General features: G+C 37.4%; 1 protein-coding gene across 1 annotated transcript; it reads right to left on the bottom strand.

Annotated features, from left to right (window-relative positions):
* Window positions 1-53879: 53879 nt before the first annotated feature.
* LOC149831276 (protein kinase PINOID-like) lies at window positions 53880-57923 on the bottom strand. Its single transcript, XM_090012022.1, has 2 exons — window positions 57103-57923; window positions 53880-54825 (listed from the first exon to the last, which is right to left on the bottom strand). The coding sequence occupies exons 1-2, from the start codon at window positions 57678-57680 to the stop codon at window positions 54042-54044; spliced, it is 1362 nt and encodes a 453-aa protein (XP_089868148.1). The 5' UTR covers window positions 57681-57923; the 3' UTR covers window positions 53880-54041.
* Window positions 57924-72089: the final 14166 nt, after the last annotated feature.

The raw sequence follows: 72089 nt of genomic DNA, 5'->3' as shown, positions 1-72089 counted from the left end.
ATAAACTCGTTGCAGAACTAGACATTGTATCCTTCACTCTTTCACCCTTGTGTGGCTAAATACACCACCAAGTAAACATCTCCAAAAAAATTTATTTAGGGGTAAGTTTATCATTTTACACCACCATTGAGTAGACGACCTATTTTTCATCAAAGTACTTGTTGGAGACAAGTGAACCTGCTTAGTTCGCTAATTAAAACTAGAGTGTGTTGAAACCCACATAAAATATACAATTCAGAGTGTCAAGCATTATAATTGATTGAACATCGTATCTTGTCACCCACACATTGACATTCTATCATGTAGAAGATGGCATTCAGAATGCCATGTTGTTATCATATAAGGGTAGGTTCATCTTTTTATCCTGCTTCCATGTAGCTCTCATATTTTTCAAATCACATTGGGTTTACCCTTACTAGTGGTCATCACAATAGTACTTGTTGCTGAACATCATACCCTTACTAGTGGGTTTACCCTTATCTAGTCTCTTATCGCATGGTTTCTTTTCATACTAGCTATGATCAAAGTTGCAGATGTAGACGAAACACAGGTCAGTTCGCTCACCAAATTTGAAATTTGCACGAAACCAACATGTGTTTTATTGAGAGAGTTTCAAGGATCAAAAGTATTGTTGCATATCGTATCTTGTCAATCATAATTTCACATTTTATCTTGTTGTAGATGGCATAATGAATCCTTGCTATTGTTTTGTTACGTACGGGTAAGTTTGTTTTTTTACCCCACAATTGTATAAATCACCTATTTCTTTCATTTTTGTCGATCAATTTCTAACAAAAAACTTGAACAACGTACTTGTTGCAAAACAATACATCATATGCTTTACACTTTCACAGTTGTGTTTGAATACGACACCATGTAAACATCAACAAAAATTTCTATTTTAGGCGTAATTTTGTCATTTTACCCCAGCATTGAGTAGTCATGCAATTTCTCATTATACTACTTGTTGGAGACAAGTGACCCATTTAGTTCGCTAATTAAAACTTGACTATGTAGAAGCCAACATAAATTAAGCAGTAAAGAGAGTCAAGCATTACATTAATCACTCAACATCGTATCTTAAAACTCATGCTTTCATATTCTATCTACTGGAAGATGGCATTAAAAATGCATTGTTATCATATAGGGGTAGGGTTATCTTCTTACCACGCTTCTAGTAGTAGACATCCCAATAGTAATTGTTGAACACCGTACTATTTCGATCATATTTTAAAACTTCTTAAACATGGCACCATGTACAGATCGACATTGTTTGCTATTCAAGACGCAATTTTGTCTTTTAGCACCTTTGTTGTGTAGTAGTTCTACTTATCTTTCTTTGCATGGTTTCTTTTAATACTAGATATGATGAAACAGGTGTTGGATACTAGATACACAGTCCAGTTCGCTCACCAAAATAGAAGTTTCAGAAAACCCACGTGTTGTATTGAGAGAGTTATAAGGATCATAAATATCATTGGACATCGTATCTTGTCAGTCATAATTTCATATTTTATCTTGTTGCAGGTTGCGCAATAGATGCCTTGTTATTGTCTGGTGATGTAGGGGTAAGTATGTCTTTTTACCAAAAAATTGTACAGCCCTCATACTTCTCTCATTTCTTTCGATCAATGTCTAATAACAGCCTAGACAAACATACTTGTGGCAGAACAACAGATCGTATCTTTTACACTTTCACGGTTGAGGTTGAATACACCACCATTTTAACGACACTAAATTTTTCTATATTAGGGGTAATTTTGTTGTTTTACCATAACAATGAGCAATCGTGCTAATTTTCATGATACTACTTGTTGGATACAAGTGACCCCAATTAAAACTAGAGTATGATGAAACCCACATCAATTATACACTTAAGAGTCTCAAGCATTACAACTGATTAGACATCGTACCTTGTCACTCACACTTTCATATTCCATCTTCGAGAAGATGACATTAGAAATGCATTGTTATCATATTGGGGTACCTTTGTCTTTTTACCACGCTTCTCTGTCGCTCTCCCATTTCTCCGATTATGGTGGGTTAACCTCTAGAAGAAGGCATCTCGATAGTACTTGTTGTTGAACATCGTACTATGTCGTTCTGACTATCGCAATTCTCAAACATCACACCATGTACATATCAATATTATTTCGTATTTAATGGGTAGTTTTATCTTTTTACCCCTTTACGGTGTAGTAGTCTAATTTAACTCCTGCATGTTTTATTTTCATAATAGCGAACATCAATGCAGTTGTTGTAGATGAAACACCCAGTTCAGTTCGCTCACCAAAATAAAAGCATGCACAAAGCCCACGTGTGTTTTGTTGAGAGAGTTTCAGGGATCCCAAGTAATTGCACATCACATGTTGTCCCTCACAATGTCAGATTTTATCTCGTTGTAGATGGCATAACAAATGCCATCTTTTTGTGTAGTCACGTAGGGGTATGTTTGTCTTTTTAAGCCACAATTTTATAATGCACCTATTTCTCTCATTTCTTTCGTTCAATCTCTAACAACATACTTCACCAACGTAGCTGTTGCAGAACAACACATCATATCATTCACTCTTTCACCTTTGTTGTGGTTAAATACACCACAAAGTAATTATCTCCAAAAAAATTTATTTAGGGGTACGTTTATCATTTTACCCCACCACTGAGTACACGACCTATTTTTCATGAAAGTACTTGTTGGAGAAAAGTGAACCCATTTATTTCGCAAATTAAAACAACATGGTTTCTAATCATACTAGCTATTATCAAAGCAATTCTTATAGACGAAACACCGAGCTCAATCCGCTCACCAAAATTAAACTATGAATAAAACCCACATATGTTGGATTGAGAGAGTTTCAGGGATCATAAGTAATTGCACATTGTATCTTGTCACTCATAATGCCACATTTTAGATTGTTGTAGATGGCACAATAAATGCCTTATTATTGTGTTGTCACGTAAGAGTAAGTTTGACGATTTACGCCACAATAGTATAGCGCTCCTATTTTTCTCATTTCCTTCTATCAATCTCTAATAACAGAATTCCCAAACAAACTCGTTGCAGAACTGGACATTGTATCCTTCACTCTTTCACCCTTGTTGTGGTTAAATACACCACCAAGTAAACATCTCCAAAAAAATTCATTTTGGGGTAGGTTTATCATTTTACACCACCATTGAGTAGACGACCTATTTTTCATCAAAGTACTTGTTGGAGACAAGTGAACCTGTTTAGTTCGCTAATTAAAACTAGAGTGTGTTGAAACCCACATAAAATATACAATTCAGAGTGTCAAGCATTATAACTGATTGAACATCGTATCTTGTCACCCACACGTTGACATTCTATCTTGTAGAAGATGGCATTAAGAATGCCATGTTGTTATCATATAAGGGTAGGTTCATCTTTTTATCCCGCTTCCATGTAGCTCTCATATTTTTCAAATCACATTGGGTTTACCCTTACTAGTGGTCATCACAATAGTACTTGTTGCTGAACATCATGCCCTTACTAGGGGGTTTACCCTTATCTAGTCTCTTTTCGCATGGTTTCTTTTCATACTAGCTATGATCAAAGTTGCAGATGTAGACGAAACACAGGTCAGTTCGCTCACCAAATTTGAAATTTGCACGAAACCAACATGTGTTTTATTGAGACAGTTTCAAGGATCAAAAGTATCGTTGCATATCGTATCTTGTCAATCATAATTTCACATTTTATCTTGTTGTAGATGACATAATGAATCCTTGCTATTGTTTTGTTACGTAGGGCTAAGTTTGTTTTTTTACCCCACAATTGTATAAATCACCTATTTCTTTCATTTTTGTCGATCAATCTCTAACAAAAAACGTGACCAACGTACTTGTTGCAAAACAATACATCATATGCTTTACACTTTAAAAGTTGAGGTTGAATACGACACCATGTAAACATCAACAAAATTTTCTATTTTAGGCGTAATTTTGTCATTTTACCCCAGCATTGAGTAGTCATGCAATCTCTCATTATACTACTTGTTGGAGACAAGTGACCCACTTAGTTCGCTAATTAAAATTTAACTATGTTGAAGCAAACATAAATTATGCAGTTAAGAGTGTCAAGCATTACATTAATCACTGAACATCGTATCTTAAAACCCATACTTTCATATTCTATCTAATGGAAGATGGCATTAAAAATGCATTGTTGTCATAAAGGGGTAGGGTTAACTTCTTACCACGCTTCTAGTAGTAGACATCCCAATAGTAATTGTTGAACATCGTACTATTTCGATTATATTTTAAAACTTCTTAAACATGGAACAACGTACCGATCGACATTGTTTGCTATTCAAGACGCAGTTTTGTCCTTTTAACACCTTTGTTGTGTAGTAGTTCAACTTATCTTTTTTTGCATGGTTTCTTTTAATACTAGATATGATGAAAGCAGGTGTTGGATACTAGATACCCAGCCCAGTTCGCTCACCAAAATTGAAGTGTCAGAAAACCCACGTGTTGTATTGAGAGAGTTATAAGGATCATAAATATAATTGCACATCGTATCTTGTCAGTCATAATTTCATATTTTATCTTGTTGCAGGTGGCGCAATAGATGCCTTGTTATTGTCTGGTGATGTACGGGTAAGTATGTCTTTTTACCAAAAAATTGTACAGCCCTCATACTTCTCTCATTTCTTTCGATCAATGTCTAATAACAGCCTAGACAAACATACTTGTGGCAGAACAACAGATCGTATCTTTTACACTTTCACAGTTGAGGTTGAATACACCACCATTTAAACGACACAAATTTTTTCTATATTAGGGGTAATTTTGTTGTTTTACCCTAACAATGAGCAATCGTGCAAATTTTCATGATACTACTTGTTGGAGACAAGTGACCCCAATTAAAACTAGAGTATGATGAAACCCACATCAATTATACACTTAAGAGTCTCAAGCATTACAACTGATTGAACATCGTACCTTGTCACTCACACTTTCATATTCCATCTTCGGGAAGATGACACTAGAAATGCATTGTTATCATATTGGGGTACCTTTGTCTTTTTACCTCGCTTCTCTCTAGCTCTCCCATTTTTCCGATTATGGTGGGTTAACCTCTAGAAGTAGGCATCTCGATAGTACTTGTTGTTGAACATCGTACTATGTCGTTCTGACTTTCGCAATTCTCAAACATCACACCAAGTACATATCAACATTATTTCCTATTTAATGGGTAGTTTTGTCTTTTTACCCCCTTACGGTGTAGTAGTCTAATTTAACTCTTGCATGTTTTCTTTTCATAATAGCGAACATCAATGCAGTTGTTGTAGATGAAACACCCAGTTCAGTTTGCTCACCAAAATTAAAGTATGCACAAAATCCACGTGTGTTTTGTTGAGAGAGTTTCAGGGATCCCAAGTAATTGCTCATCACATGTTGTCCCTCACAATGTCAGATTTTATCTCGTTGTAGATGGCATAACAAATGCCATCTTTTTGTGTAGTCATGTAGGGGTATGTTTGTCTTTTTAAGCCACAATTTTATAGTTCTCCTATTTCTCTCATTTCTTTCGATCAATCTCTAACAACATACTTCACCAACATAGCTGTTGCAGAACAACACATCACATCATTCACTATTTCACCTTTGTTGCGGTTAAATACACCACAAAGTAATGATCTCCAAAAAAAATTATTTAGGGGTACGTTTATCATTTTACCCCACCACTGAGTAGACGACCTATTTTTCATCAAATTATTTGTTGGAGACAAGTGAACCCGTTTATTTCGCAAATTAAAACAACATGGTTTCTTATCATACTAGCTATTATCAATGCAATTCTTATGGACGAAACACCGAGCTCAATCCGCCCACCAAAATTAAACTATGAACAAAACCCACATATGTTGGATTGAGAGAGTTTCAGGGATCATAAGTAATTGCACATTGTATCTTGTCACTCATAATGCCACATTTTAGATTGTTGTAGATGGCACAATAAATGCCTTATGATTGTCTTGTCACGTAAGAGTAAGTTTGACGATTTAAGCCACAATAGTATAGCGCTCCTATTTTTCTCATTTCCTTCTATCAATCTCTAATAACAGACTTCCCAAACAAACTCGTAGCAGAACTAGACATTGTATCCTTCACTCTTTCACCCTTGTTGTGGTTAAGTACACCACCAAGTAAACATCTCCAAAAAAATTTATTTAGGGGTAGGTTTATGATTTTACACCACCATTGAGTAGACGACCTATTTCTCATCAAAGTACTTGTTGGAGACAAGTGAACCTGTTTAGTTCCCTAATTAAAACTAGAGTGTGTTGAAACCCACATAAAATATTCAATTCAGAGTGTCAAGCATTATAACTGATTGAACATCGTATCTTGTCACCCACACGTTGACATTCTATCTTGTAGAAGATGGCATTAAGAATGCCATGTTGTTATCATATAAGGGTAGGTTCATCTTTTTATCCCGCTTCCATGTAGCTCTCATATTTTTCAAATCACATTGGGTTTACCCTTATTAGTGGTCATCACAATAGTACTTGTTGCTGAACATCGTACCCTTACTAGTGGGTTTACCCTTATCTAGTCTCTTTTCCCATGGTTTCTTTTCATACTAGCTATGATCAAAGTTGCAGATGTAGACGAAACACAGGTCAGTTCGCTCACCAAATTTGAAATTTCCACGAAACCAACATGTGTTTTATTGAGAGAGTTTCAAGGATCAAAAGTATCGTTGCATATCGTATCTTGTCAATCAAAATTTCACATTTTATCTTGTTGTAGATGACATAATGAATCCTTGCTATTGTTTTGTTACGTAGGGCTAAGTTTGTTTTTTTACCCCACAATTGTATAAATCACCTATTTCTTTCATTTTTGTCGATCAATCTCTAACAAAAAACTTCACCAACGTACTTGTTGCAAAACAATACATGATATGCTTTACACTTTCACAGTTGTGTTTGAATACGACACCATGTAAACATCAACAAAAATTTCTATTTTAGGCGTAATTTTGTCATTTTACCCCAGCAGTGAGTAGTCATGCAATTTCTCATTATACTAGTGGTTGGAGACAAGTGACCCATTTAGTTCGCTAATTAAAACTTGACTATGTAGAAGCCAACATAAATTATGCAGTTAAGAGTGTCAAGCATTACATTAATCACTGAGCATCGTATCTTAAAACTCATACTTTCATATTCTATCTACTGGAAGATGGCATTAAAATTGCATTGTTATCATATAGGGGTAGGGTTATCTTATTACCGCGCTTCTAGTAGTAGACATCCCAATAGTAATTGTTGAACACCGTACTATTTCGATCATATTTTAAAACTTCTTAAGCATGGAACGACGTACCGATCGACATTGTATGCTATTCAAGACACAGTTTTGTCCTTTAAACACCTTTGTTGTGTAGTAGTTCAACTTATCTTTTTTTGCATGGTTTCTTTTAATACTAGATATGATGGAAGCAGGTGTTGGATACTAGATACCCAGTTCAGTTCGCTCACCAAAATTGAAGTTTCAGAAAACCCACGTGTTGTATTGAGAGAGTTATAAGGATCATAAATATAATTGCACATCGTATCTTGTCAGTCATAATTTCATATTTTATCTTGTTGCAGGTGGCGCAATAGATGCCTTGTTATTGTCTGGTGACGTATGGGTAAGTATGTCTTTTTACCAAAAAATTGTACAGTGCTTATACTTCTCTCATTTCTTTCGATCAATGTCTAATAACAGCCTAGACAAACATACTTGTGGCAGAACAACAGATCGTATCTTTTACACTTTCACGGTTGAGGTTGAATACACCACCATTTAAACGACACTAAATTTTTCTATATTAGGGGTAATTTTGTTGTTTTACCCTAACAATGAGCAATCGTGCTAATTTTCATGATACTACTTGTTGGAGACAAGTGACCCCAATTAAAACTAGAGTATGATGAAACCCACATGAATTATACACTTAAGAGTCTCAAGCATTACAACTGATTGGACATCGTACCTTGTCACTCACACTTTCACATTCCATCTTCGGGAAGATGACATTAGAAATACATTGTTATCATATTGGGGTACCTTTGTCTTTTTACCACGCTTCTCTCTAGCTCTCCCATTTCTCCGATTATGGTGGGTTAACCTCTAGAAGTAGGCATCTCGATAGTACTTGTTGCTGAACATCGTACTATGTCGTTCTGACTTTCGCAATTCTCAAACATCACACCAAGTACATATCAACATTATTTCCTATTTAATGGGTAGTTTTATCTTTTTACCCCCTTACGGTGTAGTAGTCTAATTTAACTCTTGCATGTTTTCTTTTCATAATAGCGAACATCAATGCAGTTGTTGTAGATGAAACACTCAGTTCAGTTTGCTCACCAAAATTAAAGTATGCACAAAATCCACGTGTGTTTTGTTGAGAGAGTTTCAGGGATCCCAAGTAATTGCACATCACATGTTGTCCCTCACAATGTCAGATTTTATCTCGTTGTAGATGGCATAACAAATGCCATCTTTTTGTGTAGTCATGTAGGGGTATGTTTGTCTTTTTAAGCCACAATTTTATAGTTCTCCTATTTCTCTCATTTCTTTCGATCAATCTCTAACAACACACTTCACCAACATAGCTGTTGCAGAACAACACATCATATCATTCACCCTTTAACCTTTGTTGTGGATAAATACAGCACAAAGTAAACATCTCCAAAAAAATTTATTTAGGGGTACGTTTATCATTTTACCCCATCACTGAGTAGACGACCTATTTTTCATCAAAGTATTTGTTGGAGACAAGTGAACCCGTTTAGTTCGCAAATTAAAACAACATGGTTTCTTATCATATTAGCTATTATCAAAGCAAGTGTTATAGACGAAACACCGAGTTCAATTCCTTCACCAAAATTAAACTATGAACAAAACCCACATCTGTTGGATTGAGAGAGTTTCAGGGTTCATAAGTAATTGCACATCGTACCTTGTAACTCATAATGTCACATTTAAGATTGTTGTAGATGGTATAATAAATGCCTTATTATTGGCTTATCACGTAAGAGTAAGTTTGTCGATTTACGCCACAATTGTATAGCGCCACAAACAAACTCTTTGCAGAACTACACATTGTATCCTTCACTCGTTCACCCTTGTTGTGGTTAAATACACCACCAAGTAAACATCTCCAAAAAAATTTATTTAGCGGTAGCTTTATCATTCTACCCCACCATTGAGTAGACGACCGATTTTTTATCAAAGTACTTGTTGGAGACAAGTGAACCAGTTTAGTTCGCTAATTAAAACTAGAGTGTGTTGAAACCCACATAAATCATACAATTCAGAGTGTCAAGCAATATAACTGATTGAGCACCGTATCTTGTCACCCACACGTTGACATTCTATCTTGTAGAAGATGGCATTAAGAATACCCCGGTGTTATAATATAAGGGTAGGTTTGTCTTTTTATCCTGCTTCCATGTAGCTCTCATATTTTTCAAATCACCTTGGGTTTACCCTTATTAGTGGGCATCACAATAGTACTTGTTGCCGAACATCGCACAGTTATTAGTGGGTTTACCCTTATCTAGTCTCTTTTCGCATGGTTTTTTGTCATACTAGCTATGATCAAAGTTGGAGATGTAGACGAAACACACAGGTCAGTTAGCCCACCAAATTTGAAATTTGCATGAAACCCACACGTGTTTTACTAAGAGACTCTCAAGGATCATAAGTATCGTTGCATATCGTATATTGTCAATCATAATTTCACAATTTATCTTGTTGTAGATGGCATAATGAATCCTTGCCATTGTTTTATTACGTAGAGGTAAGTTTGTTTTTTTACCCCACAATTGTATCGCTCACCTATTTCTTTTATTTCTTTTGATCAATCTCTAACAAAAAACTAGACCAATGTACTTGTTGCAAAACAATACATCATATGCTTTACCCTTTCACAGTTGTGGTTGAATACGACACCATGTAAACATCACCAAAATTTTCTATTTTAGGCATAATTTTGTCATTTTACCCCAGCATTGAGTAGTCATGCAATCTCTCATTATACTACTTGTTGGAGACAAGTGACCCACTTAGTTCGCTAATTAAAATTTAACTATGTTGAAGCAAACATAAATTATGCAGTTAAGAGTGTCAAGCATTACATTAATCACTGAACATCGTATCTTAAAACCCATACTTTCATATTCTATCTAATGGAAGATGGCATTAAAAATGCATTGTTGTCATAAAGGGGTAGGGTTAACTTCTTACCACGCTTCTAGTAGTAGAAATCCCAATAGTAATTGTTGAACACCGTACTATTTCGATCATATTTTAAAACTTCTTAAACATGGCACCATGTACAGATCAACATTGTTTGCTATTCAAGACGCAGTTTTGAATTTTAGCACCTTTGTTGTGTAGTAGTTCTACTTATCTTTTTTTGCATGGTTTCTTTTAATACTAGATATGATGAAAGCAGGTGTTGGATACTAGATACCCAGTCCAGTTCGCTCACCAAAATCGAAGTTTCAGGAAACCCATGTGCTGTATTGAGAGAGTTATAAGGATCATAAATATAATTGCACATCGTATCTTGTCAATCATAATTTCACATTTTATCTTGTGGCACGTGCCGCAAGAGATGCCTTGTTAATGTCTTGTGACGTAGGGGTAAGTATGTCTTTTTAGGCAAAAATTGTATAGCCCTCATACTTCTCTCATTTCTTTCGATCAATGTCTAATAACAGCCTAGACAAACGTACTTGTGGCAGAACAACAGATCGTATCTTTTACACTTTAACAGTTGAGGTTGAATATACCACCATTTAAACGACACTAAATTTCTCTATATTAGGGGTAATTTTGTTGTTTTACCGTAGCAATGAGCAGTCGTGCTAATTTTCATGATACTACTTGTTGGAGACAAGTGACCCCAATTAAAACTAGAGTATGATGAAACCCACATCAATTATACACTTAAGAGTCTCAAGCATTACAACTGATTGGACATCGTACCTTGTCACTCACACTTTCATATTCCATCATCGGGAAGATGACATCAGAAATGCATTGTTATCATATTGGGGTACGTTTGTCTTTTTAGCTCGCTTCTCTGTAGCTCTCCTATTTCTCCGAGTACGGTGGGTTAACCTCCAGAAGAAGGCATCTCGATAGTACTTGTTGCTGAACATCGTACTATGTCGTTCTGACTTTCGCAATTCTCAAACATCACACCAAGTACAAATCAACATTATTTCCTATTTAAGTTGTAGTTTTATCTTTTTACCCCTTTACGGTGTAGTAGTCTAATTTAACTCTTCTTGCATGTTTTCTTTTCATAATAGCGAACATCAATGCAGTTGTTGTAGATGAAACACCCAGTCCAGTCGCTCACCAAAATTAAAGTATGCACAAAATCCACGTGTGTTTTGTTGAGAGAGTTTCAGGGATCCGAAGTAATTGCACATCACATCTTGTCACTCACAATGTCAGATTTTATCTCGTTGTAGATGGCATAACAAATAACTTATTTTTAAGCCACAATTTTATAATGCACCTATTTCTCTCGTTTCTTTCGTTTAATCTCTAACAACATACTTCACCAACGTAGCTGTTGCAGAACAACACATCATATCATTCACTCTTTCACCTTTGTTGTGGTTAAATACACCACAGTAATCATCTCTAAAAAAAATATTTAGGGGAACGTTTATCATTTTACCCCACCACTGAGTAGACGACCTATTTTTCATCCAAGTACTTGTTGGAGACAAGTGAACCCATTTATTTCGCAAATTAAAACAACATGGTTTCTTATCATACTAGCTATTATCAAAGCAATTCTTACAGACGAAACATCGAGCTCAATCCGCTCACCAAACTTAAACTATGAACAAAACCCACATATGTTGGATTGAGAGAGTTTCAGGGATCATAAGTAATTGCACATTGTATCTTGTCACTCATAATGCCACATTTTAGATTGTTGTAGATGGCACAATAAATGCCTTATGATTGTCTTGTCACGTAAGAGTAAGTTTGATGATTTAAGCCAAAATAGTATAGCGCTCCTATTTTTCTCATTTCCTTCTATCAATCTCTAATAACAGACTTCCCAAACAAACTCGTTGCAGAACTAGACATTGTATCCTTCACTCTTTCACCCTTGTTGTGGTTAAGTACACCACCAAGTAAACATCTCCAAAAAAATTTATTTAGGGGTAGGTTTATCATTTTACACCACCATTGAGTAGACGACCTATTTTTCATCAAAGTACTTGTTGGAGACAAGTGAACCTGTTTAGTTCGCTAATTAAAACTAGAGTGTGTTGAAACCCACATAAAATATACAATTCAGAGTGTCAAGCATTATAACTGATTGAACATCGTATCTTGTCACCCACACGTTGACATTCTATCTTTTAGAAGATGGCATTAAGAATGCCCTGTTGTTATCATATAAGGGTAGGTTCATCTTTTTATCCCGCTTCCATGTGGCTCTCATATTTTTCAAATCACATTGGGTTTACCCTTATTAGTGGTCATCACAATAGTACTTGTTGCTGAACATCGTACCCATACTAGTGGGTTTACCCTTATCTAGTCTCTTTTCCCATGGTTTCTTTTCATACTAGCTATGATCAAAGTTGCAGATGTAGATGAAAACAGGTCAGTTCGCTCACCAAATTTGAAATTTCCACGAAACCAACATGTGTTTTATTGAGAGAGTTTCAAGGATCAAAAGTATCGTTGCATATCGTATCTTGTCAATCAAAATTTCACATTTTATCTTGTTGTAGATGACATAATGAATCCTTGCTATTGTTTTGTTACGTAGGGCTAAGTTTTTTTTTTTACCCCACAATTGTATAAATCACCTATTTCTTTCATTTTTGTCGATCAATCTCTAACAAAAAACTTGACCAACGTACTTGTTGCAAAACAATACATCATATGCTTTACACTTTCACAGTTGTGTTTGAATACGACACCATGTAAACATCAACAAAATTTTCTATTTTAGGCGTAATTTTGTCATTTTACCCCGGCAGTGAGTAGTCATGCAATTTCTCATTATACTAGTTGTTGGAGACAAGTGACCCATTTAGTTCGCTAATTAAAACTTGACTATGTAGAAGCCAACATAAATTATGCAGTTAAGAGTGTCAAGCATTACATTAATCACTGAACATCGTATCTTAAAACTCATACATTCATATTCTATCTACTGGAAGATGGCAATAAAATTGCATTGTTATCATATAGGAGTAGGGTTATCTTCTTACCGCGCTTCTAGTAGTAGACATCCCAATAGTAATTGTTGAACACCGTACTATTTCGATCATATTTCAAAACTTTTGAAACATGGCACGACGTACAGATCGACATTGTTTGCTATTCAAGACGCAGTTTATTCCTTTTAACACCTTTGTTGTATAGTAGTTCAACTTATCTTTTTTTGCATGGTTTCTTTTAATACTAGATATGATGAAAGCAGGTGTTGGATACTAGATACCCAGCCCAGTTCGCTCACCAAAATTGAAGTGTCAGAAAACCCACGTGTTGTATTGAGAGAGTTATAAGGATCATAAATATATTTGCACATCGTATCTTGTCAGTCATAATTTCATATTTTATCTTGTTACAGGTGGCGCAATAGATGCCTTGTTATTGTCTGGTGATGTAGGGGTAAGTATGTCTTTTTACCAAAAAATTGTACAGCCCTCATACTTCTCTCATTTCTTTCGATCAATGTCTAATAACAGGCTAGACAAACATACTTGTGGCAGAACAACAGATCGTATCTTTTAAACTTTCACAGTTGAGGTTGAATACACCACCATTTAAACGACACAAAATTTTTCAATATTAGGGGTAATTTTGTTGTTTTACCCTAACAATGAGCAATCGTGCTAATTTTCATGATACTACTTGTTGGAGACAAGTGACCCCAATTAAAACTAGAGTATGATGAAACCCACATCAATTATACACTTAAGAGTCTCAAGCATTACAACTGATTGAACATCGTACCTTGTCACTCACACTTTCATATTCCATCTTCGGGAAGATGACATTAGAAATGCATTGTTATCATATTGGGGTACCTTTGTCTTTTTACCTCGCTTCTCTCTAGCTCTCCCATTTCTCCGATTATGGTGGGTTAACCTCTAGAAGTAGGCATCTCGATAGTACTTGTTGCTGAACATCGTACTATGTCGTTCTGACTTTCGCAATTCTCAAACATCACACCAAGTACATATCAACATTATTTCCTATTTAATGGGTAGTTTTATCTTTTTACCCCCTTACGGTGTAGTAGTATAATTTAACTCTTGCATGTTTTCTTTTCATAATAGCGAACATCAATGCAGTTGTTGTAGATGAAACACCCAGTTTAGTTTGCTCACCAAAATTAAAGTATGCACAAAATCCACGTGTGTTTTGTTGAGAGAGTTTCATGGATCCCAAGTAATTGCACATCACATGTTGTCCCTCACAATGTCAGATTTTATCTCGTTGTAGATGGCATAACAAATGCCATCTTTTTGTGTAGTCACGTAGGGGTATGTTTGTCTTTTTAAGCCACAATTTTATAGTTCTCCTATTTCTCTCATTTCTTTCGATCAATCTCTAACAACATACTTCACCAACGTAGCTGTTGCAGAACAACACATCATTCACTCTTTCACCTTTGTTGCGGTTAAATACACCACAAAGTAATGATCTCCAAAAAAATTTATTTAGGGGTACGTTTATCATTTTACCCCACCACTGAGTAGACGACCTATTTTTCATCAAATTATTTGTTGGAGACAAGTGAACCCGTTTAGTTCGCTAATTAAAACTAGAGTGTGTTGAAACCCACATAAAATATACAATTCAGAATGTCAAGCATTATAACTGATTGAACATTGTATCTTGTCACCCACACGTTGACATTCCATCTTGTAGAAGATGGCATTAAGAATGCCCTGCTGTTATCATATAAGGGTAGGTTCGTCTTTTTATCCCGCTTCCATGTAGCTCATATATTTTCAAATCACGTTGGGTTTACCCTTATTAGTGGTCATCACAATAGTATTTGTTGTTGAACATGGTACCCTTACTAGTGGGTTTACGCTTATCTAGTCTCTTTTCGCATGGTTTCTTTTCATACTAGCTATGATCAAAGTTGCAGATGTAGACGAAACACAGGTCAGTTCACTCACCAAATTTGAAATTTGCACGAAACCAACATGTGTTTTATTGAGACAGTTTCAAGGATCAAAAGTATCGTTGCATATCGTATCTTGTCAATCATAATTTCACATTTTATCTTGTTGTAGATGGCATAATGAATCCTTGCTATTGTTTTGTTACGTACGGGTAAGTTTGTTTTTTTACCCCACAATTGTATAAATCACCTATTTCTTTCATTTTTGTCGATCAATTTCTAACAAAAAACTTGACCAGCGTACTTGTTGCAAAACAATACATCATATGCTTTACACTTTCACAGTTGTGTTTGAATACGACACCATGTAAACATCAACAAAATTTTCTATTTTAGGCGTAATTTTGTCATTTTACCCCAGCATTGAGTAGTCATGCAATTTCTCATTATACTACTTGTTGGAGACAAGTGACCCATTTAGTTCGCTAATTAAAACTTGACTATGTAGAAGCCAACATAAATTACGCAGTTAAGAGTATCAAGCATTTCATTAATCACTGAACATCGTATCTTAAAACTCATACTTTCATATTCTATCTACTGGAAGATGGCATTAAAATTATATTGTTATCATATAGGGGTAGGGTTATCTTCTTACCGCGCTTCTAGTAGTAGACATCCCAATAGTAATTGTTGAACACCGTACTATTTCGATCATATTTCAAAACGTTTGAAACATGGCACGACGTACAGATCGACATTGTTTGCTATTCAAGACGCAGTTTATTCCTTTTAACACCTTTGTTGTATAGTAGTTCAACTTATCTTTTTTTGCATGGTTTCTTTTAATACTTGATATGATGGAAGCAGGTGTTGGATACTAGATACCCAGTCCAATTCGCTCACCAAAATTGAAGTTTCAGAAAACCCACGTGTTGTATTGAGAGGGTTATAAGGATCATAAATATAATTGCACATCGTATCTTGTCAGTTATAATTTCATATTTTATCTTGTTGCAGATGGCGCAATAGATGCCTTGTTATTGTCTGGTGACGTAGGGGTAAGTATGTCTTTTAACCAAAAAGTTGTACAACCCTCATACTTCTCTCATTTCTTTCGATTAATGTCTAATAACAGCCTAGACAAACATACTTGTGGCAGAACAATAGATCGTATCTTTTACACTTTCACGGTTGAGGTTGAATACACCACCATTTAAACGACACTAAATTTTTCTATATTAGGGGTAATTTTGTTGTTTTACCCTAACAATGAGCAATCGTACTAATTTTCATGATACTACTTGTTGGAGACAAGTGACCCCAATTAAAACTAGAGTATGATGAAACCCACATCAATTATACACTTAAGAGTCTCAAGCATTACAACTGGTTGGACATCATACCTTGTCACTCACACTTTCATATTCCATCTTCGGAAAGATGACAATAGAAATGCATTGTTATCATATTGGGGTACCTTTGTCTTTTTACCTCGCTTCTTTGTCGCTCTCCCATTTCTCCGAGTACGGTGGGTCAACCTCTAGAAGAAGGCATCTCGATAGTACTTGTTGTTGAACATCGTACTATGTCGTTCTGACTTTCGCAATTCTCAAACATCACACCAAGTACATATCAACATTATTTCCTATTTAAGCGGTAGTTTTAGCTTTTTACCCCTTTACGGTGTAGTAGTCTAATTTAACACTTCTTGCATGTTTTCTTTTCATAATACCGAACATCAATGCAGTTGTTGTAGATGAAACACCCAGTTCAGTTCGCCCACCAAAATTAAAGTATGCACAAAACCCACGTGTGTTTTGTTGAGAGAGTTTCAGGGATCCCAAGTAATTGCACATCACATCTTGTAACTCACTAACAAATAACTTATTTTTGTCTTGTCACGTAGGGGTATGCATGTCTTTTTAAGCCACAATTTTATAGCTCTCCTATTTCTCTCATTTCTTTCGATCAATCTCTAACAACACACTTCACCAACATAGCTGTTGCAGAACAACACATCATATCATTCACCCTTTAACCTTTGTTGTGGATAAATACAGCACAAAGTAAACATCTCCAAAAAAATTTATTTAGGGGTACGTTTATCATTTTACCCCATCACTGAGTAGACGACCTATTTTTCATCAAAGTATTTGTTGGAGACAAGTGAACCCGTTTAGTTCGCAAATTAAAACAACATGGTTTCTTATCATATTAGCTATTATCAAAGCAAGTGTTATAGACGAAACACCGAGTTCAATTCCTTCACCAAAATTAAACTATGAACAAAACCCACATCTGTTGGATTGAGAGAGTTTCAGGGTTCATAAGTAATTGCACATCGTACCTTGTAACTCATAATGTCACATTTAAGATTGTTGTAGATGGTATAATAAATGCCTTATTATTGGCTTATCACGTAAGAGTAAGTTTGTCGATTTGCGCCACAAACAAACTCTTTGCAGAACTACACATTGTATCCTTCACTCGTTCACCCTTGTTGTGGTTAAATACACCACCAAGTAAACATCTCCAAAAAAATTTATTTAGCGGTAGCTTTATCATTCTACCCCACCATTGAGTAGACGACCGATTTTTTATCAAAGTACTTGTTGGAGACAAGTGAACCAGTTTAGTTCGCTAATTAAAACTAGAGTGTGTTGAAACCCACATAAATCATACAATTCAGAGTGTCAAGCAATATAACTGATTGAGCACCGTATCTTGTCACCCACACGTTGACATTCTATCTTGTAGAAGATGGCATTAAGAATACCCCGGTGTTATAATATAAGGGTAGGTTTGTCTTTTTATCCTGCTTCCATGTAGCTCTCATATTTTTCAAATCACCTTGGGTTTACCCTTATTAGTGGGCATCACAATAGTACTTGTTGTCGAACATCGCACCGTTATTAGTGGGTTTACCCTTATCTAGTCTCTTTTCGCATGGTTTTTTGTCATACTAGCTATGATCAAAGTTGGAGATGTAGACGAAACACACAGGTCAGTTAGCCCACCAAATTTGAAATTTGCACGAAACCCACACGTGTTTTACTAAGAGACTCTCAAGGATCATAAGTATCGTTGCATATCGTATATTGTCAATCATAATTTCACAATTTATCTTGTTGTAGATGGCATAATGAATCCTTGCCATTGTTTTATTACGTAGAGGTAAGTTTGTTTTTTTACCCCACAATTGTATCGCTCACCTATTTCTTTTATTTCTTTTGATCAATCTCTAACAAAAAACTAGACCAATGTACTTGTTGCAAAACAATACATCATATGCTTTACCCTTTCACAGTTGTGGTTGAATACGACACCATGTAAACATCACCAAAATTTTCTATTTTAGGCATAATTTTGTCATTTTACCCCAGCATTGAGTAGTCATGCAATCTCTCATTATACTACTTGTTGGAGACAAGTGACCCACTTAGTTCGCTAATTAAAATTTAACTATGTTGAAGCAAACATAAATTATGCAGTTAAGAGTGTCAAGCATTACATTAATCACTGAACATCGTATCTTAAAACCCATACTTTCATATTCTATCTAATGGAAGATGGCATTAAAAATGCATTGTTATCATAAAGGGGTAGGGTTAACTTCTTACCACGCTTCTAGTAGTAGAAATCCCAATAGTAATTGTTGAACACCGTACTATTTCGATCATATTTTAAAACTTCTTAAACATGGCACCATGTACAGATCAACATTGTTTGCTATTCAAGACGCAGTTTTGCATTTTAGCACCTTTGTTGTGTAGTAGTTCTACTTATCTTTTTTTGCATGGTTTCTTTTAATACTAGATATGATGAAAGCAGGTGTTGGATACTAGATACCCAGTCCAGTTCGCTCACCAAAATCGAAGTTTCAGGAAACCCATGTGCTGTATTAAGAGAGTTATAAGGATCATAAATATAATTGCACATCGTATCTTGTCAATCATAATTTCACATTTTATCTTGTGGCACGTGCCGCAAGAGATGCCTTGTTAATGTCTTGTGACGTAGGGGTAAGTATGTCTTTTTAGGCAAAAATTGTATAGCCCTCATACTTCTCTCATTTCTTTCGATCAATGTCTAATAACAGCCTAGACAAACGTACTTGTGGCAGAACAACAGATCGTATCTTTTACACTTTAACAGTTGAGGTTGAATATACCACCATTTAAACGACACTAAATTTCTCTATATTAGGGGTAATTTTGTTGTTTTACCCTAGCAATGAGCAGTCGTGCTAATTTTCATGATACTACTTGATGGAGACAAGTGACCCCAATTAAAACTAGAGTATGATGAAACCCACATCAATTATACACTTAAGAGTCTCAAGCATTACAACTGATTGGACATCGTACCTTGTCACTCACACTTTCATATTCCATCATCGGGAAGATGACATCAGAAATGCATTGTTATCATATTGGGGTACGTTTGTCTTTTTAGCTCGCTTCTCTGTAGCTCTCCTATTTCTCCGAGTACGGTGGGTTAACCTCTAGAAGAAGGCATCTCGATAGTACTTGTTGCTGAACATCGTACTATGTCGTTCTGACTTTCGCAATTCTCAAACATCACACCAAGTACAAATCAACATTATTTCCTATTTAAGTTGTAGTTTTATCTTTTTACCCCTTTACGGTGTAGTAGTCTAATTTAACTCTTCTTGCATGTTTTCTTTTCATAATAGCGAACATCAATGCAGTTGTTGTAGATGAAACACCCAGTCCAGTCGCTCACCAAAATTAAAGTATGCACAAAATCCACGTGTGTTTTGTTGAGAGAGTTTCAGGGATCCGAAGTAATTGCACATCACATCTTGTCACTCACAATGTCAGATTTTATCTCGTTGTAGATGGCATAACAAATAACTTATTTTTAAGCCACAATTTTATAATGCACCTATTTCTCTCGTTTCTTTCGTTTAATCTCTAACAACATACTTCACCAACGTAGCTGTTGCAGAACAACACATCATATCATTCACTCTTTCACCTTTGTTGTGGTTAAATACACCACAGTAATCATCTCTAAAAAAAATATTTAGGGGAACGTTTATCATTTTACCCCACCACTGAGTAGACGACCTATTTTTCATCCAAGTACTTGTTGGAGACAAGTGAACCCATTTATTTCGCAAATTAAAACAACATGGTTTCTTATCATACTAGCTATTATCAAAGCATTTCTTACAGACGAAACATCGAGCTCAATCCGCTCACCAAACTTAAACTATGAACAAAACCCACATATGTTGGATTGAGAGAGTTTCAGGGATCATAAGTAATTGCACATTGTATCTTGTCACTCATAATGCCACATTTTAGATTGTTGTAGATGGCACAATAAATGCCTTATGATTGTCTTGTCACGTAAGAGTAAGTTTGATGATTTAAGCCACAATAGTATAGCGCTCCTATTTTTCTCATTTCCTTCTATCAATCTCTAATAACAGACTTCCCAAACAAACTCGTTGCAGAACTAGACATTGTATCCTTCACTCTTTCACCCTTGTTGTGGTTAAGTACACCACCAAGTAAACAACTCCAAAAAAATTTATTTAGGGGTAGGTTTATCATTTTACACCACCATTGAGTAGACGACCTATTTTTCATCAAAGTACTTGTTGGAGACAAGTGAACCTGTTTAGTTCGCTAATTAAAACTAGAGTGTGTAGAAACCCACATAAAATATACAATTCAGAGTGTCAAGCATTATAACTGATTGAACATCGTATCTTGTCACCCACACGTTGACATTCTATCTTTTAGAAGATGGCATTAAGAATGCCCTGTTGTTATCATATAAGGGTAGTTTCATCTTTTTATCCCGCTTCCATGTGGCTCTCATATTTTTCAAATCACATTGGGTTTACCCTTATTAGTGGTCATCACAATAGTACTTGTTGCTGAACATCGTACCCATACTAGTGGGTTTACCCTTATCTAGTCTCTTTTCCCATGGTTTCTTTTCATACTAGCTATGATCAAAGTTGCAGATGTAGATGAAAACAGGTCAGTTCGCTCACCAAATTTGAAATTTCCACGAAACCAACATGTGTTTTATTGAGAGAGTTTCAAGGATCAAAAGTATCGTTGCATATCGTATCTTGTCAATCAAAGTTTCACATTTTATCTTGTTGTAGATGACATAATGAATCCTTGCTATTGTTTTGTTACGTAGGGCTAAGTTTTTTTTTTTACCCCACAATTGTATAAATCACCTATTTCTTTCATTTTTGTCGATCAATCTCTAACAAAAAACTTGACCAACGTACTTGTTGCAAAACAATACATCATATGCTTTACACTTTCACAGTTGTGTTTGAATACGACACCATGTAAACATCAACAAAATTTTCTATTTTAGGCGTAATTTTGTCATTTTACCCCGGCAGTGAGTAGTCATGCAATTTCTCATTATACTAGTTGTTGGAGACAAGTGACCCATTTAGTTCGCTAATTAAAACTTGACTATGTAGAAGCCAACATAAATTATGCAGTTAAGAATGTCAAGCATTACATTAATCACTGAACATCGTATCTTAAAACTCATACATTCATATTCTATCTACTGGAAGATGGCAATAAAATTGCATTGTTATCATATAGGAGTAGGGTTATCTTCTTACCGCGCTTCTAGTAGTAGACATCCCAATAGTAATTGTTGAACACCGTACTATTTCGATCATATTTTAAAACTTCTTAAGCATGGAACGACGTACCGATCGACATTGTATGCTATTCAAGACGCAGTTTTGTCCTTTAAACACCTTTGTTGTGTAGTAGTTCAACTTATCTTTTTTTGCATGGTTTCTTTTAATACTAGATATGATGAAAGCAGGTGTTGGATACTAGATACCCAGCCCAGTTCGCTCACCAAAATTGAAGTGTCAGAAAACCCACGTGTTGTATTGAGAGAGTTATAAGGATCATAAATATATTTGCACATCGTATCTTGTCAGTCATAATTTCATATTTTATCTTGTTGCAGGTGGCGCAATAGATGCCTTGTTATTGTCTGGTGATGTAGGGGTAAGTATGTCTTTTTACCAAAAAATTGTACAGCCCTCATACTTCTCTCATTTCTTTCGATCAATGTCTAATAACAGGCTAGACAAACATACTTGTGGCAGAACAACAGATCGTATCTTTTAAACTTTCACAGTTGAGGTTGAATACACCACCATTTAAACGACACAAAATTTTTCAATATTAGGGGTAATTTTGTTGTTTTACCCTAACAATGAGCAATCGTGCTAATTTTCATGATACTACTTGTTGGAGACAAGTGACCCCAATTAAAACTAGAGTATGATGAAACCCACATCAATTATACACTTAAGAGTCTCAAGCATTACAACTGATTGAACATCGTACCTTGTCACTCACACTTTCATATTCCATCTTCGGGAAGATGACATTAGAAATGCATTGTTATCATATTGGGGTACCTTTGTCTTTTTACCTCGCTTCTCTCTAGCTCTCCCATTTCTCCGATTATGGTGGGTTAACCTCTAGAAGTAGGCATCTCGATAGTACTTGTTGCTGAACATCGTACTATGTCGTTCTGACTTTCGCAATTCTCAAACATCACACCAAGTACATATCAACATTATTTCCTATTTAATGGGTAGTTTTATCTTTTTACCCCCTTACGGTGTAGTAGTATAATTTAACTCTTGCATGTTTTCTTTTCATAATAGCGAACATCAATGCAGTTGTTGTAGATGAAACACCCAGTTTAGTTTGCTCACCAAAATTAAAGTATGCACAAAATCCACGTGTGTTTTGTTGAGAGAGTTTCATGGATCCCAAGTAATTGCACATCACATGTTGTCCCTCACAATGTCAGATTTTATCTCGTTGTAGATGGCATAACAAATGCCATCTTTTTGTGTAGTCACGTAGGGGTATGTTTGTCTTTTTAAGCCACAATTTTATAGTTCTCCTATTTCTCTCATTTCTTTCGATCAATCTCTAACAACATACTTCACCAACGTAGCTGTTGCAGAACAACACATCACATCATTCACTCTTTCACCTTTGTTGCGGTTAAATACACCACAAAGTAATGATCTCCAAAAAAATTTATTTAGGGGTACGTTTATCATTTTACCCCACCACTGAGTAGACGACCTATTTTTCATCAAATTATTTGTTGGAGACAAGTGAACCCGTTTAGTTCGCTAATTAAAACTAGAGTGTGTTGAAACCCACATAAAATATACAATTCAGAATGTCAAGCATTATAACTGATTGAACATTGTATCTTGTCACCCACACGTTGACATTCCATCTTGTAGAAGATGGCATTAAGAATGCCCTGCTGTTATCATATAAGGGTAGGTTCGTCTTTTTATCCCGCTTCCATGTAGCTCATATATTTAAAAATCACGTTGGGTTTACCCTTATTAGTGGTCATCACAATAGTATTTGTTGTTGAACATGCTACCCTTACTAGTGGGTTTACGCTTATCTAGTCTCTTTTCGCATGGTTTCTTTTCATACTAGCTATGATCAAAGTTGCAGATGTAGACGAAACACAGGTCAGTTCACTCACCAAATTTGAAATTTGCACGAAACCAACATGTGTTTTATTGAGACAGTTTCAAGGATCAAAAGTATCGTTGCATATCGTATCTTGTCAATCATAATTTCACATTTTATCTTGTTGTAGATGGCATAATGAATCCTTGCTATTGTTTTGTTACGTACGGGTAAGTTTGTTTTTTTACCCCACAATTGTATAAATCACCTATTTCTTTCATTTTTGTCGATCAATTTCTAACAAAAAACTTGACCAGCGTACTTGTTGCAAAACAATACATCATATGCTTTACACTTTCACAGTTGTGTTTGAATACGACACCATGTAAACATCAACAAAATTTTCTATTTTAGGCGTAATTTTGTCATTTTACCCCAGCATTGAGTAGTCATGCAATTTCTCATTATACTACTTGTTGGAGACAAGTGACCCATTTAGTTCGCTAATTAAAACTTGACTATGTAGAAGCCAACATAAATTATGCAGTTAAGAGTGTCAAGCATTACATTAATCACTGAGCATCGTATCTTAAAACTCATACTTTCATATTCTATCTACTGGAAGATGGCATTAAAATTGCATTGTTATCATATAGGGGTAGGGTTATCTTCTTACCGCGCTTCTAGTAGTAGACATCCCAATAGTAATTGTTGAACACCGTACTATTTCGATCATATTTTAAAACTTCTTAAGCATGGAACGACGTACCGATCGACATTGTATGCTATTCAAGACGCAGTTTTGTCCTTTAAACACCTTTGTTGTGTAGTAGTTCAACTTATCTTTTTTTGCATGGTTTCTTTTAATACTAGATATGATGGAAGCAGGTGTTGGATACTAGATACCCAGTCCAGTTCGCTCACCAAAATTGAAGTTTCAGAAAACCCACGTGTTGTATTGAGAGAGTTATAAGGATCATAAATATAATTGCACATCGTATCTTGTCAGTCATAATTTCATATTTTATCTTGTTGCAGGTGGCGCAATAGATGCCTTGTTATTGTCTGGTGACGTAGGGGTAAGTATGTCTTTTTACCAAAAAATTTTACAGCCCTTATACTTCTCTCATTTCTTTCGATCAATGTCTAATAACAGCCTAGACAAACATACTTCTGGCAGAACAACAGATCGTATCTTTTACACTTTCACGGTTGAGGTTGAATACACCACCATTTAAACGACACTAAATTTTTCTATATTAGGGGTAATTTTGTTGTTTTACCCTAACAATGAGCAATCGTGCTAATTTTCATGATACTACTTGTTGGAGACAAGTGACCCCAATTAAAACTAGAGTATGATGAAACCCACATGAATTATACACTTAAGAGTCTCAAGCATTACAACTGATTGGACATCGTACCTTGTCACTCACACTTTCATATTCCATCTTCGGGAAGATGACATTAGAAATGCATTGTTATCATATTGGGGTACCTTTGTCTTTTTACCTCGCTTCTCTCTAGCTCTCCCATTTCTCCAATTATGGTGGGTTAACCTCTAGAAGTAGGCATCTCGATAGTACTTGTTGCTGAACATCGTACTATGTCGTTCTGACTTTCGCAATTCTCAAACATCACACCAAGTACATATCAACATTATTTCCTATTTAATGGGTAGTTTTATCTTTTTACCCCCTTACGGTGTAGTAGTCTAATTTAACTCTTGCATGTTTTCTTTTCATAATAGCGAACATCAATGCAGTTGTTGTAGATGAAACACTCAGTTCAGTTTGCTCACCAAAATTAAAGTATGCACAAAATCCACGTGTGTTTTGTTGAGAGAGTTTCAGGGATCCCAAGTAATTGCACATCACATGTTGTCCCTCACAATGTCAGATTTTATCTCGTTGTAGATGGCATAACAAATGCCATCTTTTTGTGTAGTCACGTAGGGGTATTTTTGTCTTTTTAAGCCACAATTTTATAGTTCTCCTATTTCTCTCATTTCTTTCGATCAATCTCTAACAACATACTTCACCAACGTAGCTGTTGTAGAACAACACATCACATCATTCACTCTTTCACCTTTCTAGTAGTAGACATCCCAATAGTAATTGTTGAACACCGTACTATTTCGATCATATTTTAAAACTTCTTAAACATGGCACTATGTACAGATCGACATTGTTTGCTATTCAAGACGCAATTTTGACTTTAACGGAAAAATTGTACATGCAGTAAAGAAAAACTGCTCTAAAGAAAAATAAGTAACAATCAGTAAGAAAACACGTTAATATGAAAATAACGTGTTTTCTTTTTAAAATGAAAAATTCCAAAGTGGAGAGGTAGATAGAGTGATATCAATCAATCAAGGAAGAACCGTGTTCAGGTCAGATTCAATTCTGACGTCAATATGAAGAAAGGGAAGAACGAGTTTGACGTGATTTCAATCTTTGAAATCACGCAAACATGAATTTTGATATTGCGTGGTTAGGTAAGATTATTGTATGGGTGAAATCAGATGCAACAGTATGAAAGAAAGAATAGTGAGAGAAGAAACAAACAGGAGAAGAAGAAATCGAATATTTTGGATTGTGAAGGAAAAGAAGAAACGATATGAACCAAGAGAAAAATACCTTAGAAGAGGACAAAGAGGCTTGACTAAATGCTCACAGGAGAACGATCTTCAATGAAGGATCTCTCGCTCTGATACCATGTTAGAAAATGGTATTCCACCGTCAATCACAAGAGGAAGAGGAGTAGAGAGGTAGAGAGGCGTCGGTGGCTGCAGAAAACCCAAATTAGGGTCTGCGGTTTTGCTTCATTAACTATATACAGGTACAGTGTAATTAGGGTACATAAATACCCTTTACATAAAGTGTGGAACGTACAACATGCCATTAATGAGCATGTGTTTAAATAAAACTAAAACAGATTGGGTCTGGATCCTGAGATCCAGGCCCAGTCGTGACATCTTTTCACTCAGATGGTCAAACTGCCTGAGGTTAGCATCCATACAAATATGAAAAAGATAAAAAAGATAATAAAGATAATAGCACATACATACGTACAACATACATTCATATATATAGGGTAAATATTCGCTACTAATGAAGGTACGAAACTAATGAGCTAGAAATCATAGGTGCAAGTTGTATCAACTCAATCTAACCACACAGATGTGTTCAGCATGGTTTGTTTGCTAAGGATCAAGTCATGCTTTTATGATGTAAAAATGTGATATTTTGAGTTATGAAATTTTGACACATTGTGGGCCATTGATTTTTGGGCACCTTTAAAAGCCTAATTACTTGTCATAACCACATGATTCAAACTAAATAAATCATGTAGATCACATCCATAACATTTGATCTACAAAAAATCAGAAATTTTCGAAGAAAAAAGGGATTTCTACTCATTAGTTTTGTACCTTCATTAGTAGCCAATATTTAAAAATCCATTTCTGCACCAGCAATATACAGAAAGAAGAAATAACAGTGTTTTTAAGCCAGACTGGATGGTTAGCAAAGAACCAAAATAAGTTTCATAGTTAGTGGCCAGGTATGGCATCATTATCCTGGCTATTTATTGTACACAATAGTCATTGAACTCCCTCACAATTTGAAGATAAGCTCTTCAACTTGAGAATATTGGAAATTTAGAACAGAAACAATGTTTACCACGTAGCATGGAACAGTTCCACCCTATGAAACCGAAATCACATCAAAGTGTCATTTCCTAGTCCAAAACAACTCATCATGGTCAGCATACAACCTACCATGGTCACCCTCCAGAGCAGAATGCTTAAATGTGTTTGTTATACACCATCATTATGTAGATTATATGTGATTTAACAATAAAATCAACAAGATTTTGAAAAAGTGAAAAAAAAGAGGATAAAAACAACCAAAGCAGCAGGAAATGGGCAAAAAGTATAGAAGATGCATAGGAAATCCCAAATTCAAAAGGAAACAAAGGACAGCACGTTGAAATCTTGCAAATGGCCTATCTACTGACAAAGGCAAGATTCAACAAACAAACAAGCAATCATGCCCCCTTGCTTATTGGGAATGGGTTGGACAGGGAAACATGTAGCCAACTCTGTTATTTTATTAATTTCAAAGTTTTATGTCAACCGCACCCTTTGACATCTGTAAAAAGGCAAAGCAGGCAAAACATACGAGTGGCCAGAGAAGGAAAGCAACACGCTTCATTGCATGCAATTAAATGAAGAAATGATCAATAAATATAAACATATAATCCACTCGTGACAAAAGGCTGAAATACCCCTCAGTACAAAATAATTGCATGCAGGCATGTCAAGCAGAAGAAGAAACATGACAGATCTATCATTTACGCGAACTATCCACATCCCACACTCCCCTTCCCAGTTTGATTAAAGGATATTTATCAAGGAGGATCGAAACAGTAACATGCATCCCAGTGATGGACCTGGTGAACTAAATTCAGATGAAGAGTAATATAAGCAGATGATGCCACCTCAAAATTCCCAGTGTTCTCATCACAGATATCATTGCTGACAAAGAAAAACGACAGTCACAGTATTGCAGAAAAACAACAGAAAAAGGTTTTAGAGTCTGTATCAGTAGAATTGAAGGTCATAATAGAAAACTCCAGTACTGAAAGGGAAATTTTCAGGCACTTTGACAGGAGGTATCAACATCACTCTCGTAATAATCATGTGATCAACATACAATAGATGAATACGAAAGTGCAAAGTATTAACATAGTTTGTGATCAATTTTAGGTAAAGCCTAACCAACTAGCAACATCACTGTCCGTGAACGAAAAAAATAAGTGAATTATTTCAAGTCGTCAGAACTAAACTTACGCAACATTCCACGGTTCCAGTCCAAGAATCCTCAGAAACGTCAACGGATTCATGGTTCCTGCTCCCACCTGATCAGCAACCCAAAGTTCAGCACAAGCGTGAAAAAAAACACGGCAAGACACCGAAGACAACAGAAATTTCAAAGAAGCTCGAAGAGGTCGACTACCTCTGTGTTGCTGCATTGCATTATAGCACACCCAACCGACGCCCGGTAATCCTAATTTCATCAAGAAACAACAAAAGAAAATCAATTAACAAAGCAAGCAGCGTAGTTACACGGCAATGCGATCAGAAGAAACCCTGAACACATAAATCAACGAAGACGTAGATGATAACCAAACCGAGAAGCGAGAACCCTAGACGGGAGAAAAAAGAAATAAAAAGGAGCATCCAAGAAACGAGATTCTATTAAATGTCGCCGTGGTTTTGTGTTCGCCGACCTGCAACCGTTGGATCGCCTGATGGAAAGTAGGAGCGGACGAGGCTAGGGTTTTCGATTTCTCATCCTGCCGAGTGGACGACGAAGGCGGCGGAGAGGAATCGGAAGAGAGAGTTCACGCGGCGGAGACTCTGAGGCATTGGTTGGAGAGGAAAAAGTCAGGGCACAGATGCAGGGAGACATGGAAGGGGGCAGAAATCTTCTTCGAGTGGAGGAAGGAGAGGTGAGGTCGGTGAGATCTCAGCGAGGAGAGGCCCTTGGGGAGGGCGAGGATGAAGGCGGTTGGTAGGTTGAAAAGGGAAGGTGGAAGGCGGGAAAGGAAGAGAAGGCGGACCAATCTGATTGGATTAACGGGAGCGAAGTGGCCTTTATACAGGGAGGAGTGTGAGTGTTGCGGATGCGTTTGGGTTTGGCGCTTAGGAATCGGGTTCGGGTCTTGACCCGAGATGGTCTTCACGCGTGAATTGCACCAAAGTTTTTATCTGGGTTAATCAAATGACCTCCAATTTAATTATTTTTAATTAATTCAGTTATAATTTTTTGAAAATTTTTCAAATACCCCCAAACATTTCGATTTAATTCGTGCGCACACCAAACATTTTCATAGTTTGCAAATGTCCACAAAAGTTTTTACCTGACTTAATCAAATGACCCTTAATTTAATTACCTCTAATTAATTCAATTATATATGTTTTTTAAAATGACCATGTTACATGTATGTTTTGACATATGAGAAGGCCTAGTTTTTAAGAAAATGCATTTAATTTGGGTTTGAATATTTATCGGGTCAGCTATTGAGGAACCAAATGGACCCTATTGTGCCATTAGTGGGCCCAGTAATTGTTGGGTTGATTAGCTTATTGGGATTTAAGCTTCATATACATTTTTTTGAAAATAATCAACAATGTTTTTCATTGTGTAGTGGTTAGTGTCTTCTTTCTTGTTTATTAAAATATCATTATAGTCAATGAACTTTTTACTAAATACATTTAGTTGACAAACCTACACAAGGTAAACTAGTAATTTTATTTCATCAGTTATAAGGGTAAAATGGTCACTTCAAAATATGAGTTAAGTGAACCCAAGAACAACCCAACGTTAGTTTATGATTAGGGTAATTTGATTAAATAATAAAAAACTTTTGGTGGGCATTTGCAAACTCTGAAATGTTTCATGTGCGCATGAATTACGTTGAAACGTTTGGGGAATTTGAAATTTTTCCTATTATTTATGCATGAAATGTATAAAAAAGCATTCATTTGCCTAGTTTCAATAGCACAGTTACATTTTTAGCAAAAATAGATAAAAAAAAAGTATATGAAATTTTAATGTGTAAATATGACTATGGCTTCAATCAATTTGCTTTCATGTAAACTATATCATGTCAATTTTATTTGTCATTTACTTTTTTTTCATTGCTTGGTTTTGGCAACATGTGTAGGCAAACACATAGCAGCCAAACTCATCCTTGACAAATCCCCAAAGATTGTCCTACTCTGCAAAACATGATTAATTATTGCAAATCGATCAACCTTGGCAAGCAATAATTTTAGCAATATCACGATTAATTGGTAAACTTCTAAATTGTGATTAATCGTCAAAATCAAGGATCCTCATTGATAGCTATAAATAACTAAATTTGAACAAATAAATCTTATCTGCTAAACTTACAACACTCCTAAAATTTGATGGCATGGTATTATGTTAATTATGCAAGAAAATTCATGTGAATCTTTTATTTGAGAGAGAGAACATAAAAAATATTGTTAACAATATTCGGAAATAACGAAGAGAAATTGTCATGGATACAAAGAATTTACATCTAACCTGATAAAAGGAACCCAGAAAAGAGGATCCTAACCAAGAGATAGCATCGCTAGACCAAACAGCACGAGCAGCATAACATCTAACCTCTTGTCATTGAAAAGACGATTATTGTGCTCCCTCCATATCTCCCACCAAAACCAAATCAATCAGCACCGCCAAGCCCTCTTAAAGGTAGAACACTTATAAGGTGTTACTGGCCCCAACACACAATCACGTCCCCGTACCCACCTTGGGATCTCATTATTATAATTTTTCATTATATTTGACCCTTGTATATGGTTTCATGATAGTCGATTTGATACCATTCATCCCTTGGACCTTGTTTTTCGGATGAAAAGTAGGACTTTTAAATCATAAAATTTTAATGCTTTTGCTTTCTCTCTTTTGTTATTTTTGTTGGTGGGAAATTGATTATTGAATAAAGTACAAGCAATTTCGATAGGTTATTGGTAGTTTATTGGTTGGTGAACATGCATTAGGTAAGAAATTATTATTCTCAAAAAGGCTTTTTAAAAGAAATATAAAAAACAATGGCTTGTGTTGTACAATAATCGCACAACAAAAATATCAGGTTTTGTAAAAAGAATTGGTGCACACACATATATATTTATCTTTTACCACCTTTTTAGCCTACCACCAGCCTAATGCAAGCAATCGAAGAAGCATTTTTTTGGTTTTTTACCGCAAATTTGACCATGCAAATGTGTTCGTCATGGTCAATTAATTTGTTATGGAATGATACTCCGATCATGTTTTTTCAATAACAAACATGACTTTTGAAGTCTTGAATATTTATAAAAATTTTAATTCGCCTGTTTTTAAAATTTATAAAAACCTAATTGTGTGACAAAATCGAACCACCCAAGAGTCGATTCCTATAAAATCAAGCATGTAGATCACATATGTTTAGTTAGAATTAAGAAAAACATGGAAAAATACTTCAAAAGCATGGAAAAATACTTCAAAAGCGAGAGGCTTACTTCTTAGCCTTCCTAAAAAAGTTTGAAGGGTGCATTGCGAAGTCCAAGGCGGGTGACATCGGGAATGTAGTCCATTTAATAATTGCAAATTCTTATATAGGTGACATCGAAAAGGGAGCTCATTCAAGGATGGAAGGCCAATTTATGGGTTTCAAAAACCCCACCAACCCGGCCAAAGCCCCACAGGTGAATGGGAAGAAATTAAATGTCTATGAGTTGGACACAAAGAAAAAGAAAACTGAATTCTCATGGGAAGCACTACATGAGTTTTCAAGGTCTCATAAATAGACGTGTTTCAACCCACCCCGCTCCAAACTAAATTGGGTCGCTAAACTATCAGAGTGACGTAGCGAAAGCAAGAATGACCCCAGAATCTGACAAAACCATGCTTTATCCTTACGAACAAGAAAGCCTGATTTGAAATTTCTTTTTTATAATGCGAAAGGCAAGGCATGTAAGAAGAAGAAAAATCACATTAGTGGAAGACGACCATTGAGGGTGGTCTAGAAGCCCTACCCCATTGCCAAGGGTTGGGTAAAGAGTACTTCTATGTGGGAAGCTTTCTACCTCTTGATGATATCGAGATCGCTTACGATCTCCTCCACCACTTGTTTCCTTTGAGTGTTCTCAATGTTGGTCCCAAGACACTGCAAGAAACTAAGGACGAGTTCAATTGACTCAAGAAGGTACTTTGGGTCCATGACCCATCTTCAAATTATCAAGAGTTGGACAAGGGTAAGGACTTGTCCTCAATTGGGGTACGAAAGATCAATAAAAGCCTTGTGAGGGTAAAGGCGTGCAAAACTCTGAGTGTAACGCCCCGAAATTTTAACCCAAATTTTTGAGGATTTTATATATATATATATATATATATATATATATATATATATATATATATATATATATATATAGCGGAACAACTAATATTTCCAGGGTTAAGCATTTCAGAACAATATAGGAAGGTAAAAGCAAACCACACCATTTATTTTTTTATTTCAATAATAATAGAATCCAACATCAGAGTTTTCACATTATGAGTCTTAACATAAAAATTTCAATCCGAAAGAAAGTAGGACCGTCAGGGAACAAGTAGATAAAGTCTTGGTCAGCGCCGCATCCCGCTTCGCTCATAGAACTACTCTGTGCCTGAAAATGATAAAAATTATAGGAATTAGACTACCACGTCTAAGTAGGAAAACTGTAAATTTTCTTGCAAGTAGATCATGTGTCAAGTATGTGATGTGGGTGTTGTGTATGATTTTCAGAATCTACAAAAGCACATAAAGACGTTGATGCAATAACAATACCAGACATATAGCTAAGTAGAGAAGTGAATTATGCAACAATTATAAATAAGCAAGAAAAGTATTTTTTTGCAGCAACTACAATTAAACAAGCCAGATATTAAGCAATTAAAGCATATTTTGTAACAGCACTAACAGGAACATGCATAACATCCATGTAATATCCGCAGTATGTATTCAATTATCTCATATCTACACATTTTAGGATGTAGTTTCATCACAAGCACCGAATATAAAGCATGATGAAAGAATATGCAAATGTCTCTTTAATGACTCCACCACAGTGATACCTAACTGTTCTAATTGATGTTTATCTTTTCTTATCCCATGGGTACACGCGGGCCAAGACAACCATCTCAGAAGAAAACATTCGGGGGTATATTATTCAAGGGTATTTTATTAACCCGAACATTCTAACTGAGACTGAAATCCCAAAGAAACGGCCAGTGACCGAGAGAAACTCCCAAAGGCCAAAACCAAAACAGGATGCATCCTTAACTTCTGCAGAAGAACAAAAGAGCTACCACCTAGGACATATTGGTAGTCTGGGTCCCCCAACTCTGAGGATTGAGACCAACGAGTCGCTTTACGCTCGAAACCAAAATACGTGTCCCCAGAGTTTTGTACCACCTACCCTCTCCAAGGTAAGCCCAAGAACTGAGTGGGTTAATCTTTTCATTTAATTTATTTCCCGAAGTACGGGGCATTTTCCCCAACTTCCCTCCACTACCACAGCAGTAGAATTCCTAACCTTAGTCATTTTACTAAGGTCAAATAGAACAGTCCCCATTTATTTGCCATATTGATTGCATAACCCACCCAAGGTGCTCTGGTGCCTTTAAACCAGTCAAGCACAATGCCCGGTGTCTTTCAACCAGTTAGGCATTCAACCATTTATAATAAGTTTTTTCATCAGTTTCATTGTCATAGCCTACAAGCTAATAGTTTCAATACTCGTATCGGGTATTCAACCCATATTGCCCATTAGGCTGGGTTTCCCAAATGACACCAGTTGTAATTACGCCAATCCGCTTTATGTTATATTTTCTTTGGTAATATGTAGAGTCCTTTTAAGATGCTTGAGCATGGTACATATACACAAATAGATAATGAAGTACCACAGAAATAACCCTCCCAAGCTATCTAGGGTCTACAGTTCTGAACCCAACCTATGCAAGAAATAAGTCTGTACGTTTTCCTCCAATAGGTGCAAGGAGTTTTAGACTGATTAAGGACACAGTCCAGCTATAGTAGTTGGGCCTGTTAGTCATCACAATTCCGCATGCAAATTTGCCATAATCAGAAAGTTGGGATACAACAAAACAGTGTATTGGCAATCATTACAAGTAATCTTTTCAAAATAATATTCTACTCAGTTAAGGCTACTCTTCATATGCTATAGCCTATTGAACAACATATTGCAACCTAATATAAGTTACCCAAAGTTATGTATACAGGTCCTAGGCATGCCTCACATCAACCTTTCATATAATACTTAAAGAAAGTTGCACAAAAACAATTCATGAAATCTTTAAAAATATGTACATAACTAATTCATGAGCTTCCAAGCATTTTGCCTTCAAATATCAGATCTTGATGAAGTCGAAAATACAATCCTTTAGTTGATAACAGAGTGCACGAAAAACCAAACCGCACTTAATTCAATTACTAGAAATAGTCCTGTATTTAAGTGTGTGAGTGATATGTGACCTGGTTACATACTAATCTACGTGTTTAAGAATCAGTATACTATATTATGTATTTATACCACAGGTTATTTGCAAGATAGAACCCTTAATGGTAGTCTGATATATGAAATTAATATGAAATAGTCATCAACAACTAACCAGATTTGCTAACAGTCAGCGAAGTCACTTAACTGTCAAATGGTATAAAAACAGATTTGGGAACATACTACCTATAATACTTTTAGTCACATCAGCATACAGTATCAACTTACCAAATCCTAAATGTTAACAGGCATACCACTCATCAATATCCGGATAGATTAACAGTTAACTAGACAAAACAAAAAGGTTTCAACACTATCAATTTAACATGAAATCAAACTCAAAAGTTAACGGAAATTCATATACTCGACAACTACACAATCGTCATATTTGTTTGGGTACCAGCAGTGTACCCAACCATGACCCATACTGCAGGAAATCGCAAGCTACCCCTTGAAAACAAAGAACATGTACAGCTATTTAGAGATTCGAGAATCCCCTAACAGGACTCAGCAAAAAATTTCATCCCATTCGAAGTCCCCTCATTTTATTACACGAACCCCCCTCTCAAATCAGCCGATTTGGGTTTTAGACAACCCACACCCTACCAAGCTCATGATTAACCTGAAAAAAATTCACAGAAACCCTACCATTTTCCGGCGAGGGTGTTGCGGCATCCACGAGAGGGGTCGGTCGGCCTGGACAGCACCACCACCGGAGAGGTCGGCTTCTCCCTACAAGGTTTCGAGCTGCAGGCCCGAGATTGGAGGGTGATTCGAGGGTTAGAGAGGTAGAAGAGAGTGAGAGAGAGAATGGGACAGCGAGAGAGGAAGAGAGGTTCGGGGGTTCCACCCTTTGTAGGAGGGTGGCCTTCTGAAAAGGAAGGAAGCCCGGCGGCTGCGGCTTCCCCCTTCCCCATTTCCCCCACTCTCAAAATGTTAGGGTTCAAAAGAACCCTAACCTGCGACTTATCGGGGGGGAGGGGGTTTTCCCTTCCTTTTATTTTTATCGGGCAACCCATATCGGGTTGCCCCCCCCCCCCTTATTTTTTTTCCATACTATTTCATTTCGCAGGGTGTGGGCTGGATTCGGGTCCGAACCACGACCCACGATGCTGGATCTGATCGCGATTTGGATCTGGGTTGCGTGAATAGCAGTGGATCCAAGGATTGGATCCACTTGGGTTCAACGGTGGATTGGAAAAGTTTAAAATAAAAATTATTAGTTATTTATTTATAAAGTATTACTATTATAGAAATACTTTAATATGCACACATATCTTTCTTTTGGATCCGGGTAACAGATCCTAGGCCCAAATCAACATAATTTTTAAGTTCAGTATAAAATTTGTGGTTGTTACACTAAGAAGCTTGAAGGAAGTGACAGGCGATGCGAGGAGGAACTCAAGGACTTCAGAAAATAAGAGGGTAGTTTAGTTGTGGCCTCCCACCCCCACGAAGGTAAGCATGCATCAAAATATGAGCTTGAATCTCAATGAAAGCACCCTCAACAAGAAAATGTGGCTCATAGTTTTTGGATCAAATTCCATCACTATTTTTTATCAAGGTGGATGCCATCAGATCCCCGACCGAAAAAGTGAGATTTCTTTTTTCACAGATGTAGACAGCTCGTGTGTTGGAAGGGGCATGGGTGTCGAGTGGTGTTCAAGGCTGGAAGACAGTATGCCAAATCAGATGAAAGTGTGCTCCAACCTTCATGTTTGAGTCCCTCCTTTAAAAGTCAACTCTCAAAACTTGCCCAGGGGATTAAGAAATTCTTAAGAGGGAGGGAATGATATGGTCTCAATCTTTGCGGACCTAGCTCCTGATCTAAATAGTGAGGATCCAATCTCAAAAGATCCAAATCCAACCTCAATGGCCCAAAAAGTGCAATTAGATCTCCTGCAGGACAAATCAGATCCAAGATCCAATCCAGCTTCTAAGGACCAAATGAAGCAAACAAATTCCAAGTTGATATGTATCCGTTATCCGAGATCCAATGGATGCAACCACCTCAGCAGTGTAGGACCCCTGCCATGTGTTGCAACCTTAGAACCAACAACCACCTCATCCTCATGGGATGCCCCTCTAGAAGCATCCATAAATGGCATGTTGGCCTCTCCGTCTTTGCACATCCTTCAAGGCATTCAAGACTCGCCTTAGAAACTTGTGTAGCATTTTGGGAATACCTAATCATGTCCTTGTGAGCTGGGCTTCTTAAGTGTCTTGGAAAAGTGATTTTACTTACAATAGAATTAGGTTTATCTAGATAAGTTAGTTTGTATTAATTAGTGTAATGTAGCTTTGTTATTCATGATTTTTATTTTAATGTTCCCTTGTAAGTTGTGTGGCCTTGGCCTAGATAAAGTCCTGACCTCTATGTGAATGACATCATGAAATCGGGAATTCAGTTTCTCTCTCTCTCTCTCTCTCTCTCTCTCTCTCTCTCTCTCTCTCTCTCTATATATATATATATATATATATATATATATATATATATATATATATATATATATATATGTGTGTGTGTGTGTGTGTGTGTGCGTGAAGGTTGACCCCCTCTTAAAAGATGTCTCTCTCAAACTCTCTTTGTCACCTACTCCTTGGCCCCGTAGACCCTCACTCCCTTCTCTCTCTACCCCTTGCAAGTCTCTACCTCTGACTTGTTCACCCTGTCCCAGGGCTCACCTTTTTGGGTGTGCTCGATCCTTGTGGTCAAGTTTACTTATGAACCAAGGTGCTTCCAAGATACATCAAGATGTTCGTATTCTTAACGGTGCTTCAAGCCATCCTCAACCCCAAACGTGTAGCCCAGACCTTCCCAACCTTGCCAAAACTATAGTGGACCCTCACTAGCCTCAGCTCAGCCAGTCAAGCTAATCCACATGACCTACCTCACCAAGTCGTAGAGCCAACCTATGTTCAGAATTGATTCTACTATAACTGCATAATTTTGTCCTAATTTTTAGTTATCGTTTTTCCCTAACTCAAACCCTGTTAGCCCTCAAAATTTAACCCTAACTGTCCTTAGGTATCCTCAACTAACACACCAAATCTTAGTTGCTAACTCAATCACAGTTAGAAGAACCAACCTCTATGCTAGAATCAGTCAAACCTGAAAACTAGTCTCGAGCAATTTTTTTTATTGCAGTGTCTTCCCCTCATGTCCTCTAGCTGCTCTCAAAATTTAAGTCAATTAAGAGAAATTGCATTTTTTCTAAAGTTTGTTAAAAATTACATAACCTATTTTTGATCTAAACCTTGTTTTGACTTAACTGACCTAACTCAGGCCTAGTCTTGAACCCAATTTTACCCCGGGCTCACTTGAAATGCATTACAAGTGATGGTACAATTACATTGCCTCTAAAGGTCCACATATTATACATTAGTACGTCATGTGTCCATCTGATTCACTTATGTAATCATGTCATGTTCATCTGGTTCACTTTTGTAACTATTACATGTATTTAATAAACACAATTTCTCAACTCAAGACTATTGACACAGAATTTACCTATCATTCTAAATTCTACTATAAATCATCAAGAACGATTTAAGCTCTAAATTTTTCACAAAAGATTCTCACATATGTTATATATGTAAAAAGCAAAAACCTAAAACTTATCTCATTTTATCTTCAGAAATATCCCATGAAAATATTTGCATTGTTGTGTTAATGAATTTATTAATCCAACCATCATTTACTAGGGCTCTGTCCATGTGGCCGGATCTAAAATTGAGGCTCTTGTTGTCCATTTTTTCATGTGACGGGTGGACCAAAGTGCTCTACGTCTGAAAGACTATAATTCCTGATCATGTCATTGAATCATTAGGAATGCATATGGCCTACATGAGAGCCTCTTATTTCCTACACTAGTTGCGTTCCAATCACCAAATATCATCCAAGGTTCCTGTGGACGGTGTTCTAAGCATTCCCACAGAATTCTCCTTTGGTTGATATCATTGTGGCCATACACTCTTGTGACCATTAAAATGTTATCTTCTAGTTCCACCAAGATTGACGTAATCATATCAGTAATTAATTCTATGCTCACTTTCACGGACCTCAGATTCCATAAATAAATTATCCGACTATTCAACATCGCTTCAAAATTACCAACCATTTTAAATCCTGAAAATTTTTTCTGAATATCCAGCCAAACATCCATAGTAATTTTAGTATAACATCAATTCCCTGATCTTTGATTACTCCAGCAATATGCTTATGAGCCCACCTCCTCCCCAGGCCACTAACATTCCACATCTACTTTATCTTTATGGCTGATGACTTGGCTATGATGTATATCTACTTGGTCGACCTGAAGGTAGAGGCCTGCTCCTCATGATCGTCTTCCTTCTTGAGGCAGTTTTTTCTCCTTCAGCCTCCATATAAATTCTAAATTTTGTTAATTCAATCAAGGTTTCCCACTCGTATTGCTTGAGTCTTTAAGCATTTCATGTTCAGCCACATTTTTTTTTTTTAAAATATAGAGTGAAGCCTTGTAGGGCCCCTAATTTTTTTTTCCAAAATATGTTGATTTATTTTCTGTTTAGGGGTGACTGACCAGATCGGATCAGGTTTCAGTCCATATCCGAGTCCAAGTCTACCAGGTGAAAACTTGGAAGGGGCTGGACATTTCAAACTTTTGATCCCCTTCCTGGTTCGGTTGAGGATGCTGCTTCGCTTTAAAGGAAACAAGGGGATACAATACTAATCTGCATGCGGCAGCTTCTCCAAAAAAATTATGTTGTTGAAAGGAACATGTCGACCTCCCTTTAACGTGTCATTGTTCTGCCCCATGCAACGATTACTGCCACATTCAGGCTCTGTACATGCCATCACGTGAAGCACTCAGCTACTCGCTGTCGCTGGGTTGGTCAATCTGTCCTTGCACATCAGGACACGGTCTAGTGTGTCGACTATTGTGGCGAGCTCAGCCGATCAAGTACCATCTTCTCCGGCAACTTTGGATGGTATGCGCAGTGGTCAGCTAGGTTCTGCTCTTCGTTCCCTGCATGCATCTTCAACGTTTTCTTCTTCCATCTTCGTTGTCTCTTCCGTCATGGGTTCCGTCAAGAGAGGTGTAAACTGGTTCATCGTCCTCTGCTGCACGCCTTCCAGGCCTTTCATGTGTTGCTTCCGGGTAATTTTCACTTGATGCTAGCCTTCCTCCTCGTAAGGTAGGCCACCCCTTCCGCCATTGGCCGTTCACGACAACGATCTGTCATGGGAGTGATAGCCCCGCAGAAACAGCAGTATTTAATGCCACTTTCATACACGACCTACTGCTGGAACAAACGACCGCTTTAATCTCAAATTCCACGATAGGGATCGGCGGGAAGCCTAACGCGACTTCCATCTTCATATGAGAGTACAAAAGCCTCTCTTTCGATCGTTTATAACAGTCGACATCCACAAACTCTCCTTCAAGAGCTTCCACTACTACAAAAAAAAATGTTTGTCGACCATACCTCAGTCGATATTTCGAGTAGCGAATTCTTTTTTTATCTAGGTCCGAACCTTCAACTGTATGGACATTTAGGATCGAGTCCAACCTTATGTGTATGTTTGACTGAAGTTATTAACGGGGACATTAGTGAGAATTAGTAGGGAAGGGGTTAGGTGAATGAGAAAGAGTAAGGTGTACTCATTTTTCATTGGGTTTAGGGTCCTGCTCACCATTGACTTGAAGGCCTAGACTCAGCGTGGGTGTTAGGCCGAGGAGAATGCCAAGCACATGCAAGTTGCTTCATTCATGGCGTCTACCAATACGTAGTGTGTTGCTTTTACATTTAGGTTCTGTTTTAAAGAACACCAACATTGGGTTATAAGTCTACTGTGCTATTTGTTTTTTTATATTCTAGTTAGTTATGATGTTTTAAAGAACGCCAACATTGGGTTATGGGCGATATACATTCCACTGTGCATGTGCGGGTGTGTCAACATTCATTCGACACTCATCGAATCTCTTATAGGCAGTTTTTCTCCCTCAAAACTGCGCCCGTGCCTTAGCTGCTGATCGCCTACTTTCAGCAGGCGCAACCTGGATGTATGACTGGCTCAGGCCAGCAGATCCACCGTGCCCTATGTTCAGCTGCGGGAAATTGTTCGTCAGAGTGGGGTCGCCGTCGTTGATGACCACAGGTTGATGTATGATGTATATGATGTCGTGTTAAGATCTAAGCGCATAAGGTGTAAAGAGTAAATTGTTACATAAGGAGGTGATGTAAAGTGTAAATCAGGCAAAATGTGTAAATCTTTATATAAGGAGGTGGTGTAAAGAGTAAATCGTACAGGGTAAATCGTTACATGAGAACAAATCGTGATCATCTCTCCTCCACTCACCGTGTAAATCGCTACTCATAAAATTTGGATGAATCACAACTGTCATCGTGATTTCAGGATCGCAGTTATTTCTAGAAGGCTCTATCATCCTCAATCGAATATCTTAGACGAATCTTTTTAATTGTTGTATTTTTGGTCTTTATAACTTTCCTTTTCTGAGTTTCTTATCTTGTAATCTTCAGAGTGTATATATTGAGTGTTGAGAATACAAAGAATGAACTTTTTCATCGCAACTCTCTTGTCATCTCTGCATATGATAACCTCGTTGGTTATTTCACATGGTATCAAAGCCCAGTTTGATTGCTCATTGAGAAGACTCGGTTACAGGTTTCTATCGTGATCATTGATGGCGGAACACAATAGAACCAATAGTGCTACAAGTAACACTTCTACAGGTAGCTCCATGATGTCTTTCAACTTGGATCCAGCGAGCCCATACTATCTACATCATTCGGATAGTCCAGGTTCAATCCTGGTCACATAACTGCTCAACGAAGATAATTACCCCACTTGGAGCAGGGCAATGACAATGGTGTTAAGTGCGAAGAACAAAATCAGCTTCATAGACGGTACAATACCTAAACCAGATTCTTAATCATCTGAGTCTCTGTTGTGGATACGATGCAATCATATGATTCTTTCCTGGATTTAAAATCTTATTTCAAGAGACTTTGCCAATAGCGTAATTTATGCTACATCTGCTAAAGAAGTTTGGGATGATCTTAGAGAGAGACCTACTCAAAGTGTTTCCCCTAGAATATATCAAATCCAATCTACCATTATAAAACATCAACAAGAATCTCTTTCATTAGCATCATACTTTACTAAACTTAAAGGATACTGGGATGAACTATCATCATATTCTCCCATGCCGACTTGCGCATGTGGGGCTGCTAGAATCATGATTGATCAACTTCATAGAGAATGTGTTATTCAATTCTTAATGGATCTGAATGATTAGTTCAACACTGTAAGAGGTCAAATCTTATTAATGGAGCCATTACCTTCTATTGCAAAGGTCTATTCTTTAGTGCTTCAATAAGAGAAACAAAGAGAAGCTAGACACTGTCCTATTCAATCCATGGATAGGACTGCATGTACTGTCAATTCAGGATATGCAAATAGGTTGGCTACAAATATCTTTCAAAAAATTGAAAATCAAAATTTGAAGGAAAACCAAAAAGGCAGACCCATGTGCTCTCATTGCAACAAAGTTGGACATGTGAAAGACAAGTGCTTTATTCTTCATGGGTTCCCGCTAGGTTATAAGCTTTATAATGCAAATCAAAGGATTACAAGAGCTGCAAATTCAATTTCACGCGACCATAGTGGAATTGGTGCAGAGGAAAAGGCTCACGATGGTGATATGGTTGTTGGTTCAAGCTCAACAGGTCCTTCATTCACCTTAGAAGAATATCATCAGCTTATGTCTCTTCTTCATCAGAATGTTCCATCAGCAAACCTTACAGGTCTGTTAGACTCCAACTATAACTTGTCTACAGGTAGCTGAGTTATAGATTCTGGAGCAAGTGATCATATGGTTGCTTCTCCAACATTCATGACACAATCATCCCAGAATTCCTCAGTTCCTCCAGTAAAATTGCCAAATGGTAGTTTTACTCCAGTCTCTCATATTGGTTCCGTCACTCTAAATTCTAATTTAAATATTCATGATGTATTGTGTATTCCCTCATTTAGATTCAATTTACTCTCAGTTAGTAAACTGACTAAACAATTAAATTGTTCAGTAACATTTTTTCTGAACTACTATCTTATTCAAGATCTACAATCGAGGATGACGATTGGAGCAGGTGAGAAAAATGATGGATTGTACTACTTCAATCACTTTCCACTTATTTTATCAGCCTTATCATCACAACAATCAATCATTCATCTCTGGCATTGGCGTCTCGGACATCCATCTCCTTTTTGTATAAAACTTTTTAATAATTATGATTCTAGTATTCAGATGAATAATTTATGTCATTGTGAAATTTGCCCTAGAGCAAAACAGTCAAGACCGGCTTTCTCTCTGAGTAAAATTGCTACAAAAAAACTTTTGATTTAATTCATTATGATATTTAGGGATCTTATTCCCAACCCTCTTTGAATAGTGCCCACTATTTTTTAAGCATTGTTGATGATTTTACTAGATGCACCTAGATATATTTAATGAGGCATAAATCTGAAACCCAGGGTTTATTAAAGTCTTACTTCTCTTTGATTGACACTCAATATAAAGGCTCAATCAAAACCATCCGAACAGATAATGGGTATGAATTTTTTTCAAATGAAATGCAAGATTTTCTATCATCTCATGGAGTTGTTTGTCATCATTCTTGTGTTGCAACTCTTCAACAGAACAGTGTGGTTGAACAAAAGCATCGTCACCACCTTGAGGTAGCTCGGGCTCTGCGTTTTCAAGGTAATCTCCCTCTAAAATTTTGAGGTGAATGTATCCTAACAACCACTTATCTTATCAATCACACCCCTACCTCAAAACTGGGAGGCAAAACTCCTTTTGAGAAACTTTTAAAAAATGAGTTATACGCACCTCAAGGTGTTTGGATGCTTGTGTTATGCCATTAACACTAGTGAATTCAAGACCAAATTTGATGCTCGAGCCTCAAAGTGTGTTTTTCTTGGTTATGCTCATGGTAAAAAAACATATAGAGTTTTTGATCTGGAAAAAATACATTATTTTTTAGTTGAGATGTTGTTTTTCAAGAACAAATGTTTCCTTTCCATATGAGTAAAGAGACACTGTATGAACTAGTGTTGCATGTGCCTCTTGGGGACCACCATGTTTCACCTCTTCATAATTCACCATCACATGAAACTTGTTATCTCGATACTTCACATCTAGAAGAAACTCAGTTATCTCCAGATCAATCTCAAACCAGTGAATCTTCTCAAGATCCAATTTCCACCTCCATACCCTCTTCTGAACCAGTTTTAACATTCCATTTATGACGATCTACTAGAGAACGCTAACCATCTACTCGATTGAAGGATTTTTGTTGTGCATCAATTCATTCCTTACCTCAACCATCATCAAAATTGATTGGAGGTACGTGTTTTCCTTTGTCCAATTTTGTTTCCTTTGATAAATTTTCTCTCTCTCATAAAGCATTCCTTGCTAACATAGCCAATGATGTTGAACCCACAACATTCACCCAAGCTATGAAACATTCTTGTTGAAGAGAGGCAATGGTTGCTGAAATTCAGGCCCTTAAAGTAAACTGTACTTGGACTATCATCAAATTACCACCAAGAATCAAACCCATTGGGAGCAAGTGGATTTATAAGATTAAATATAAATTTGATGGATCCATTGAACGCTATAAGGCTCGATTGGTCGCTAAAGGACATTCTCAACAAGAGGGTCTAGATTATCATGAAACATTTGCTCCTGTGGCGAAAATGACTATCGTTCTATGCCTTCTAATTATGGCGTCCACACAAAATTGGATTTTACAACAAATGGATGTTCATAATTTCTTCCTTCATGGAGATTTAAAAGAAGATATTTATATGTCTATACCTCCTGGATTTGCACGACAGGGGGAGCATCGAGTGTGCAAACTTCACAAGTCCTTGTATGGGCTTAAACAAGCACCCAAAAATTGGTTTGCGAAATTCTCCTCTGCACTCCTCGACTTTGGTTTTTATCAATCTCTGACGGACTATTCTCTATTTACTTTTCAACAGGATGATGCCTTTGTTGTATTATTTGTATATGTAGATGATCTCATTCTTGCTGGAAACAAGGAGTCTGTCATTCAAACTGTCAAGAAATATCTACATAACCAGTTTCATATGAAGGATCTGGGTAACTTGAAATATTTTTTGGGCATCGAGGTGACTCGTGCAAAAGGGGGTATATTCCTCTCTCAAAGGAAATATGCTCTAGAATTACTTGATGAAACAGGTTTATTGGGAGCTAAACCTGTTAATTTCCCTATGGAGCAATGACAACATCTCACAAGTATCGAGGGAAAACTATTTCATGATACAACCATCTATCGACGTCTCGTTGGGCGTCTCATCTATTTGACTATAACTTGACCAGATATTTTATTTTCAGTACATATCTTAAGTCGGTTCATGCATGCTCCATGGCAACCTCACATGGATGCAGCACTTCGTGTTGTCAGATACCTGAAGTGTCATCCGGTCAAGGATTGTTTTTGTCTTCTTCGTCTCCTCTTCAGATTCATGCTTATTGTGACTCTGATTGGGCTGATTGTTCGGAAACTAGACGTTTGGTGACTGGCTATTGTATTCTTTTGGGTTCTACATCGGTGTCTTAGAAGACCAAGAAGCAACCTATTGTGTCCAGATCCTCAGCCGAGGCCGAATATAGAGCCATGGTTAATGATGTGTGTGAAGTCACTTGGATTCATCTTCTTCTCTTATCCTTAGGGGTATCTCATGTACCGCCAGCAATGTTATACTATGACAATCAAGGTGCACTGCACATTGCTGTCAACCCCATTTTTCATGAATGCACAAAGCACATTGATATAGATTGTCATATCGTTCGTGAAAAATTGTGTCAAGGGCTCATTCGCACTGCTTATGTACACACATCCAAACAGTTAGCTGATTTATTTACTAAGCCTCTTGGACATGATTTCTTTGCGAAGCTGGTTTCCAATCTGAGCATTTGTGATCTCCATGCTCCAGATTGAAGGGGAGTGTTAAGATCTAAGCACATAAGGTGTAAAGAGTAAATTGTTACATAAGGAAAATAAGGAAGTGATGTAAAGTGTAAATCGTACATAAAAAATGTGTAAATCGTTATATAAGGAGGTGGTGTAAAGAGTAAATCGTACATGGTAAATGTGTATAGGGTAAATCGTTACATGAGAATAAATCGTGATCATCTCTCCTCCACTCACTGTGTAAATTGCTACCCATAAAATTCAGACGGATCACAGCTGTCATCGTGATTTCAGGATCAGAGTTATTTTTGGAAGGCTCTATCATCCTCAACCGAATATCTTAGACTGATCTTTTCAGTTGTTGTATTTTTTATCTCTGTAACTTTCCTTTTCTGAGTTGCTTATCTTGTAATTTTCAGAGTGTATATATTGAGTCTTGAGAATACAAAGAATGAACTTTTTCATCGCAACTCTCTTGTCATCTCTGCATATGATAACCTCGTTGGTTATTTCACATGTGGGCATGCTTCACATCCCCTTTTCTCTACCTGAGCTATGTGGTACAAGGGTCGGAGGACTCGCAGGCGGCACAATGCTGCTATGGAGTGGCCTTCGCCCCTTCCACAGTCGGCTGATAGAGGGTGACCAGCTACAAGGGTTGTCACTGTCACCCCATGGCATTTCATTCCAGTCGCCAGTGCCAGTGACGGCAAGTAGTAGAAATGGGGGCCGGCGTACAGAAATCCCCTTTTGCTCTGGGTCTCGGTTTCTGGTTTATCCCTCTTCTGTCGTAGTACAGTGGTGGACAATGGGATTCGTCGGTGCCATCGCCCATCTTCGCCAGCCGGGCTGGCGATTGTAGCCCCGACAACAGATAAGTATAAAAAAAAAATTTGTAAACTTTTACCTGTGGCCATCTAGTTGTTGACGCAAGGGACGAATGTCGATCGTCACCGCAGGTTTGGCCTATCCGATCCCTGTCACCGGTGGCCCTGCCAATCGTCGACGACGACAGCGGCGGCTTCGCTGGTGTCGTCCTCAGAAATGAGAGGGATGTCGGCACTTGATTACAGAAATCGCAGAGGGGAGGTCACAGTCACTTGGCAGCGTTGATCGCCCTTCACAGAAGCTGGCATACACCGGGGAGATTCAAGGTGATATGTCGTTAGCCTTGTCGGTGTTTTCCTCTACAACGGGAGGGTGACGACTTTCATTTACAGAAAATGGGAGGGCAAGGGGCTTTTGCCCTTTCGGTTTATGAGAAATCGATCGTTTCAATTTCTCCCATCCTTGTTCTAAACGCACCCTGGTCCGGGTGGATCGGGCCCAGATTCAGACCCAGCGTCTGGACCCAATCTCAGAGATCGGACTGGACCTGAATTGAGGGTTCAGACGACACTCAGATTCATTTGGGATTTCAAGTCTGGGTTAGGTCTGAACCCCTGGATTGGACCTAGATCCATTTGGGTTATGGGTCTGGGTATAATCCCGATAATGGGTTGATGACTAGACCCATCCCAGATCCCTGACGGATGAGGTCTGGATCCGACCTAAACGCATTCGGGTTTTGAGTCTGGGTCTGATCCAGATAGACCAGGTCAAGATTTGGATCCAATCGGATCTGGGTATGTGTCTGATTCAGTTAGACTAGGTCCAAAATCGAATCCAACCATATTCGATTCTAGACCGGGTATGGTTTACGGAACCGACCCCGGTCCTGTTGTGGACCAAAACTACATTTAAATCAGGTTTGGATCGTTGGATCCAACCTAGGACCCGATCATTATGGGTTTTGATCTAAATTGGATTCAGAATAAAGGATCCATTCTAGGATCCTTTGAAATTGGATCCAGATCTGGATTGGATCAGATCATATTCGAAAAGGAGTTTGTTCACTATTTACACTTGAACTGGTTCTGTGACCGATACGGTGCTTTTGGGAACCAATTAAGAGCCATTTTTAACCGGTTCTTAAATTTTTTTCACTGATTCTAGGATGTACGGAGAGACCTTGTTTTCATGAATCAGTCAACGAACAAGGATTTTATCATTCGGTTTTAGGGTTTTATAAGCTTTTGTTCATGTTTTAGACCAGTTCATAAATTTTTAAATCAGTTCAGACCCTTAGATGACTGGTTCAGAGTACTTTTAGACTGGTTCCAGCTTGAAGACCTTGGGTCTTACCTATAAGACTGTGTTTTTGTTATTTTTTATGCTTTATAAGTGTTTATTGTTAAGAAAGCATGACTTATGCATGTCCAGTATATACATTTTATATTATTTAAGTTATGCATAATATTTTAAACATGAATTGTGACTAAATTCATAACATTTGTGATGCGTTTTCATCAAAATTTATTTGTGCATATAATTTAAAGCATGAATTAGTATTTTTTATGATATAATGCATGTTTCGTCATGAATATATATGCATTATTGTGTGTGCATGGATATGCTTCATAATACAAATATGTTTGCAGTAAAAGATCTTGATTAACTAACTCATCCTATCACTAAAGTAATCTGAGTTGTGTTGATTGAGGATTCTTTAGACCGTGTTAAGATTCAGTATTATGATTATGTGTGGTTTTATTAAATAATGTTTCTACCCAAAGATAGGTCATTGTGTTTCAAATTCACACAGGGTATAATAGTATATGTGTAAACTAGCCCATAAAGCATGCTCGTACCTAAAGGTACAATGCTGAATTGACTCTGGTTATATGATGTGCTAGTTTTTTCAATTGAAGTCAATTCTTTGTGAATTGAGAAGACGAAACAACTATGAGTACTATCATTTTCACCAAAATGAAACGATAATGACCTAATTATGTTTGTCTTAGAAAAGGTAAATAATAAATAGTCTCACATTTACCTTATCAAAATGAATCCCGTATAGAACGATTAATCTCTCACTCATACGGAAAATAGAATAGTTGTTCTAGAGATTGTTTATAAGAAGTGAAAGTGCTTAAGAGAGTGTCTATGAGAAGTGTGAGTGCTCGAATAATCTTTGCATGTTGCTTTTACAATCATGAGTGACTAAGAATATTTGAGGTGTCATCTCTCACTATAGGACAATAAAGAATTTTTTAAAATTCATTGGGTATAAATTATTGATTTTATACAAGATTTTATCTCAGGCCATATAGATTAGAAGTTTCATTATAGATCTTGGTATTATGGACTCTGTTGAGAGATCACTAAAGATTTTTTATAATAATGAAGCAATTGTATCCTTCTTGAATAACAACAAGAGCTCAACCTCGTGTCGATACATGAAGTTAAAGTACTTTATTGTTAAAAAAATGACTGAGAATCATTTGATATGTATTGATACAATCAGTACAAAGAAAATGATTGTGAATCTCCTTACTAAAGAGCTAGTACAAAGATTATATTCTCAACATACAAAGGGGATGAGTTTATTTAATTCCTTCTGATGTATGATAATATATTATGGTTATATATGATAACATTTGTGAAGCTAAATTGATTCCCTACGGCCTTGTGTATTGTTGATTTTGCATAAATGATCTTTCATTTGATTAGAAAGAATAGCAGAATAGCAATATTAAATGACCAATTAGAACGAGTTAGAGACCAACCTATTTATAAAGGTAATCTTAACATGCTAAAACATTAAAAATGAATTATATTGTAGTACATAGAAATATAATATTTCATAAAGAGGTGTTTATCTCCATGACTCATATGATTCATTCATGTGATACCAAATAGCATGTGAACCCACATGAAGAATGAACCTCGATTTTGTGCCTTTCTGTATCAATGAGTCAAGTGAGAGAATGTTGGACATTTCAGATCGGATTCAACCATATGTGTGACCTGATTTGACGCTAATGAATGTATTAGTGGGGCATTAGTGAGAATTAGTGGAGAAGGGGTTACATGAATGTAAAAAAGTTCACATTCAATATGGCATGTGAAGAGTTCATATACATGAATGTCATGTATGTAACCCCCACTTTCCTCCCCCTATAAATTGAGGCATGGTTGTTTGATGAGTACAACCAAGGTGTACACATTTCTCATTCGGTTTAGGGTCCTACTCACCATCGACTTAAAGGCTTAAGCTCATCATGGGTGTTGATAGGCTGAAAAGAACGCCGAGCACCTATATGTCGCTTCATTCATGGTGTTTATTGATATGTATTGTTGTTTTCACATTCCAATTATGTTTTAAAGAATGCCAACATCAACATCATTGGCATACCGGGTTGGTCACACATTGATGCCCCCCATACACACGCGCGCACACACACACACAAATAAATAAATAAATCAACCACCTATAATTTTCAAAAATGTTGGAGGCTCAAAATACCTTTGTTTATCCAAAATCCATGATCAAGTTTGGATTCGTAGTAAATAAATCGTGTTGAACACAGTTATGTGGTTGGAATTGCGAAAAAAAAAAACACTGAAATTCTAAAAGTATGTTTAATTCATTTAGCACCATGCCTAATATATATATCCAGCTAATGTAAGTTTTTCCCCTTGGATTATCCAATAAAAAATAAGAGTAAAAACTGGTACATGGTATTTTCGTTTGCATATGAAAGACTGCTTGGTACTATAGTCTATATCAACAAAGTATTGTCAGCAATCAGGCCTACGCTAGGATTAAATTGATCCGGCACAGATCAGTTGTTTGGTAGACCCCTCTTTTGTTTTTTTGATGATCAAGGAAAACCCTCATTGAGAACCAGGTCATCCGCCTTCCTGCAAGGTAAAACTGCCGGTTGACTACACGACCACCCAACCATAGTACCTCCAACCGTGATAAAATCACAGCAGTAGGATTCGATCCTGGGCTTTCAGCTTGACACAGTACCTCTCTTTTGTTACGCAAGTTAAAGGTTCGTTGTAGTTTGTTGGTAAATAATGGATTGAGATTGAGTAGAGGTGGGCATCGGGCTGGGCCCCGCCCTGTTTAGAGCTTTATCCGCTGGGCTTTAAGTGCGGTCTGGCCCGACCCAAACTGAATTAATTAGTGCAACTAATTAGGTAAATAATAAATAATTAACAAGTTTTTATCTACCCAACTATTTATCTTTCCAGTTTTTATAAAATTATTACAACTAATTAGGTAAATAATAATAGTTACTAAGTTACTATATAATTAATTAATTTTTTAAACATTTTATATTAATAATAATTAATAAATACCTTAAGCCAGTAGAAACGGTCCGGTAACCCACGAGATGAACCAAACACAGCCCACGTATATAACAGGCCGAGTTTCGACCTGATAGCTAACTGGTCCGAACCTAAAACTTTGACCCAAACCTGACCCATGATGGGCCAGGTCGGCTTGGCCCATCGGCGGCCTGTTGCCCACACCTCAGTACAGGTGCTCTGTTGGTTAATCATGAACACATGAGTGCATGCGTTTGAATTATGACATTCTTTTGGTATGAATCTGAATTATTGAAAACAATATGGTGTGATTTTGCAAATAACTCTACTCTTAACGACTCGTGACCCGATTCGGTGAAGAAAGAGAGTGAGGGAAAGAGAGACGGTACCATCCGCTCGTGATCCGTATCGGAGAGCGTGAGGTCACGTGACTGTCCCGGCTCCTTTTTTCCCGCGCAGGCGTACGGACGGGCGTGGGAAGGTCAGACGTGGCCTTGGTCAAGCGCGTGTGACAGGGACGTCACGTGAGCGGTGAAACTTGAGCCTACCTAGCCCTGGGCTCGGGATTTAGACTGCGCCCACAAAGACTAGGGCTGCAGCCCGGGCACTAAATGATTATGACGATCTCAATGACCAGTTTTGTGTAGATCCCAATACGACCCTCTGTCCAAAAAACCCTAACAGAGGCCTTGGTTGACTCCAAAGCCCCAGTCCTAGGACTGGACAAGACTTGATGACCCCACTGTCCCACTAGGTCTAAGGCTAGATGAGGTCCAAGTCTAAGTCACCTAGCTCAATCCCCATCTTCGTTCGGTTGCTTGGGAACCCTATGTCATCTCTGACAATGATAACTCCAATATTTTACCCAACTTTTATTTTTCAATTTTCAAGTTTTTACCAAAACAATGAAAACAGATTTTCTAGATTTCTACTGATATTTGGTTGATTTTGCACGCCTGACCGTTCATCTTGGCATACAATCATTAATGAGCAACAGGTAATTTTAAATAATTTCCAAAGATGGTAGCACTTTCAAGATCTTCCTCAATACATGAAATATGGTGATATGACTTGCTTTACACTTGGGAAAATGAACTTGTTTAGGACAGAGCCCTACAATTTTAGGTGACAAGGACCCTAAAAGAGCCCTACAAAACAAGCATTGATAGGTGACAAGGCTCGTTGGAAGAAAAAGGCAGAGCCCCACAATTTTAAAGGTTTCTCAATCTTTGTCAATGCATAGGTGAAGGTGATAAATGAGGTTTAAGAACTTGAGCAAATTACAGAAATCAGCTATTTACACCGACCAACTTTTCGTTTTTTCTTAATGCACCTGCTTAAAGTATAAATTTACTCTTATTTGAAATTATTCATCCCTATATTTTTGTTCTAGAAACACATAATGAGGCAATTTTAAGTCCCCCCCAAACGGACAACTAGAACCTGTAACCAGTGTAGCCAAACGAACCCAACAGAGGGTGATCAAACTCAGCTCGTTTTTTATGTCAAGCCAAGCAAAGTTTTAGCTTACAAAGAGTTGGAGCTAAACGAGCAGTTAGTGCACGTCACCTTGTGTCAAGATAGAATCCCATTGGTATGGTTGTATAACTGGTAGGGGTCTGACTAAACCCCAGCTTTCTCTATGGAAAAAAAGTGTTCAAGCTAGACTAGTCTTATTACTATCTCATTTCACACACACACACACATATATATATATATATATATATATATATATATATATATATATATATATATATATATATATATATATATATATATATATATATATATATATATATATATATAAAGAGAGAGAAAGAGTAGAGCATAAGTGCTTGAACATTACATGCCTGCAATATGTGCTTAATAAGTTTTTTTGCTCTTCCAATATTTTTTTACGCAGTTTTGAACATATAAATGTGTTGTGCATGGTCCATTTATGAGGAATCCACACCTGCATCATGTGTTTTTTATGAAAAAAATGATATTTGGAAACTCAAAAAATTACAAAGATTTTAACCCCTTGATTTTGAAGTATTGATCTTATAAAATCAAGCAAAAAAAAAAAAAACTTAAATCAAATATCACAAGCACTTAATGTTCAAGCACCTACGCTCTACTATATATATATATATATATATATATATATATATATATATATATATATATATATATATATATATATATATATATATATATATACTAAAAAACCAGAGGGCGTTCAAGCTCAGCGCATCTCTTTTGTCAAAGCTGAGCCAAGAGCTAAACAAGTCTAATTTGCCAGCTCATTTACAAAAACATATTGTTTAAAATTAAAAAAAATTAGAATTTGGAATCCAAACCTAAACTCATTTTCAAAATGAATAATTGTTTCAAAATTGTAAATAATTGAATTTGAACACTACACTGCAAGTCAAACACTTCAACCAGCTACACTGAGATGTAAAATGTACATAAAATAGATTAATTATGAATTAGCGAGCCTATACGAACCAAACCGAGTTGAACATTAGCTGTCCGCATTCTTGTTATCGATTGAGATTATTTCATGAGTTTGAACGAGCTCTTTACGAACCGAGCCACAAACAGGCACATTCTCAGCCCAAGCTGGGCTTCCCTATACCCAAGACGACACAGATTGCACTCTAAGGATGCAAGCTTCCACTTTACCAATTTCTATGCTGGTGCATACAACAATCTAACATTTCTCTAGCATATTGATAATTTATTGGTCAAAAGAGAACACTTCAGAGCCCCAACATTAGCCCAAATCGCGGTTTAGGTCTAACCTAACCGAGTCTAAAAAGCTTTATAGTCAAAGTCTGTCTAAAATAATAGAGCTTAACTCATCGAGGTTGACAAAGCGAGAATTTTAAAAAGCCTAAAGTTAGGGATCAGAGCGCGATTTGTCAAGACCAAACAAAAAATTTACTAATTCAAGATTAAAGACAGGAATTTACAAGGAAAAGCATTCCCCAAATCAAGGCCCAAAAGGTGCGGGAACAAAGGCAAAGGCAAGGGGAAAGAAAAAGAAAAACCAAGTCGCCGGTGTAGGACCGCACCCACTTCAAAAGAAGTCAAACTTGGCCGCAGCAGCCGACCTTTGGTAGTAGCACGTACTGGTGCGCTTGAACCCGGGTATCTCTGGGGGTGGCATGGACCGTATCAGGGCGAAGTTGATGCCCTTGAAAAACGCATGCGCTTTGACCTCGGCAGCACCATGCCTTGATCCAAGCCGCTTCACCGGGTCCTTGACCAACAAAGACCCGATCAGGTCGCGAGCTAAGGACTCAAGCGAGGTGAGTGCAGGCACGGGGAAGGTCAGCGGCCGCTTGACAATGTTCTTAAGCGTGGCCTCGTTGCTCGCACCCTGGAACGGGGTCTGGCCGTACATAAGCTCGTAGAGGAAAACACCAAAAGCCCACCAGTCAACCCCACTGCCGTGTGACTCGCCAGCAGCAACCTCCGGCGCGACGTACTCATGTGTTCCAACGAACGAATATGACCGGGCGGATGTCGGCTCGGCGACGAATTGCCGGGCTGCAGCTGCTACTGACTTCCGGTGGCGCCGCTTCGACCTGTAGGAAAACCAGAACGGGAAACAGGAGATGGTGGCTGAGAGTGGCGGCGGTGGTGGTGGTGGCTGTGGTGGTGGAGATGGTGGGGAAAGGATCGGGTTAAGCGGGGACTCGATTGTGGCGGTGGACGTGCACCGGAGGGAGAGGTCAAAGTCGGAGAGCATGATGTGGCCGTCAGATCGGATGAGGACGTTCTCGGGCTTCAGGTCTCGGTAGATGATGCCCAGCATGTGCAGGTACTCTAGCGCTAGCAGCACTTCTGCGGAGTAGAACCTGCAGCCAAGGAATACCAAAATTTAATAGTTTTTATTAGTAATCTATAGCTGTAACTTTTATCAATCAACGCAGCAGGACAAAGAGATGGCAAGAGCAACGGCTATTTAATGAGTTCAGAAGATGGTTGTTTTCTTCTCAAAAAAGATGGTTGTTTTGTAAGATGAATGATATGATAAAAATGATGCACCAACTAGTGACTCCATTGCAAGGATAAGATGTTCATCTTATTAGATGGACGACCAAAAGAATGAAGAGCAATAACTTAAGATACCAATCGACCAACAATTATTATGAAACAGATGTTTTAGACCTCTCTCCCATATAAAAAGAGTGACCAAGAGACTAATTGTCTAATTAAAGGGCGTATTAATTAAATTGAAGATAATGACCAAGATGGTTCATTAATTCATTAATGGAAAGATACAGGACAGAAGCCAAAATGGCCAACCAGAAATTTGTTTGATCAGTTGGTTAATCAAGGTTACCCGGTGAGTGATAAAAAAACACTGAATAAACAAACACGAAAAAGTTACAAGGAAGATGTATGTTTATCCTTTGCTGCAGAAGGAGACAGGAAGAATATCAGATTGCTGTAGGGTAACGATGAATCATAAAGGAAGCTTCTTTGGAGTGGGAAAAGGAATCTAAACCAATAAAATCTCAAGTTGGTGGAGCTGGCGGAGAACATGTGGAGGTAGGTTGCTCTCTACAGCATACAGTCGGGGTGTTGCTTTGTTTTAGATATAGAATAATGCAAAGGCCAAGGATGATCTCATTACACTTGTTAAACACATGGTGGGGCTCAAAATAAAGAAAAGAGAAAGAGGTGGCAAGACGTAGGAATATACTTTCCCTACACCAAACTACGATTGCGCCGGTTGGGTATGGAGGGGAAGAGATTCGCTTTTCCTATGAAATCACAGCCTTGTCCAGGTAGGAATGAAATAGGTTGGTTATTTTATAATGGTGGGGGCTAGACTTAGAACCAAGTTCAGAAACCCGTGAAGCCACTCTAGACACTTACCTAGTGGGATCCCCAAAACTTGCATAGAATAAGCAGCTAGTGAACAAACGTTAGATAACTATCAAATAATCCAAGGAACTCTAATGACAAGCAATAGAAGGGAACCATATCAAGGGAGTCTTTCCAAATTCTGACGGATCAGAGAACTGATGGCTCAACGGTGATAAAAAGGAAGCCTGAACGAGGCAAACGACCGATTTTAAACATCACAATTTTTTAAAACAAGGCATCTGAAAAAAAAAGTACCAAAAATCAGACGACCGATCTGTCGTTTTCACCCCAAAACCAGTACAAAAAATGAATGAAAAAAAAACAAAAATAAAATGGTCACAAATTTTCACACCACTTGGAAAATGATGCCTAAAAGACCCACCCAAAATCAGACGACCATTTTCCCATTATTTTCCAAAGATTCAGATAAATAAGGGAAGCATAAGAACCAAAACAAAGATGGTTAAAAACCACTAATAGGGAAAAAACGGTTTTTAATAAAAAGAAGACCAGAACTAGAAGACCATTTTCCCAAAGATTCAGTACAAAAAGAGAAGCACGAGATCGAAAGAAGAAAAGTTGAGAACTACTTATGGTAAAAATAGTATTTAGAAGCAAGGGGACCAAAAACCAGACGACCATTTTCCGATCTTTTATTTCGATGGGTATCCGATCTTCTCAGTCCAAAACATTTGGCCCATCAAATGAACAAAAAGACGACAAATGGCATCCCAATAGAATGCAACCGAAATTCAAAACGTCGATTTTCCTCCCTTGAAAAACAAAAAAGTAACACAACTATTGGCAATAAAAGCATGAGAAATGAAAACCTACTAAATGTGCACGGTGCTTAAGAAAAAAAATATCGGATTTTTGGTGTTTGTTCGAAATTCTGACTGTAGAGATGTGATATATATACTTGATTTTATAAAAATCACTTTTTGAAGCATTTGCTTTCGATGCACGAAAAAGTTTTTATAAAGTTACAAAAAAAAACAACGACTTGCAATTTTCATATATTTCGGAGGCTCCAAATACACTTTTTTCCATCCATGACACATGTATGGATTCCTAGTAAATCAATTATGCTGAACACATCTATGGAGTTAGAATTTCGGAAAACAAAACACCGCAAATCCCATTTAGCATGTTTTCATTTCTCATAAAATCAATACCAAAAGAAGCAGGTTGGATAGAACAAGAAGGAAAAGAAGTTTGCGGAGCATCCAAAATCAAAGAGAGAGAGAGAGAGGTGTTACCTAGCGGAGGAGAGGGTGAAGTGCTTGGCCTGCTGCCGGTGGCGGAGGGCGTGGAGATCACCGCCGGAGCAGAACTCCATAAGGACGCACGAGAAGTTGGAGACCTGGAAGGATGCGTAGAGCGTCGGCAAGAAAGGATGGTCGAGCATCCCCAGGATGTCCCTCTCCGCCTCCGCTCGGTGCAGCTTCTTCCTCCGCTGCAACGACTCCCTGTCCACCACCTTCATGGCGTACAGGTTCTCGCCCCCCAGCCCACCCCTCGGCTGGCACAGGTACACGTTCCCGATGTCCCCGCTCCCGAGCCTCCTCACGAGTCGGAAGTCCCGGAACCCGAGCGACCCTCCCCGGCGTCGCCTCAGCAACCGGATCGGCTCGAACGCCGGGTCTCTGGACTTGTGGGGCTTCGCGCAGGGAGACCTCGAACCAGTGCTGGTGGCGAGGTTCGGTGGCTGCTCGGAAGGGTCGCAGCAGAATGAGAGCCGGCTCAGCGAGCTGCACGTATCGCTCGCCGAGCTGTGGCTCGAGTTCGGGGCGTCCGAGCCGGCCTCGTTGTCCGACTCGGGGAAGTAGTCATTCATCTTTTCCTGCTCTGTGCTGGAGTCTCCTTCTAGTCTACCGAACGATGAGGAAAGAAGAAGAGAAGAACGAGAGAAAAAGATAATGAAGATCCTTGAGAGGAAACGGCCGAGTCGCTATGTATTCCGGATTTTGCGATCTATGCGTCTCTTTTGCTCAACACAGAGAGAGGGAGGAAGAGGAAAATGCAGAAGGGTGGGTGGCCGGACCTTGGCTTCGGCGTTGCTCAGGTCAAAAAAGTTTTGTTGTACCAGAACAAAAGTTGTGTGCATGATACGTATATATATATTATAAATATTATATATTTATTTATTTATTTAATAGTACTCCCTCTACTGCAAGTACGATGGAATTTTTGAGCCTATAAAATTTCTTAAAAAAAATTAGGCAATTAAGGGTTGATGGGGACAGGTGAGCCCCTTTTGAAGTTTGAACTCCCCGGTTGTGGTAATTAACCATGGTTGAGATAAGGTAACCCAAGAGAGAGAGACTTTGACAATATTGGGAATTAAAATCTGTGACGTCATTGTTTCGCACGCTGCATAGGCCTCTCAGGTATGCTCAAGCCGAATTTACTATTTTTTCCCTCAATAAATCTTAACATGACAAACTGAAATCACTGTTTTTTTTTTTGTATCACCCGAACAAACAGCGCATCAATTCCAAGACTTGGTTTGTTATCTCAAAAGAAAGTTCGAAGACCAGGTTGCGCTGGCTCAGCCTGTCATACTTAGTGTTAAGCTTATTAGACCTTTGTAGCTAAGACCTCACGCCAAGGCTTATGCTGGACGTCAGCTTGCACAAAAGAGTGACGCTAGCAGGAATCGAACCTTGACCGCCCGTCTGATGACCTAGTACATGGTATAGGTTTTTTGGTAAGTTTTCGGTTTGACCCGGATTCGAGGAGAGGATGTCGGGTCAGCTTGGACTAACACGAACTCTACCCGGTTCTGTTAGTGCAGCAAAGCCCGGAGGAGGGCCGATCAATCTCAGGCCTTGGATACGTTGACTTTCGTAACCGATGGCATTTCCGTCATTTAGCCTAGGCTGTGAAGTCATTAACTTGAGTTGGAGGATTGCTTGGTAAATAAGTTGATACGAAAGGGCTTTTGTGTACATCAGAGGTTCTAAAAAGCTAATACAAGACGGGGGACGCAAGTACGTCCACTCCTGCATGCTGACGTGGCACACGAAAGCCATGTGTGGCAGTTGGGCCTCTTTGTCGCAAAAGTTTTGCGCTTTTGGTCGTGGACGGTTATGGATCGCAAAACTTTGCTGTGGACGATAAGGGCCTTTGCCTTACCAAATCTAATTTGAGTTTTCATGCGGATCTAATGTTAAGATCCATATCCTATTAGAAGTGTGAGGTATGGATCTGATTGGAAATTTCAATATTTTCTCTGTTTGGAGGTTGAAAATGGTATGTTCTTTAAAGAAGACCACAGAATATGTGCTAAATAGGCAATGATACATACAGGAGCTCACTTAGTTGGGTTCCTTGTTATAGCTGCATGTGCTTTTTGCCCGATCCAAACTGGTAGCATTTTTTCAAATAAGAAATGTGCCAAAGGATGCTTTTGAAAACGTATAAAAGTAACTTTTGAAAGTTAAAAAGTAACAACTTTTTGGGTGAGATCATTATAATCATTTGAATCAATGGGGGATCAAGGCCGGGTCTGCCAATGTAACTAATAACCGGGTTGGGTTCCGAGTTTTGTCGGGTCACAAAAATAGAATTCTAGACTGGACTCCGCATAATTTAAAATTTTTTTTATTAAAAGTATATATAAAATGCTCAGATGAGGTGGGTATCGGCAAAAATCATGACTCAAACTCAGCTCGCATATTCCAGGAGCCGGGTTCGGGTTGGCATGTCTCGTGCCCATACCCAGAAATTTGGGTTCAGGTCAGGTCAGATATCAGGTACAAACCAGACCCGCTGACAGCCCAAGGTAGAATCATATTTACCAAGATTATATGCTGTTCAAAGCGGGATCAAGCTCGTCCGGCCCAGGTAGGGATGCAAACGGTTCATATCAGAACAGCTAAATACATTTGAGAAGTCAGATCGGTGGATTTTAAACAACCAAAATTTGCAAAACCTCCACCCTGGATCCGACCCATTTTGCATCCCCGGTAGCATGCTCACCCACATCTAGGACTTAATGGATACCAGCTTGGCCAACCCAAACTAGACCCGTTTTAGGTTTGGGTTGGTTAAACCACCCACAAAGGATTTACCTGGTGGTTAGGGGTAATAACATCATTTCACTTGATCCCAAGGTCGGGCTGAGCCACTGGTGACACTATGATGTAGGGGCGGCGGGATAGATCGACGAGGATGACGTGGCACGACACGTCACCACCGTCGGCATGGCCATCTCTTCCAATTCGCTAGAAACAGGGGCCCACCGTCTGTCCTTTCGCCATGTCAGTCTCCAACATAGTGGGCCCACGCCAGCACGCGGGTCCCGCACTTACAAACGAGCGCATGTGCCCAGAACCAGAAGCAACACATGCAGCTGCTGGGGTTCATGCCTTGAAGGAGAAATTTCCGAATTTGTTCCTCGAATCACTATGAATGACAAAAATGCGACTTGTGTGATGGTTCGTCTCAACTAAACCTAGACGATGACCTCGAGTCATCAAGGTAAGGCCAGGCCCAGGTCTAGAGTTCCGTTTGACTGAATCATATTTTCTAAATCCGGCATGGTTCGCTTCGCGGTCAAGTTTTCCTTTTTGTAGTTCCCATTTGGTCAACATGGGTTAGGTTCCATCCCAAAACTTGGCATTGACTGAGGGCTAGGGCCAAGTTTGTAGTTGGTTTGACTAGGTTATAACAATGGCTACCTTACTGAACCGTCAGGCTATGACCTATACAAGGTTATAACAGTTCACCAGCTTGTGAGTCGACCAGACCTAGTAGCTCATAATTCACATGTTGGTCGTTAATTTAGGGGACAATGGGATCCCACCAAACTTGGTTGGAGCCAAGTGAGTCCAATCGTGCAGGTTATAGGCCTAACCTTACCACAATGTGCCACCCGCATCATTGAGTTATGACACCCAACTAAACTTTAACTCCAAAAAGCACCTATAATTGATGATCATTATGTTGGATATTTCATTCTGGTAGGGACTCAGAGAAAGGCTCATTTGAAAGAAGGGTAGCAATCAAATAACAAAAAACTGGATCGTTGTTCCATATGTCTTTTTTTGATAGGCAAGCTGGGTTAGTCGTCACTCTTCCAGATATCTCTTAAGCCCCCATGTGTCAGAGAGATTCGAACCTGGGCCTTCAGCTTTGCACAAGACCCGGCCGCCCTTTACCACATGGGATACCACCTCACCCGACCGTCCCTTACCACATGGGATACCACCTCGGTGGTACTACAACAACAACTACGCCTTTATCCCAAAACAATTGGGGTGGCGATATGAACCAAAAAAAAATCATTCTGGGTCTTCCACATGAATCCTTCTCCTCCAATCATTTCTATCCAATGCCATGTCCTCAGTGAGGTTCAAAGCATTCATATCATTTTCTATCACCTTCATCCATGTCTTTCGAGGCCTACCCTGACCTCTTTTAACTAATATATTTTCTCATTTCTCCATCCTTTTAACTGGAGCATCATTAGGTTTTCGCCGAATATGTCCAAACCACCGTAAACGATTCTCTCTCATCTTATTTTCAATGGGTGCAACGCCTACCTTCTTACGTATCTCCTCGTTCTGAATCTTATCTTTTATTGTATTTTCACACATCCATCTCAACATACATTTTTTGAATATGATGTATTTTCACACCTCGGTGGTAGTTGTTGTTTAATATATGTGCCCCACCATAACAAGAATAGGTTATTTAAGGTGACTTGTTCGATCTCACTGGGTGCCTGATCTCGAACATTCATGAATAGGCGAAAGCTCGATTATATCCTAAGAGTAAAGTTGCACGAACCAAGAACTTGATTCTAAAAAAAAAACTATCACAACTATGAGCTAATAGCCTAAGTGGTAGTTATTGAACCAAGTCAAGGATGGCTAGAATGGAGACATTGATCAATCAATGTTCACATAAAGGTCGGTCAGGGCCTGGGGATAAAAATGTCCCAAGCACAAAAAAAATGAAGGTCAAATATAACTATGATCAAAACAAGCCAAACCAAACTACCCTGAAGCCAACATGTATTGGGTCAGACTGAACAAGACCTAAATTTAAACTCAAATCCAAATCTGAAATCTAAGGTTGAAAGTTCAAAGTAAGTGCAAATCCAATAATTTTTTTTTGACATAAACCCTCCTCCTCATCAACCTTATGTTGTTTTTAGCAATCTTCTTAATTCAAAGCAGAATTTTGTTTTTCCTTGTTTTCTGAAGATATATAATATCTTCAGATCGGTATTTCAAAATCCAGGGAATTTAGCATCTTTAATACGAAGCTTTAATCCTTTTTCACAATGATATTTGAAAAAAAAAATGAGAAATCAAGAATTTTTTGATATTATTATAATGATAGAAAAGGATTTTCATTTATTTTTTATTTTTTCTTTCTTTTTTTCTGTCGTTTTCTCATGGGGTAAAGGAAGGGACTGAAACTCAACGACACGAGGCCCCAGTATTCAAGGTACCATGTGAGCACAAAGAGACAAACTGTCATATCTAGTAATTACAGAATGAAACCTGTGGTTATAAACTTTATATTTATTATGATATTATTTGTCACTGGGCTCCCAGAAATGACCCACATCACTTTTACCAAATTAACAAGGATTAAAATTTAAAACCATATAAAAAAATGTAAATGGTACTTTGTCAAAAAAAAAATGTACATTTATAATGCTACGTTTCATATTGGTGATGACAAATTGACAACGTTGAGTTTGGGATGTGCATATGTGATGAAGCATTTATGGCAAACACCAACATACTTGATGATGATCATCATATCATGATTACGATGAAGCCCAACATTTGATATGCATGTGATGATGATATGTTAACGATGAGTAATTGACAATGAACAACATTGTTTGAGATCACCAAATCATAGACATAAATTTGAATTTATAGAAAAGAAAGTGGTCATGTTGGTGTATTAAGATCATTTGCTTTTTTTTGGGGGGGGGGGTTGTCAATTAATATGCTCTTATGGCAAACACCAACATACTTGATGATCATCATCATATCATGATTATGATGAAGCACAACATTTGATGTGCATGTGATGATGATATGTTAATGATGAGTAATTGACCATGAACAACATTGCTTGAGATCACCGAATCATAGACATAAATTTGAATTTATAGAAAAGAAAGTGGTCATGTTGGTGTATTAAGATCATTGGCTTTTTTGGGGGGTTGTCAATTAATATGCTCTTATGGCAAACACCAACATACTTGATGATCATCATCATATCATGATTACGATGAAGCACAACATTTGATGTGCATGTGATGATGTATGTTAATGATGAGTAATTGACAATGAACAACATCGCTTGAGATCAGCAAATCATAGACATAAATTTGAATTTATAGAAAAGAAAGTGGTCATGTTGGTGTATTAAGATCATTGGCTTTTTGGGGGGGTTGTCAATTAATATGCTCTTAGGTGAAAATGACATAGGATGCATGTATGGTGTGACGGATGGCATTGTCATGTATATGCCAAACCAATGCATAATGCAATGACAATATCATCATCGAAGCAGGCAGGATTTGCTGTGAACGTTGGTTTCGTCCCCCCATTTGTCCTTTCCAGCACATGAAACCAACCTGGTTTTCCTGATTCTGCTGCTTTTTGACAGAATATCACGTGAAACCTCCATTTGTTGATCAAATTGTCAAAAATCCTTGAAATTTTTAAGCTGTTTTTGGAACGACTTATTTGCAAAACACTGTTTCTCGATCATCACCACCAAACGTGACCAAGTTTGTGAAGTCAAAATATTTTGGATTTCAATATCTCGTTAAAAGGGCACGAGCTCTTTACACAGTCATGATTAGGACTGGTAATTAGATCAATACCACGGAAGCTCAATCCGACCCTATGTTACATGCATCTATCAATAAAATATCAATTCTTGCTAAAAAAATAAATGAGATCACTAGAATCTTCTCTTTAATTTGAAATATTTTTCCAATTCATTAAAAACACTCACATCAACACCTAACCACAGATCCAATGGCATCAAAACATCCATCCATGCTCAAGAAATCAGATTCATAAAAAAAATCAACAAGATACAATAATCAATCTATAAAGATAAAGTCCAGTAAATGATGGTGCACATGTCAAAGTGGACTCTCACCATGCTGGCCCAGATAATGGGATGAATCCACATGAGAGATCCAATGAGGCTGCTTACTTAGGTGATTGTATACAACAAGGAAACCCTACTCACAATCAGACCCAAAGATAGAAAGTAAGAGTCTTGTTGGGATTGTATCAAAGTGAGCTTAACTCAAAAGAGTCTAAACAAAATATAAACTCTTTGTATTAAAAAATTCCTGAACATTATGTAACTCTCAAAAGCATATGTAAAAAGGAAGGAGGCCTCCTCTTTGTTGTGTGAGATAGAGGGGGAGACCCAAAGAGTAGACTTAGGTCCCGTTTGGACTAAACCACTATAAAATTTGTGTTTTGTGTGTATGTTTTTCAGCACTCAACATTTTTACACGGTATCATGGTTGCTATGGCATCAAGTTCATCATTTTTTATGCCCAATTTGATAGTGCAATGGAATGTGTTCTCTTTCCTTATGTTTGTTACTGGACATAGAGAACTACGTGGCACTCACAATTTGAGTCTGTCATGTATAGCTAAGACCTCATGAAATTGGCTGATGGTTTTCATCATGTAACAGCTTCGTTCATTAGATAAGGTGAATAGTTAAAACCTAATCCAAATGTTATTACATATGTTTGTGTTGATCAACTCGCATTGGGTTAGATCAAGACCACAGTTACCCAGGCTATGTTGGGATATATTATTCAAGTCTCATTTGCTAGGGAGGTGTGGAATGCATTAGAGCAATCTTATGCATCTCACTCGAGTGTGAGAATCCGTCAGTTGAAATGTGATTTTTAAAAAGTTAAAAAAAAAAAAGCATAGTAGAATATTTGAATCATTGTGAACTCTCTTTGCACAAATGATGAACCTATATCTCATGAAAATTTGGTTCAATACACTCTAAATAGTCTGAATCGAGATTATGAAAGTTTTATTGCAATAATTACTACTACATCTCTTAATAAGCTCCTTAGGTTTCTAAGAATTTTGATCGCTTGTTATATCAAGAAAAGGGACTTCAGATGCATAATTCCCATGTCCCTCCAACAAGCATAAACATCTACTACCGCCTTCTCCTCTAAGAGAGGGTATGGGCGAGGTTGTAATGGTTAAAAAAGAGGGGCTAGCTGTTTTAACACATTTAAAAAAATAATAAATTTTGGTGCCAACGATAATCAGGGGCAACGAAGGGCACCCCAACATGATAAAAAAGATGGTCAGGTGATCTGTCAGTTTTGAAATTACAAAAATTATATAGCTTGTATGGGTTATAATATTCTCAAGGCGTTTGCAGCTATGATCCTAAAAAATATGCATGACAGTTCTTGGTACTCAGATATAGGTGCTACCCATCACATGTCTAATGACGATCAGAATATGGTGAACAAGTCTGAGTATCATGGAAGTGAGGGAGTCATCATTAGCAATGACGCAAACTTGCCAACAATGAGCATATGTAACATTTCTCTCCCACTAATGAAAATCAGTTTGATCTCTTGGGCGATTTATATGTTTTTAGCATTAGGAAAAATGTATTACCAGTTGTCAAATTTACTCGAGATAATAATTGTGTTTTTAGGTTCAATGTTGATGGTTTTTTTGTTAAGGATCGGAGGAATGAGACTACTCTCCTAAGAGGACCAAATAGATTAGGATTGTACCCATGATCGTCCCGTCCTCCAGACGAAAAGAAGAAGAATTCAAGAGTTGTTCTGGGTGAAGGTAGTTTTGCTAGGATTTCTGATAAATTTTCTAAGAATGTTTGGCACTGTTGTTTGAGACATGTTAATTCAAGAACCTTAAACCTGCTTAAACAAAATAAATTAATTTCATATGATGGTGAATTTTTAAAATTCATGTGATTATCAATTAGATTCTAGTTGTGTTGTGAACAAAATTCACAAGCTTCTCTTTGAGAAAGTCGATTTATATGCCCGTTCTCCTTTAGAAAGTGTCCATGCTGACCTATGGGGGCAACCTCTCATTCACGAGAAGGATATGTTTATTATTTACTGTTGATTGATGATTGTTTCAGGTTTCTTAGATTTTTCTTTTTTATAAAAAGTTTGATGCTTTGTCATGTTTGAAAATTTCAAAACCATAGTTGAGAATCTTGAAAGGAAAATTAAAATTTTTCTTAGTGATGGAGGTGGAGAATTTATTAGTGGTGCCTTTTCTGAATTTTTAAATAAACAAGGAATAAAAAGGTGTTTGACATGCCTGTACACACCTCAGCAAAGTGAAAATTGTTGAGAGAAAACATAAACATGTTTGAGAAACAGATATGAGTCTTTTGATATATTCTTCCTTAAGTTATAAGTTTTTGGGTTGATGCTTTTCGTATTGCTATTTACTTGATAAATTGTTCTAGTCCAAACTTGAGTGAGAAATGTTCATATGAATTGTTGTTGAATTGTGCCCATGGTTATGATCATTTTAAAAAAATATTTGATGCACATGCTACTCTTATTTAAAACCTTATATAAATTCAAAGCTATGACCCATATCCAAAACCTGCATTTTTATCGGATATGACACAAAATATAAAGGTTATGTTTGGTATGACCTTGTGATAGGAAAAGTTTTTATTTACAAACATGTTATATTTAATGAGTCAAAAATTTTATATGCTGAAACAAAAAATCTTGTTGTACACAAAGAAGTTTCTTTTTGGATCTAAGAACATAACAAAACCCAATTACCATTAGAAAGCCCTATCAGTGTTCTACCTGAAATTTCCACAAGTGTCAAACTTTTTATTTCCTTCTCACCAAACCCAGTCAAGTTCTACCGCAAGAACTTGTGTTATAAATTGAAGTCCAAGAAAACATGAGTCATTATCCCAGTTCTCCAAGAGAGTCTCATGTCATTCCTAGTCATGTACCTAGTTCTAAACCTTTTGAAATAAATTTTGTGGTTAATATTTCTAACCAAGGTCCTGTCACAACCCATCATATGATAACTAGATCCCAAGATAGAATGTTGAAACTAAGATTGTTCAGTTATAAAATATCCTATTCAGCTCAGTTTTTTGAGTGATGTGTTACAAGAAAAAAATGAACCTTTGCTCAAGTAATACAATCACATTACGAAAGATATCATCTATTTATTTTACAATATTGCTTATGATTAACATGTCATCCATATACTCACAAATGATTATAACATTACTATGTTCTATTTAAATATATTTTTTAGATAAAATAATATTACAAAGTATCAAACATATTCTCAACTTTTTTCAATGTATTGAGATTTTTACAAAACATATTCTCTCTCAAGATTTTAATAGGAATCTTAAGTCAACACTTTTTTTTAATCTTTTATAAAACCTCAAAAATTATGTCAGTCATAAAAACTCTGTCAAGTCATAAAAGAATACAATTTGGATTTTTATCACTTTATAAGAATAATGAATCTTTTAGAAAAATATTTTTCTTTAATGCTAAAATTTATTGCCTTAAATTTTCACAACTCACTAATTCATTACTATAGGGTTCACCTTTTCAGAATGGCAAAATTCAAAATTCATGGTTACCCTCACAAGTTTTAGATTTTTTCAAAATACTATCACATTATGAAAGATATTTTTGAACAAATTTCTATCACCCACAATGATAAAAAAAAACTCAATAAATCATTTTAACAATGTTTTATTTCATCATATTTCTAAACTTAATTTGGCTCTTATGATTTGATATGATAAAGTCATTATTTGGTCTAAAATAGAATTTGATCAAATAGCTAAACTCATCAAAAAACATCTATCCACTATCTTTGTATAAGGTATTTCAACTTATGCATTTAATGGATGAAGTTTTTAACTTGGATCGAAACTCGATCATAAACTTTCCATCTCAAATTGTTCTATAATCGGAGCACAATGCTAAGAAGTCATATATGTTAATAATTCAAGAAAATTCATGCCTTCAAATTAGCATACTATATTAGCAAGAGTCAAAAGAATCAAAACATATTGATAGCCACCCCCCTATCCTTCTCCCTCTTGCTTTCCCAACCCCATCACCTACCTTTTTTCTACAATTCTCCTTAATTCTCTACATCTAGGGCCATCAAATGAGAGATTATAACAACCTTCTTGTATCTCTTTGCATGAAGATGGGGAACATCTAAAAGTCTTAATCCCCATGACAGTACATTAGCCCCATTCTTAATTACATTCAAAGAAAATATCTACTAACTCTATTATAATTTATTCCCCGTGATCCCTAATTAATACTAACCGCAAGATTACAAAATGCAAGTGCTCTCAATTTCTTTTCCATGGTGAAAAGCCAAGAAATGCATGGGTAAACACATGTTCTTCACTCCATGGTGATGAGAAACCACACAATGAGCGAGAAAATACAAGTGCCTTTATCCTTGGTATGTAATCTACCACATGTAACCTTTCTCCATGAATGTAGAATGGAACTTGAAGAATAACCTCTGTTTTGTACTTGTATCAACCGAGAATGTTGATTGCCCAATGAATTCAATGAGTTGTATTGATACGAGCCTCACCAAATTGACATATGAAGTAATCACGACTCTTCAATAAATTTGGCAAGGTTCATATCCATTCATATTTTGGTCTACAGTTGTACATTGTTTCTCAAAGATAGTAGCCAATTTAACATTGTCAAGGATCTAATCCATTTTTTCGTATGGATTAGAGAAAAATGCTGGTAAATCGACATATAGAATAATTTAATCTAGATCCGTACATGCATTTTGCTCCTTGAAGCTCACCTTCATCTATGGTGGCTATCATCTTCTAAAAGAAATCATATATTCGGCACCTTGTCTCAGCACTGGGGCCCTTCACTAAGTTATCTCCTCTTGATGCCATTCTTGATAAGAGTGAAACCTGAATTTTGCAGCAGGAAAAACTGCACCTGCTATTGGGAACATGTTGCTAGTTCAAGGGTTTAAGTCACAGGTTTTGGTTAAATTTGAGTTTAGTCTTTTGAGATTTTTTGGTTAATTATGGTCAGGTTTAGGTATGTAGAACTAGCTATACTCTATTAGTCTGTTCCATAATAAAACAAAGTACCTACAATCACAAAAAATAGTTATAAGATTGCGATGAATTTTGAGGTAAGGTAAATTGAGTTGGATTAAGGACAAATAAGACTAGTAGTGTACCATTTTTTAGGTTTAAAGGGTACAGGTTCATGTTTTGGGTGGTGTCATAATTTCAAGTTTCTTCTATCCTAGTACAGAAATAGATCAAATACAGAAAAATAGCTATTCCAGAGCCAATATGACTTCAATTGCAGTAATTCAAGATTCTAAAAATATGAAGACATTCAAAGGATTTCAATAAAATTATTTACAGAATTTTTTCCAACCAAAACCCCTCCAAATAGATTATACAAGTTGAAGCTGCAAAAAAATTTAAGAACATGAACATAAATCCTATCTTCACGAAGGTCTTCGGAGCTAACCACAAATCCAATTGAGAAGAAGCAAAATTTTAAAGTGAAATTTATGATGTGAAGAAGTCAAAATAATCTGGTATAATTTCTACACAGTTCCTGCAAAACAGAACTTGGAGAACTGAATTTTTGGGTAATCAAGAAAACCACCTCTCTCACACCGACGTCATTAGTATAAAAACCTCAGGTTCCCCCTTGCCGACTAGATAGTACACCTAGCTTACACCTTTTGGCAAGGGATGCACATTGGTGGGTTTGGAAGTCATATCCCTTCAGCTTGGTGACTTTCATGAGTCACTCCTACCAGATGAGAGGAGCCCTTTGGGTATTGCAACTATTGAAATTTAAAAAATCTACAAAAACATGCCTAACTTTTGTCCTATTTTCAAATACACAGCTTACTTTTGAAATATTACAAATACAATTTAGTTAACAAAGTAATTCTAAAAAATTAGGTGTATGTTAGTAAATAAGCCAAAAGTTAGGTGTGTTTTTATACTTTTGCAAGAAATTATAATTTAAATTATACTGTTTTTTTTTTTAAAGGCTGGTTGATCATGACTATGGCTGGTAAATGAGCAGAACAAACCCAACAGAGCATGTTGGGGCTCGACTTGTTTACCAATGGATTGAGTTTGTGGCTTAGCTCGTGTTCATGCTGTGCTCGAGCTCGACTTATCCCTAAATGAAACAAGCCAACCTAAGGAGTTTGGTGTAGTGCAATGGGGGCAAAGCCATTTTATGGGCAGCCTAAGTTCAAATCCCATGGGCATCACCCCCTGGGTAAGGCGAAGCTTGGCAACTTTCTGGGGTTGAGGGGTAAGCCCTCAGAGTTTTACATTGACAAGACAATGGTCGTAAATACGACAGGCTGAGCCAGTGTGGCTAGGTCTATGCACCTGGGGTGATTCTTTTGAGTAAAAATTAAAAAAAAAATGAGTTCTTTTGAGTAAAAATAAAAAAAATGAGTTTGTTAGTGTAAAAACATTTCATGGTATATATATATATATATATATATATATATATATATATATATATATATATATATATATATTACATTTAATAGTCATATTTTATTTATATATATTTTATGCATTCTTCTTTTTATATATTACACTTAAAATATATATTATACATAAAAAATATAATATTTTATCCATATGGGCTCTCTCGAGCTGATATGAGTTGAACACCTTGTGCTAGGGCTTGACTCGTTTTAGCTAAATGAGCCGCTCGTGGTTCTGCTCACCAACTATACGAAATCAAACGTGCTCGTCACAAACCGAGTCAAACAATCAAGTTGGAATTGGTCGGCCACCGGACCTTCTGCAGCCCCCACCAGGATGGGGAAATATGACAGGGAACTCTCTCAACCTATTTGTAGGTAGGGCCAATCAATAATTGGATTCAACCTTGTCAAATGTGGTCCCATTGTACCTCGAACTCATTTTAGATGACTGGTAACCAGAGCCACGCTATGGGTAGGGTGGGCATGCCAACCCTGACCTAAAAGAAACCCTAACGGGGTAATGGGTCAGGTGCCATACCCAACCCGGAGGCCCGAGCCCCTCTCTCTCTCTAACCATCTTTCTTCTCAACCCTACTTTCTCTCTCTGGCTTTCCGGCAGGTTCAACCTGTTTAGTAATGTTGATGGTTATAGTTCGTCTCTCTCTCTCTCTCTCTCTCTCTCTCTCTCTCTCTCTCTATATATATATATATATATATATATATATATATATATATATATATATATCCAGCAGCTCTGCCCCTGCGCGGCCACTTGACAGTGCAAACAAGCATGGCATATTTCTCTAAGTTGTGGATATTCTCACTTATTTAAATCTTATTATAATAAAGGCCTATATTTCTTTGCGCTTGTTAGTATAGTTTATTCTCATGAATTTTTTTTTTTTTTTACAGTGCGTTTGTGCCCATCATAGTTCACTACTTGGACCCATATCCAACCAACCTTACGTGATCTTAATTCTAGAACTCATTGGACTCGAAATTAGCAGGAACATTTGGTCCGAAAAATGCACGCCACATGGATCGGTTATCACGCCATTAGACAGTCTGACCTCAAACTGGATAGGATATGGATAAAGTATCCATCCAAACGACATCCACCTTTAAGGATACCCATTACCACCAGGCGTAGGGTACCCAACGGGTTGTGGGGTACTTGGCCTCTGGCAGGGCCCAGCTAGATCAGGTAGGGCCAGTGCATTGGCAAAAACAAATAAGCTGACGGGTCCGGACTGTTAACTGGGTTGGCCAAAAAGAACCCAATTCTAGCCTCACTATAACCTGGTCAGGCTGAGCATCCGAATGGATTGAGCCCATCGGGCCCTAATCAGGCTGGGCTCAGGCATGGAATGGGCCGAGCCTGTTGGGTCCTAAGTGGGCCGGTCCGATTTCCACTCTCAATCACCACAGTAACGTCCATATAATATAAGAGAAACAGGTGGGACATGGATGTTGACGTTGTGGTCCATTGTACTCACTTTTCAAGAATGCACACCAAAATCTCGTCGACCCATAAATGTCCGTACCCATCTCACATTTTTGTCAATAATGCCTACACGCGTAATGGTCGGATACAGATTGATGTATTTGGACGTGGGAGTGGACATCATTTAACTTAAATCTAACCTACTTACAACTGAATTGTG

Source organism: Nuphar pumila, chromosome 7 (genome assembly GCF_984573655.1).
Source record: "Nuphar pumila chromosome 7, dmNupPumi1.hap1.1, whole genome shotgun sequence".
NCBI lineage: Eukaryota > Viridiplantae > Streptophyta > Magnoliopsida > Nymphaeales > Nymphaeaceae > Nuphar > Nuphar pumila.
The sequence above is the reverse complement of the archived record's forward strand: the minus strand, read 5'-3'. Positions and strand labels throughout refer to the sequence as shown.

Bases quoted from the DNA above. Each gene is read 5' to 3' on its own strand.
- LOC149831276 (XM_090012022.1), bottom strand. From the start codon at position 57,680: ATGAATGACTACTTCCCCGAGTCGGACAACGAGGCCGGCTCGGACGCC. The intron at 54,826-57,102 runs GTAACACCTCTC...CCTTGGCTGCAG, and splicing joins TTCACCCTCTCCTCCGCTAG to GTTCTACTCCGCAGAAGTGC.